General features: G+C 37.4%; 2 protein-coding genes across 6 annotated transcripts in view; both read left to right on the top strand.

The window, feature by feature from the left end:
- Positions 1 to 32,418: 32,418 nt before the first annotated feature.
- On the top strand, positions 32,419 to 37,107 carry LOC140864067 (uncharacterized). Of its 2 annotated transcripts, XM_073267972.1 has the most exons (5): positions 32,423 to 32,859; positions 33,944 to 34,140; positions 34,653 to 34,751; positions 35,797 to 35,848; positions 36,704 to 37,107. In XM_073267972.1, exons 1-5 carry the CDS (start codon positions 32,562 to 32,564, stop codon positions 36,841 to 36,843), a joined length of 786 nt encoding a protein of 261 aa, XP_073124073.1. In that variant the 5' UTR covers positions 32,423 to 32,561; the 3' UTR covers positions 36,844 to 37,107. The 2 variants fall into 2 exon arrangements, with proteins under 2 accessions (XP_073124074.1, XP_073124073.1); XM_073267973.1 differs by lacking the exon at positions 34,653 to 34,751 and having other exon boundaries at positions 32,419 to 32,859.
- A 32,644-nt stretch (positions 37,108 to 69,751) lies between these two features.
- Positions 69,752 to 72,089, top strand: part of LOC140863249 (pentatricopeptide repeat-containing protein At1g10910, chloroplastic) — an 8,257-nt gene continuing 5,919 nt past the window's right edge. For 2 of the 4 annotated variants that reach the window (XM_073266539.1, XM_073266540.1), the window contains exons 1-2: positions 69,752 to 70,077; positions 71,254 to 71,338. In XM_073266539.1, the coding sequence (XP_073122640.1) occupies positions 69,785 to 70,077; positions 71,254 to 71,338 (378 nt within the window). In that variant the 5' untranslated portion in view covers positions 69,752 to 69,784. Of the gene's footprint in view, positions 70,078 to 71,253; positions 71,339 to 72,089 lie in introns of those variants that run through there. The other 2 variants (XM_073266542.1, XM_073266541.1) reach the window with 2 other exon arrangements.

Consider the following 72,089-nt stretch of genomic DNA (forward strand, 5'->3'; position numbering starts at 1 on the left):
CTTAGTTTCTCCATCTTGATTATACTCTGCACAAGAAAACATATTTATATATATAATGGTTAGTAAAATAACTCTTTTCGTGAGTAATTCGGATAGTTTTATTATGCGTATCATTGCATTTATAAATTCTTTTGCAAGAATTGAATCAATCTTAAATTGATTATTTTACTCAAAGAGTAATTTATGTTTCTGAATATAAATCTCATTTCATTAATTTATATTCCCCATGCTTTCTGAGGCATGTTCGGATGACTCAAAGTCATAAAATAATTCATGTTTTTGAATATAAATATCATTTCATCAATTTATATTCCCCATGCTTTCTGAGGCATGTTCGGATGACTCACAGTCATTTTCTGGATCACTTAGGATCTTCTTTGTTATTCCGTTACTACGGATAGTATAGTTTGGATGAAGTTCTCTGGTTAATGCATCGGATAATGAATTATCCGTTCCTTGACATGTTGGATTTCGAACTGATAATGGTTCAATTTCAATTGCCATCTAATTAGCCTTGCTGCATTTCTCCATGCATTTCTTGATATTTTCCTTGTCTTGAAATATGTTAAATTCATATTATCTGTTCTTACTAAAAACGGTTTAGAAATAAGATAAATTTCATAAGTTCTAATTGTGAATATTAAAGCTAATAATTCTTTTTCATTCGAATGATAATTTAATTGTGCACCTTGAAAAGTTCCTAATGTATAGTTGCATAATTCTTCATTATTTCTAGTAGCTGTTTTAGTAAGTTCTTCTAAATTTCTTTCTCCAGTATAAGCTTTTAAACATGCTCCCCAGTATTCATCTGAAGCGTCTGTTTCAATTATTATTATATCTTTATTTGAAGGAAAATATAATTCAGAAAGATTACTAATTATTTTCTTTTTAATAATGTCTATGTAATTAGTATCTTCTTTCGACCATTTCCACTTATAGTCCTGTTTAAGTTTTACCTGAAGAGGTTTTCTGATTTCTGCAAGTTTCTTAATGTAATTTCCAGAATAAGTTAATAATCCTAAAAATCTTCTTAATTGATCTTTATCCTTGATTTCACTAGGAAAATCATGAATTTTCTTAAGTATATGCGGTTGTAAACAATGTTTTCCATCTTCTATTCATAATCCTAAATAATTTATTTTTGTTTTGAATAATTGTGCTTTCTTTTCAGAAAGTATAATTCCATCTTTATGACAAATATCTAAAACTGTCATGAGATCTTTATAATGTTGATCTAGTGTTTTTGAATAAATTAATATGTCATCTATATAAACACAACAAAAATATATATATGATTTAAAAGATTCATCCATATATCTTTGAAAGATACCTGGTGCTTGTTTAAGTCCGAAAGGTAATACAGTCCATTGATACTGTCCTTTTGGACAACTGAATGCTGTAAGTAATTATGTTTGTGGTTCTAGTTGAATTTTCCAAAATCCTGATTTACAATCTAAACTGAAAAAATATTTTATTTCTCCTATATAAGATAGTAAATCATTCTTATTTGGGATATAATATTCATCCATAATTGTTGCTTTATTCATCTTTCGATAATCAATTACCATTCTTTTCTTATCAGTATCTTTCTTACTGACATAAAAAGCTGGTGAAGAGTGTGGACTTTTACTAGGGATGATTATCTTAAGTTTTAATAATTCTTGAACTTCTTTTTCAAATATTTTTACATCATCCATGTTACATTTTCTTGGTGCTTCACGGATTGTGATATTAGGGTCTTTGAGTTTTATTGAAGCAATGAATTGTTTTTTTTTCTTAATTTTGTCCTGAGGATTTTCAGAACATATATCATGAAATTTTCTCATGATTTCTTTTTCAGGATTAATCGTTAAAATATTTTCTATTTTTAGTTCTATTGGATTTGTATTTCGTTTATGAAAATTTTTTGTAAATCCTTCATTTCCTACGCGAAATGCTGTTCGTATTTTAGGAATGTAAATCATTGATGATCCTTTATTTAAAGTTATGTGATCTTTAAATTGTGTAAAGGGAAGAAATTCTCTTAAAAAGTTATTTTCTATTATAATGTCCATTCCTGATTCTATTTGATATATAATGGGTATTACAAATTTTGTTTCTTCTATTTTTATTTTTAATTTTTCTGCTACTGTATTAAGCATGATTATTGATTCATCTCCTATTCGAACTTTTAATCATTTATCATATTTCTTCCAATAATGATTTGGAAGTATATGCTTGCTTCCTAAACACATACTTGCTCCTGTATCAACATAAGCATGTATATGATATGGTTTTATGTTCTTTGATTTTAATTTAAATTTATATATATATATATTATTTGGATTAGTTTTGTTTTTATTGTCTATTCTCTCATTTTTTTAAGAGATAAGGGTAAAATTGGTATTTAGAAACAAAAGTTTCTCTCTCCAGGGAGTTGAAAGTAAGTTTTATTTATGTAGGGATTTATAAATAAGTTATAAAGTGGTTTAGGAAGTGATTGGCAATTAACTCATTAATTAAATACCATTATATTACATAATGTTGAAAAATAAATAATAAGTAAAATAAAGCAACAAAAATATAATTAATCAAATACCAATACATAATGTTGCAAAATAAATAATAAAAAAAACACATTTCATTAAAGAAATAATAAATAATTAAATAAGTATGATGCCCCTAAAAAATATAAGGGTCTAACCCGACCCGAGCCCAATAATCCATATTTTTGGAAGTATATAGTGAGGTACATCTAGTCTTATTTTGTGAAAAGCCCAGTCTGAGATGGCTCTGTTAGGGAATGGGCTCGTGATCATAAATTCATGGGCTTGAGCCCTAATCGGTACGGGCGGAGCCCGACCCGGGCCCAAGACGGGCTCGGTATCTAGAACCTTCTAGTCTTCTCGGATACATGAAGATCTGAAACAGATAAAGACAAATATCTTAGGAATCCAAGATTTGATATGATTTGAGACTCATCAATTAGAGTCCTACTATAAAACACATGTTCTACCTTGACAAGGTAACCTACCCCTCCAAGCCCCTATAAATACAAGTATGGTTTATGATTTATTCATTCATCTCTTCTATTCACTTCTTGTTCACACACTCACTCACACATATTCTCTTGTTCTTACTTTTTGTCAAGCTCTTTCACTTTCGAGCACTGACTTAGGCATCGGAGGGGTCATGCCGAAACACCTTCGGCGCCCTCTAACTCAGCTTTTGTCTGTGCAGTGCACGCGAAACCCGACCCGACCCGCTTTGTGGAGGATTTGGAGATCCGCTCTACTAGACCGAACCCGGAGGAAAAAATAGACATCATCAATTGGTGCCGTCCGTGGGAATTTGAAGAAACAGAGTTAAGATGGTGGGCACGAATGGATTAGATACACAGATGGAGCAACTGGTTGTGGCCGCTGTTGAAAAGGCTATGGCTGCAAGGGCGGCCAATCTCCCTCCCCCACCACCAGATCAGAACGCGCAATTAGAGGAGATCAAGAAATTGAAAGAAGAGATGGATCTTTTAAAGAAAAAACAATCCGGATATCTAGCCACGCCAGTCCGGAATATTCCATTCTCTGCCGAAATACTTGAGTCCGAACTCCCCAAAAATTTTAATTTCCCACATGTGGGAGAATATGATGGAAAAGGAGACCCAGAAGAGCACTTGTCCCGTTTCGAGAATGCCGCACTGCTGCACAAATATTCTGACCCGATCAAGTGCCGAGTTTTCCTCAATACCCTGATTGGGCCAGCGCAGCAATGGTTTAACCTACTACGATCGGGGGATATAAAGGAATTCAAAGATTTCAGCAAGGTCTTTCTACACCACTTTGCTAGTAGCAAAAAACACCCTACAACTACTCTTAGTCTTTTTGCTATCAAACAGCAAGGCCAAGAAGATTTGCGCACATATATTCGATGGTTCAGCGCTTTGGCCCTGGAAGTGCCTACTGCTACTACTGATCTGCTCATCAGCGCTTTCACCCAAGGACTTGCTACGGGGGATTTTCTTAAATCTTTGATAAAAAAAACACCATCTACTTACGACGAGCTGCTGGCTTGGGCGGAAAAATATGTGAATTTAGAAGAGATACAAGTTTCCCGGTCGAATGGGTGGACGGACAAGCCCTTGAGTCCAAAGAATGTTAGAACTCCTAACACGCCTCGGAGAGCGGGATCAGTTCCTCGACCCGAGCTGCTTGGACAATTCACCTCTTTCACCCCCTAAGGATGAGCAAGACTCAAGCCCTCCATATATGCGAAGAAAAACAACTTTTACAAAGGCCCCCATGGAGTGAGCAGGGGCCTCGCAGGCCAAAGTCAGACAAGTACTGTGACTTTCATAATGAGAACGGGCATAACACCAATGATTGTCGACAATTGGAACAAGAAATTGAGAGAATAATTCAACAAAATCCGAGGATAAAAGACATCATAGGAAAGCAGAACGGAGGATATCAATCGAATAAGAGGGGTCGGGATGGTTCCGAACACCTGGGACCCCGACAAAGACCCGAGCCACCACGGGGAAACTTTCAGTGCCCAAATCCAAATCAACCGGGTAACAATCAGGGGCCGCCCACACCCGTCAGAGGAGTCATTAACATGATCTCCGGAGGACCAACAGATGGAGATTCCAATAGAGCAAGGAAAACAAGCAGTAGGAAATTGAGCAACATGGAGATAGCCGACCATATGGTTAGAACAGGCCCGACCCTTTCTTTTGGTCCGGATGATCTTAAGGGCTTGTCAGATACTACTCATAATGACGCATTGGTTATTCAAGCTCTGGTCGCTAATTACGATGTGGCTCGGATTTTTGTAGATTTCGGAAGCTCAGTCAATGTATTATTTCAAGAGACCATAAATCAGATGGATTTAGGAGAATATAAGGTGGAACCAGTGGTGACGTCGTTGTTCGGGTTTACAGGTCATGCCATCCAACCTACTGGACTGATCAATTTACCTCTCACTTTGGGAAAGGACCGTACAAGCAAAACACGGATTGTAAGCTTTATTATCGTGGATGCACCTTCTACGTACAATGATATCTTGGGAAGACCGGCCATGACTATCTTCATGGCCGTAGCATCATCATTATATCAAAAGCTCAAATTTCCTGTGGGTAACGAAATTGGTGAGGTTCAGGGAGATCAGAAGATTTCTCGCAAGTGCTATGTAGAAAAAGTACGAATAGAACAAAAAGCAGTCAAAGTTGGCCATGATGACCGACCCGGGCCTAGAGGCCGGGAACAAGTAAACTTGTTAGAAGAAAATACCCCTATGACTGCAGAAGAAGAATGCGAAGAAATTTTGATTTGCCCTCCGACTGGGTCAGTCAGGGTGGCAAGGACGATAGAAGCCTCCCTCAAAGAAAAACTGATAAATTTCTTGAACGAGAACAAGGATGTCTTTGCATGGACTGTATCCAATCTCTTAGGGGTGCAAAGAGAGGTAATGGAGCATAAATTGAACGTTATCCAGGAATATCGTCCAATTATTCAGAAAAAACGACACTTTGGGCCCGAAAAAGACGCTGTGATTCAAGGACAAGTCGAAGAACTCTTGAAAGCCGGACACATTCAAGAGGTATACTTCCCGACCTGGTTATAAAATATAGTACTGGTACCCAAGTCTTCGGACAAGTGGCTCATGTGCGTGGACTTTCGTGATCTGAACAAAGCATGTCCAAAGGATTGCTACCCCTTGCCTCGAATAGATCAGCTGGTGGATTCTACATCGGGGCATGAATTGTTATGCTTCCTGGACGCCTATCAGGGATATCATCAAATTCCCTTAGCCAAGGAAGATCAGAATAAAGTGAGTTTTATCACCTCCACAGAAACTTATTGCTATGTGGTTATGCCCTTCGGACTCAAAATGCTGGGGCCACTTATCAAAGATTAATGGACAAGGTGTTCAAACAATAGATAGGCAAGAATATTGAGGTGTACGTGGATGATATCCTGGTCAAGACCCGAACAGCCACGCAATTCATTGCCAAACTGACCCAGACATTCCAGACACTTCGCGAGTATCGACTAATGTTAAACCCGAGAAAATGTACATTCGGGGTTCAGACCGGGAAATTCCTTGGCTACATGGTCACAAGGAGAGGAATTGAAGCTAATCCGGAGAAAGTCCAGGCCATTATCTCTATGACATCGCCTAAAAATATTCACGAAGTGCAAAGGCTATCAGGAAGGATTGCCGCACTGGCTAGATTCATCTGGAGATCGGCGGACAAAAGTTTTCTTTTCTTCAAAGCACTCAGAAAAACCAAAAACTTTGAATGGGATGAACAGAGCGAAAAATCTTTTCAGGAATTGAAATCATATTTAAGAGAACTACCGGTATTGAATAAACTAGTTCAGGGCGAAGGGCTCTTTGTGTACCTAGCTGTCACGCCCCAGGCTGCCAGCTCAGTCTTAGTAAGGAAAGAGGGAATGAATCATTTACCCGTCTACTTTGTCAGCCATGCCTTAAAGGGAGCAGAGCTTAATTACATGACACAGGAAAAGTTAGCTTTGGCCTTCGTCATTACAGCCCGAAAACTAAGGCCCTACTTCCTATCTCATCCGATCACTGTTCCTACGAACAGCGGCTTGGGAAAAATTGCGGCCAACCCAGATGCATCGGGAAGATTGATCAAGTGAATTACAGAGGTAAGTGAGTATGACATAAAATTTGAACCCCGAACTGCTATCAAAGCTCAAGCCCTAGCAGATTTCTTAGCAGAGACTGTTCAGTTAGAACAAGAAGACCATTGGAAGATATTTGTAGATGGATCATCTTGTCAAACAGGAAGTGGGGTTGGGATTGTGATAGTATCACCCTGGGGCGAGGAAACCAACATCTCAATAAGGTTGGATTTCCGAGCATCTAATAATGAAGCAGAATATGAAGCACTCTTGCTCGGGCAAAAGGCTGCTCGGAATCTTGGTATATCCCAAGCTACCCTTTATTCCGATTCGCAACTGGCCATACAACAGAGTAAAGGGAAGTTTGAAACTAAGAATGAAAAAATGATAAAATATGGTCAAGCATTAGACAAAGCCAAAGAAGATTTTACTGAACTTATTATGGAGTTGATCCCGAGGACTGAAAATACAAAGGCTGACCACTTGGCCCGTCTTGCAAGTTCCGTGGGAGAACCATCTGAGCCCGGACTGAAGGGTAAAGAGATGATATCCCAACTTGAAAGTCTAGATGACATAATAGCGGACGTACTGGAAGGCGATTGGAGGTATGACGTACACAAATACCTAACCAAGAACGAGCTCCCGAGTGATAATAAGAAGGCTCGGGAAATTAAAAGAAGAGCCTTACGTTTTGCGATGGTTGACAAGATACTCTTCAAAAGGTCATTCTCTCAACCTCTTCTCAAGTGTCTTGGCCCGGACGAGGCTAATTATGTCCTACGAGAGATACATGAAGGTTGTTGTGGAAATCACTTGGGTAGTATAGCCTTGGCTCGGAAAGCCCACCTGGCCGGCTTTTTTTGGCCCACAATGAAGAAGGATGCATCCGCCCTGGTCAACTCATGCTACAATTGCCAAAGGCATGCTAATTTACAGTGGAGGCCCGCGGAATTTATGAAGGCGGTGGTAGCCTCCTATCCTTTTGATCAGTGGGGGATGAATATTGTTGGGCCATTCCCAATGAGTACGGGTCAAAGGAAATTTTTGTTGGTGGCAGTTGATTATTTTTCAAAATGGGTCGAGGCCGAGCCCCTGGCCAAAATCACAGAAAAAGAAGTCTTGAATTTTTTATGGAAAAATATTGTTTTCCGGTTCGGGATACCGCGCAGGCTCATATCGGACATTGAAAGGCAATTTTGCGGCTCTAAGGTCCAAGCCTGGTGTAAACAGATGAAATTGAACAAATTTTTACATCTGTTGCCTACCCCCAAGGGAATGGACAAGTGGAGGTTACTAACAGAACTATCGTTCAAACACTCAAGACCCGGTTAGATTCAGCTAAGGAAAAATGGGTGGATGAACTTCCATCTGTCTTATGGTCTTACCGAACTACAACAAGGTCTGGGACGGATGAGACACCGTACAATATGGTGTACGGGACTGAGGCAGTCCTTCCTGCCGAGATTGGACAGGAAAGTTCTCGAATAATAGCCTACGGTCCTGACAACAATAAATTAAGGGTCATGGATTTGGACCTGGTTGAAGAAAATCGAGCTAGAGCGACAGTTCGATTAGCAGCCTATCGCAAGAGAATGACCCGAGCCTATAATAAAAAGGTTTACCCCCGAGCCTTTCAAGTGGGAGACTTGGTTATGAGGAAAATCCAACACCATGTAGAGAGAGGAAAACTGGACGCAAAATATGAAGGACCTTTCAAGGTGATGGGGAAGGAAGGAGTAGCTGTCTACTATCTGGAAGATGCACAAGGAAAACAAGGAAAACGGCCGTGGAACGCTCAACACTTGAAGAAATATTACTCTTAGAGGCCCGGTCCGACCTGCTGCCTTACCCGACCCCATGAGAGTAAAGGGTTGTGAGTTATTTCATTATTTTTGATTTTTTGTTAATAGTAGTAGTTCATTTCCTTTGTTATTTCTTTTACATGTTTTGTGAGATTATTAATGAAAAAATGACATATTTTTGTCAAACATCACGCCATACGTGATAAAAAAACAAAGCCCGACCAGTTCGGCATACATCACGCCATACGTGATCAAAAGCAAAGCCCGACCAGTTCGGCACACATCATGCCATACATGATCAAAAGCAAAGTCCGACCAGTTCGGCACACATCACGCCATACGTGATCAAAAACAAAGCCCGATCCGTTCGGCACACATCACGCCATACGTGATCAAAAAACAAAGCCCGACCAGTTCGGCACACATCACGACATACGTGATCAAAAGCAAAGCCCGACCAGTTCGGCACACAACACGCCATACGTGATCAAAAACAAAGCCCGATCAGTTCGGCACATATCACGTCATACGTGATCAAAAGCAAAGCCCGACCAGTTCGGCACACATCACGCCATACGTGATCAAAAACAAAGCCCGACCAGTTCGGCACACATCACGCCATACGTGATCAAAAGCAAAGCCCGATTCGTTGGGCACACATCAGGCCATACGTGATCAAAAAACAAAACTCGATCAATTCGGCACACATTACGCCATACGTGATCAAAGACAAAGCCCTACCAGTTCGGCACTTACCACGCCACTCGTGGTTATTTAAAAACTTGACCAATCCTGATACCTACCACGCACTTCGTGGTCAAATTCAAAGCCCCACCAGCTCGGCACCTACCACGCCACTCGTGGCTTCCATCAAAAGCCCATTCGGTTGGGAAATGTTACTTGTACTTGGTTAATACAAGAGTTCTTACATGGGCTCGGGATCCGACCAGACCACATGGTCTAAACTTCATACTTCTTTTAGACCAGTAGGGGGAGGTACTATTGATGCCCCTAAAAAAAATATGAGTCTAATCCGACCCGAACAGCTCGGCACTTACCATGCTATTCGTGGTCAAAATCAAAATTATAGCCCGATTAGTTCGGCGCTCACCACTTATTTTGTGATCAGATTAAAACTCACATTAATTGGGTAAGTATCATAAAAGTTCCAGCTCGGACATTATTCTTTTACTTAGCAAAATTTTGTTAAGATTCTAGCTCGGGAATCAATCTTATACTTGTCAAAATTTTTATAAGATTCCAGCTCGGACATTATTTTTTTACTTAGAAAAATTTTGTTAAGATTCCAGCTCGGGAATAAATCTTATACTTGTCAAAATTTTGTTAAGATTCCAGCTCGGACATTATTCTTTTACTTAGAAAAATTTTGTTAAGATTCCAGCTCGGGAATCAATCTTATACTTGTCAAAATTTTGTTAAGATTCCAGCTCGGACATTATTCTTTTACTTAGCAAAATTTTGTTAAGATTCCAGCTCGGGAATCAATCTTATACTTGTGAAAATTTTGTTAAGATTCCAGCTCGGACATTATTCTTTTACTTAGCAAAATTTTGTTAAGATTCCAGTTCGGAAATCAATCTTATACTTGTCAAAATTTTGTTAAGATTCCAGCTCGGGAATCAATCTTATACTTGTTAAAATTTTGTTAAGATTCCAGTTCGGGAATCAATCCAGTACTTGACAAAACTTTGTTAAACTCAGAAATCAATCTTTGCCAAAATATTAACACAAGTCATATGCGGGACATCCATTCATTATACGGAACAAGTTAAATACCAAAAAGAAGACCACGCAGGGTCCGAATAAAAGGTTGGATGCACTATTCTTCAAAATATGGAAAATAAAAAACACTAAGGGGCGGCTTCTTCCTTTTTCTCAGGCTCTTTCTCCTCCTGCTCAGCTTCCTCCCGCTCAGATCTCTCCTCCTTGTCAGGCAAGTCATCCAAGGCCTTGGCAGAGTCAAGGGAGGAGAAAGGATGTTCAGCCTCAGAATATCCCTCAGCTCTGACCTGAGCTAGACACCCGTTAAAGCCGTCCTCAAAGAAAGCCACATTCTTCTCAGCACATAGGTCGGCAAACTCAGAGGAGTTGATAAAATCCTTTTTTTTTACAGACCATCCGATCTCAAACTCTTGATCCTTGGCAGCCAGAACATCCTCGAGCTCGGTGATATGCTTCTTAGCCTCATCCCACCCATCCTGAGCAGTCTCGATGTCCGACCTCATGTCATGTATTTCCTGACCATGAGCGTCTTTAAGGTCACGGATCTGCTTGTTCAGTACGGTTATCCGCTTTATTAGAGCATCTTGGTTCAGAGAGTGGTCAGATCGGGCCTTGTAAGATCGAGCAGTGACCTCTCCCGCCTAGACCATGGTCTACAAATGAAAATTCAAAGTATTATTCAAGGGTAGGAGAATAAGAAAAAAAAATGGTCAATGAAAATTACAAGAAATTACCTGCATGAAAGACAAGGCCAAGGATTCTTCAGCCTCCTTGTCCTGGACCGCCCGGACTATATCTAGGTCTTCAGTAGAGACCATATGTTGAAGAATATTCAAACTCCCGGTTTGGTCTGGACGGGAAAAGAAAGAAAATCCCGGGCTGTACGGATGGTCAGGATCACCCCACTCCATATGCTCGGGAAGGGACCCGAGATCGATGAAAACTTTCTCCTTCCCCTTTCCATGAACGACGGTGCTGGTTTGGAAAGTGGGCTCTTGCTTGCTCGGGGCTTCATCTCCCCAAAATTTCTTGGCAGACTTCTTAGATTGCTGCTCGGAAATATGCGGTTCGGATTCAGTGGCGGATTCCGCAGACGCCTCGGGCTTCTTCCGTTTCAATCTCTTGGCTGCAGCTCGGAAGTCAGCCGTCATATCAGCTTCGATTATTCTTTCATCTGTAGAAGAAGAAAAGGTTAACACGAGTGCACGGGAGAATAGAAAAGAAAATGATTAAAAAGGTTAAGTAGCCCTACCTAAATCACCCTGAACCTCTATCCCTTTCCTACAAAAGCCATATTTGCAAAGCAGGTTTTCCTTGATTAGGCTCTCGATATTGAAGGTTTTTTTAGAGAGGGTAGCAAGAAAATTAGTGAAATTATGGCTGGGTGGAATAGGAAAGTCAGGAGAAGTAAAATTCATGGCCCAGTTAGATCGACACTTTCAAGGCTGCTCGGGCTCAGGACGAACAAAGAAAAATCTATTGTTCCAACCTTTATGAGAACTTGGTTTTCCCTTCAAATGTACTCGGGCCGGATAGAAATATAAAATCGACCCGGGGCTGTTTTCTTGATCTGAAGGAATTTGGTAAAATTCCCCACATCTAAGGGAACCCGGAAAAAACAAAACAAGACTCCTAAGGATAAAATAGAGCTAATAGAGTTAGGGGTCAACTGGCTCGGACATATACAAAAAAATTGGCATAGGGCCAAAATGATGTAAGGGATTGGAAATCTAAGACCCATCTTCACTTGGTCTAGGCTAAAACTTAGGAAACCCTTGGGGGGTTTATGAGCCCGGTCATGGCATCCCGGGATTATCAATGTGTAGGCTTCGGGCATGCCCGACCTATCTCTAATTGTTGGACCCATGTCCGGACTAAGATGGGAAGCAAGTACTTCGAACCAATGCTTCCCCTCTTCTTTTAATTGGGCTTCGTCATTCCTAAGCCGATGAAGTCTCCTCATCTTAGCCTCCCGAGTCTCAGAAGGGCTCGAGTCGGCATCCGATTCTGCCTGATCAGAGGGTTCAGGGGATTCGGGATGAGGAGAGGAAGGAGCATCTATAAAAAGGGCTAATTCCCTAACATTGGAGTCATCAGGGGAGGACATCTTAACTTAATATTTAATAGAAAAACTTACAGAAAAAGATGGTTGGTCGGGAATTATAAACGAGAAGGTTGATAACTGAGCGATCGGAAAAGACACGGGAATATCAGCTCGGGTTGGGAGAGCTCTCGAAATTTTGAAAGAGTAACGCCCAGGCTGCATGTAAAAGTAAAAAATGAAGTTTTTTACCGTCCTATTTATAGGAGGATTGAATGGACCTGAACCGACCGATGATAGCTTGGATTAGCGGTTCAGGGCGGGCCACGTCACTTAGGGAATCTCTCGGGAATCGTACAGTCACGAGATCCTCACCGTTCAGAGAAAGCACATGACGAAGATCGAGATTCGGACCATTCAGAGAGAACACATGACAAGGATCGAGATCCGGACTGCTCACAGAAAACACTTTGTGGTATATTACATTACAAGCATAATATATGGGGCTCGGGGTCCGGTCAGAGGACTATGTGGTCTAAACTTCATACTTCTTTAGACCAGTAGGGGGAGGTACTATTGATGTCCCTAAAAAATATATGGGTCTAACCCGACCCGAGCCCAATAATCCATATTTTTGAAAGTATATAGTGAGGCTCATCTAGTCTTATTTTGTGAAAAGCCCAGTCTGAGATGACTCTGTTAGGAAATGGGCTCGTGATCATAAATTCATGGGCTTGAGCCCTAACCGGTACGGGCGGAGCCCGACCCGGGCCCAAGACGGGCTCGGTATCTAGAACCTTCTAGTCTTCTCGGATACATGAAGATCTGCAACAGATAAAGACAAATATCTTAAGAATCCAAGATTTGATATGATTTGAGACTCATCAATTAGAGTCCTACTCTAACACATGTTCTACCTTAACAAGGTAACCTACCCCTCCAAGCCCCTATAAATACAGGTATGGTTCATGGTTTATTCATTCATCTCTTCTATTAACTTCTTGTTCACACACTCACTCACACATATTCTCTTGTTCTTATTTTTTGTCAAGCTCTTTCACTTTCGAGCACTGACTTATGCATTGGAGGGGTCATGCCGAAACACCTTCGGCGCCCCCTAACTTAGCTTTTGTCTGTGCAGTGCACGCGAAACCCGACCCGACCCGACCCGCTTTGTGGAGGATTTGGAGATCCGCTCTACCAGACCGAACCCGGAGAAAAAAATCGACATCATCAAAGTACATATTCATTGGTGTCGGAGGCGAGGGAGGTGAAGGAGAAATTCAAGTCAAAAGGCATGTCAACGGAAGTTGGAACGAGAAATCGAGAATGACAAGCTGCTGCAAAAATGCATACAATTCATCCGTAGCCTCAAACAACGGAATCAAAGAAAGAACAATATGTAGATCCCACAAATCTTAATAATTTCATAGGAAAAATATATATATTCAAAATAATGGTCTTAATAATACAATATTAAATAATTATAATAATTAAAAATGCGTAGAATGTACGAATTATAAAAACTTGGATAAAATACAGAGATACTAACAAGTAAAAATTGAGGACATCATCTAGTAGTAGCAGCCAAAGTTAATAATTGTTGCACAGCAATAGAGATACATTATAATCACCTTAATAGAGACCCAACCAAGTTAGATATTCCAAAAAACTGCATGATCAAATAATAAATGTAGTAAATTAACGATTAAGAAAGAGATGCTAAAAAAACTGCATGGTTGTTTCTTAATCGTTATTATTAGATCATGCAGTTTTTTTAGCATCTCTTTCTTAATCGTTAATTTACTACATTTATTATTTGATCATGCAGTTTTATATATATATATATATATATATATATAGGGGCGGATATAAGACGTTAAATTGGGGGTTTGGGGGCGCATATTAAGTAACGGCAATGTGCGAAGATATTAGGGCTGTCAATTTCCAACAATGATTATTAATTTCGCTATTTTGACTTGTAGTGTATTTCTTATTTTCATAAAAATTTCTCTTTGAGTGCGAAATATGAAAATAAAAAAATTGAGAAATTTTATGTTCGATGGCCATATAAGTTTGTCATTATTAACGAAATCAATTTTTAACTTAATAAAACTCCTAATTTTTTGTCATTTTATATTTAATTCTTAATTATTTTAAAGTTTAGAGATATTTTTTAAGTAATTTTTTAGATCTTTTTCAATAAGAGAAAAGTGAGATAACATAATTTTTTAAAAATAAAATTTTAATTTTATAAGAAATGCTTATACTTAACGTCTATACATGGAAAAAAAATTAATTCGATTTAATAAAAACTCAATAATAGACATTAAAATTGTCTCAACTAAAAAGGATTGAAAATGTATCAATTAATCCATGAGTCCAATATAAATAAATAAATAAACATTAATCAATAAGAAGAACAAGACATAAATAATAAAAAAAAAACATTAAATCATGATTCCAAGACAAATAAATTAAAAAACCTATACATAGAAAAAATTAATTCAATTTAATAAAGGCTTAATAATAGACATTAAATTTGTCTCAACTAAAAAAAAATTGAAAATGTATTAATTAATCCATAAGTCCAAGATAAATGAATAAAAAAAAACAATGGATTGAGAAGAACAAGACAAATAAATGAAAAAATTAAAAAGAAAATGAAACCCGTGACCCATTGCAAATGCATTAATTAATTCATGTGTCGAAGATTTAAAAAAAAAAGACAATGGATTGAGAAGAACAATACAAATAAATGAAAAAAATTAAAAAATGATATGAGGGGAAGAGGGCTCGAACCCGTGACCCATTGAATGAGCAAAATTCTGATAGCCATCTAGTTTGAAGGTTTGATTATTCTGTTAGATGGTTATTAATAAAAAAAATTAGCATTTTAGTCATGTATGTTGACTTCATTTTGGTTTTGATCTTGTATATTGACTTGTTTTAAAAAAGATCCTGTAACTTTGTTTTTATTTTGGATTTAGTCCTACATGCTGATTGTTTTGGTTTTGGTCCTATAAGTTGACTTAATTTTTTATTTTGGTCATATACAAAGTTATGTTTTAAAAAAAATTACAGGAATTTGGATTTTTTTTTTATTTGTTCATATTAGTTGACTTGTTTTTTTATTTTGGTCAAGGAAAAGATACAATTTTGATCAAATTAAGCACGGTTAAGTTAGAATAAGCGCATATGTTTTTTATTTTAAAATAATAAATTAAATTTAGAATTTAGAAGTTGACTTTCCAACTTCACCGCTTAAGCTTTTATAATAAATATTTTTTTATGATTTTATAATTAAATAAATTAGGTTTAAAATTTAAATGTTGACCTTTTAATTATTTTTTAAAATAATAATTATGTTCTAAAGGTACAATAACTTGTTTTTTTTTGTATTTTTCCTCCGTCGCCGAAACTGAAGGGAGCAGCAAAATTTTGCTTATTTGCAGTGTTTTAAAAAGCACGCTTAAGCGTGATAAAAGTGAAACATACCTAAAAAGCTTTGCTTTCGAGAAAAGAAAAACAAAAAAAGTCAACCATAGTTGAGAACGATAAAAAAATATATTAGAGTATTACTTTTTAAAAGAACGAAAGTATGTTTTAAATATATTTTTAGTTTTTTTAGCTAATTTTGTTAATTTAGGTTGGAACTTATTTATATGATCATTAATAGGTGCTAAGTGGACGAACACTTAGTGCCAAATAAATAAAAAAATCGAAGTTACAGTTGAGAATGATATAAATGAATGTTTGTTTGTTACTTTTTAAAAGAACAAAAGTATGATACATTTAATACATTAAATTAACATATTTTAGATTTTATTAAATTATTTATATTAAAAAAAGTTTAAGCATAAAAAATATTTTTTTATTAGTTAGTTGTAATTATCTCAAACCAATAAGCAGATAAAACATGAAAGAATAAAAAAAATATTTATTACAAAAATAATTAGAGATCAACTTCTAAATTCCAAAACATGATAACATACAGAACGAAACCAAAAAACAAACCAACTTACAGGACCAAAATCAAAATAAGCCAACATATAGGACTAAGTCCAAAAAAAAAAAATCAAGTTACAGGATCTTTTCCAAAACAAGCCAACATACAGGACCAAAACCAAAAATGAGCCAACATACATGACCAAAATGCTAATTTTCCCGTTATTAATATATATATATATATATATATATACATACTTTATAAAATATTAATATATAATACTAAAAAATTTTAAAATTTCCCCCCCGGGTCCTCACGTAGATCCGCCCCTGCATATATATATATATATATATCTATATATATATATATATATAGATATAGAGTTTCTTTCAAGTGCCTACCTACCATGCCCACCAATGATGTGGCACTATTCTATTGGATGTGATAAAGATGTGATAAATTGTAGGTCCAATAGAATAGTGTCACATCATTAGTGGGCATGGTAGGTGGGCACTTGAAAGAAACTCTATATATATACAATTTTATTATGCTGCACATCTACCCTGCTCACCCATTGTGCACACCATGAGATGTCACTCATCTATTGGATGTGATGAATTATACATCCAATGATTGAGTGCTATATAAAGGTGGGCACGATTGATGTACAATATAAGAAAACTATATATATATATATATATATATAGATTTGATCCCCCGCACCGTGCACACCCGTGCTCAAAACAATTCCGATTGACTTGAAATTTTCACGGTAGGATCGTTTCAAAAATATGAATCCAACGATATATCATATGCTACAAATTTCAATCTCGATGGCTGAAATCGTGAATATGACCAAAAACTGCCTCAATCTTACTTGGATCCAAAGATATTCCTTCACTAGAAATCACATGACCGAGAAACACTACGCGATCAAGCCAAAACTCACACTTGCTTAGCTTCGCATACAACTGCTTTTCCCGCAACGTCTGTAAATAATTCTCAGATGTTGTGCATGCTCTTTCCTGTTGTGAGAATAGACAAGAATATCATCAATGAAGATGATGACAAATCTATCCAAATATTCTCGAAATAATTAATTCATCAGATTCATAAAGACTGCCGGTGCATTTGTCAGATCGAATGGCATCACCAGAAACTCATAATGCCCGTATCTAGTCCTGAAAGCAGTCTTAGAAATATCTAAGTCTCTTACCCTCATCTGGTGGTAACCCGATCTCAGATCTATCTTCGATTAGATAGAAGTACCCTGTAATTGATCAAACAGATCATCAATGCATGGCAACAGGTACTTATTCTTGATGGTGACACAATTCAGCTTGTAATCAATGCATAACCGCATCAATCCATTCTTTTTCTTGACAAACAAAACAGGTGCTCCCCACGGAGAAACACTTGGATGAAAATATCCCTTATCAAGAAGATCCTGCAACTGCTGTTTCAATTCCTTCATCTCTGACGGAGCCAGACGATAAGGTGCTCAGGATATAGGCGTTGTTCCTGGTATCAAATCAATACCAAATTTAACCTCTCGAACAGGAGTAAAACCAGGAATCTCATCAGGCAATACATCAGGAAAATCGCTGACTACTGGTAACTGATCAATACCCTGACTACTCATGGACATATCAACTTTATAAATGAGATAGCCCTCTCCACCTGACTCTAAGACATGACATGCCTTCAGAGCCGATACAAGTGGCATCGGAGGTCGTGCTCTCTCACCGTAAAAGTACCAGCTATCATCCTCATCCGGATGAAACTGTACCAGACGCTGATAAAAATCCACAGTATCATGATACACAGTAAACATATCTATTCCCAATATACAATCAAAATCTGTCATCGCTAGAATCATCAGATTAGCATACAACACATGACCCTCAAACTCCAGAAGGCAACCCATCACTAGACGATTAGTTACTACCTCCTGCTCCAGCGGAGTAGATACAACTAAATCCAGGTCTAATGATACATAAGGTAATCTATGTCTCTTAATAACACAGCTAGAAATAAGTAATGCGATGCTCTAGTATCAATTAAAACAAGTGCAGGAATACCACATAATAAAAGGTATCTGCCAACATGCGATCGCTTCCCTCTGTAGACTGCTCCTGAGAAAGAGCAAATACTTGCCCCTGAGTACGTGGGCGAAAACTGGAAGAACTAGGTGGTGCTGGCATCTGACGTAGATGAGTAGAAGCCTGAGATCCAACCTGTGATCCCAATCCACTAGCAGCTCCCATACGAGTAGGACAATCTCTCCGCAGATGCCCTTGCTCGTCATAGATAAAACAAGCACCAGATGCCTTTCAACATGCTGTTGTAGGATGCTTCCCACCACAGTGATTACAATGATTGTAGTGACCCTGCATTGAATCACCTACTAACTGACAACTATGACATGCATTAATCTTAATTAAAAGATAAACACTTAACAGAGTAAAACGTGTGGAAACATAACTCATAATTTATATATCAACTTAGTACAAAGGTTCAAAGCTTAATTCAGTAGTGATACTGTAATGGTCCGGGTGCGTCCCTTCACAGCTCAAGGGCCCGCAACCATTTTCTAACTCATGACCTTCTCCCCACCTGGCTAGGGGAGTTTTTGCCCTCCCCAGGGATCAAATCTTGTACCTTCAAGTTTAAGTATAAAGTCTTCTGATCTCTGGTACCCCCTGAGCTGTGAAGGGATGCACCCGGACCATTATAAAAAAGGCGCCCTTTTTGTAATGGTTCGGGTGCGCCCCTTCACAACTTAGGGGGCCCGCTGTAGTGACCCTTACCCGGATCACCTACTAAACAGAACTTATGCATGCAATTAACTTAATTAAATAGATATCAGAATAAAACTGCGGAAACCAATAACATTATACAATCCCAAGTAAAGGAATCTGTAATTATCCAATAATATACAACCAAATCGAATAGCTGTATAAACCCAAAACAACAGTAATAAAGCCTAGACGAAGCTCCAGCTGGCCAACCACTGACTAGCCCCTCCTGGATCCACCCTCCTCGTCCAATCGCAAACCTGCCCCATGGAATAGGGTGTCCAGAAAATACAGAGTACGAGACGTGAGCATAAAACGCTCAGTACGAGAGTATGAGTATACATGCATGCAAAGTGAACTCCCTATAGACTCGAGGTCAAGGATCAGATAACAGAGACAGACCGGGCCCTGGTATGTAGCACGCTGTGCCGTCGCTTCAGGAGGTGGCTCCCATACCGAGATAATCGTGGATACGCCGGACCCAAATCGATGGAAGTCCATCCACTAACAGGATAGGGTACAACCCTACTAACAGACATCTCGAAGGAGATACAGCAAGATGCAAATGAATGCAGCATAATATCATGGCATATAAATCATGCAGTCATATAATACATGCATACTCAGTCAGGATATCTCGAACAGTACTTTCGTACCTCAAAACAGTGAAAGCTCTACCAACTCTAGGTCCACGCCTATAGTCTGCTCTACACTGCCAAAAGATACTACTATCATTAAAGTGCTCTAAAAGCCTTAACTAAGCTATTGCATACTCCTAAATATTTATAGGGAGCAAAAGCTATACCTTCGTCCGTCGTTAGCCCTTTGATGTCGATGCCTCCAGAACTTGGGCACGATTCCGCTACGACTACCGAACGCCTCTCCGACCTCCGGACCAAGCCTAAGAAGACTAGAACAGCTCCAAAAGGACTAGAAAGGAAAGGAGAACTCGGAATTGGCAAATGAAAGTGAAGTCTCGGCCTTCTATTTATAGACAACGATCGGAACTTCCGATCCTTGATCGGAACGTCCGAACCTCGATCGGAACGTCCGATCCTGTCATCGGAGCTTCCGAAGATCCTGATCTGCCACGTGTCAAAATATCACTTGATGACTCCGGATAGGGGTGATCGGAGCCTCCGGTCCTGATCGGAGCTTCCGATCCAACCACACGTCATGCTTGACGTAATAACATCGGTGCCTCCGATCGCTCATCGGAGCTTCCGATCCTGTTCGAAGCTTCCGATCGTGCCTTCGGAGCTTCCGATCAGTCCGATACCTAATTCAATTAATTAGCATTAATCTTTTAATTACTCAATTAGGGCACGGGCTACTACACCCGCAACCATATTCTAACTCATGGACTTCTTCCCACCTGGCTAGGGGAGTTTTTGACCTCCCCAGGGATCAAACCTTGTACCTCCAGGCTTAAGTACAAAGTCTTCTGATCCCTGGTACCATTGAGCTAGACCTTTGTAATGGTCCGGGTGCGTCCCTTCACAGCTCAAGGACGCACCCGAACCATTACAGATACAACCATATCGAAATAAACTAAAATAAAACATTTATACAACTATAACGAATCTTGTTGTATAAAATATCCACCCAAGACTCCTGCTCCCTACTCCTGCCTCGAACTCCCAGCTTCGTCCATCATGCGACCAGCCCCATGGAATGGTGTGTTCAAGATAACAACTTGGACGTGAGAGACTAACACCAAATACATAGACATGAGTAAACATATGTATATAATACATGCAATCGTGATGACTGGTAACCGGTCATCTGATAAGTCATGCTCAGTACAGGCGCCACATGAGTGCTGCAACCTCGCGGATCAACCTCTGGGTACAACCACACTCGTCTAGTACACCGGAGTAATCAGACATCCCTGTCCGCGCCATCGCGGTACTCCCAGTGATAGACTATATATACAGTATAGAGCTGAGCGGCTCTATAATCAGGGTATAACATGGTATAGGCTCAACGTGTGTGTGCACATGACATATGAATATAGAAAGGAATAAAACATACATCATGCCACATAATAATGCCAATTAAATGCAACATGTATACTCGCTGGCAATCTCAGTCAATGTGTACGTACCTCTAGGCTAGTTCAAGTCTTAGTAGGACCTAGGTTCCAAGCCTATATTAAAAAGTTCATCGTATCACTACACAAATTCTATAAGCCTTAACTAAGTTAATAAATACTCCCAAAAATTAATAAGATTCCCGGACCATACATTTGTCCGTCGTAAGCCCTTTGAAGTCGCTAGTTCTGGAGGACTGTAACAACACCCTTGTTATTCCAAAACCTCTCTATTAACTGATAGGGTCATCAAGTGTATACCTCACACTATATATAACTGAAGAAAAAAACACGGAATTCGTATTCAAAAATGAATCTAAAGACCCCTATTTATAGGGAAAAATTCGGCAACAATCGGAGCTTCCGATCTCGGGATCGAAGCTTCCGATCCAACTCGATGCATGCATGCGTGACACGTCAGGATCGGAACTTCCGATCTGCTCTACCTCTGACACTTGTCAAAATTCGTGGCTTGGTCATCGAGTATTGCTGCCAGCTGGAGATCAGAACTTCCGATCCTGGATCGGAGCTCCGATCCGGCCTTAGTTCCAAAGTAAGCTGGCTTCAATTGGTGCTTCCGATCTGGGTTCGGAGATTCCGATCCTGTCCATGCTTGGAAGTCCAATTATTTGCTTATGAAGCCCAATTAAGCCCTTGAATTGGTTAAATACTAATCCTTAATCATCATTATCATATTATTATCTTAAATGGATCCTGGGTTATTACAGTCTGGGTGCACGGTGAATCTACTACGATGGGCTTGAAACAAAATCTCATCTCTAAAGGTCGAATCGTCAGGTACCAAACTCTACTAGACAAACAAAACAATTCATTTGTCTGAAAATGGATACCGGATGTGTTGTCTCCCTGAGCAAGTTTCGCTAACTTTTGCGTCTTCAGATCAAAAAACTGCATTTGTCGGATACGGGCTAACAAATATGGCTCAGCTATCATTGAAAACACTCGGATCACATGTTGTCCTTTATTAAGTTGAAACATAAAATCCAAGGAACAACACTTCTGAACTTTACTAGCCCTGGCACTAGTGCGGAGAGCACTAACACTTACCTTACGGCTAAGTGCGTCTGCCACTGGATTTGCAGTACTCGGATGATACTTAATCTCGCAATCATAGTCCTTAAGAAGATCCATCCAACGACTCTGCCGCATGTTCAACACTGCCTGTATGTACAAATACTTCAAACTCTTGTAGTCCGAAAAGATCTCGAACCACTCGCCATACAGATAATGATGTCAGATCTTCAGTGCAAACATGATAGCTGCAAGCTCTAGATGTGTAATGGGTAATTCATTTCATGAGTTTTCAACTGTCTAGAAGCATAGACAATCACATGCCCATTATGTGTCAACACTCGGCCTAACCCTTGAAGAGATGCATCGATGCAAACCACATAGCCTCCGGGTCCAGATGGTAATGCAAGAACAAGTGGAGTAGTTAATCAACTCCTCAACTCGTCGAAACTCTGCTCACACTCACTTGACCGTACAAAATGAATATCTTTCCTTGTCAGCTGTGTCAATGGTATAGAAATCCGTGAGAAATTCTTAATAAATCGACGGTAATACCCCGCTAAACCCAAAAAGTTACGAATCTTTGAATTTATAGTAGGACGCGACCAATTCAATTTAGCTTCAGTCTTAATCGGGTCCATTGATACGCCCTCCCGAGAAATGACATGACCAAGGAATACCACTCGGTCAATCCAAAACTCGTACTTACTGAACTTGGCATGCTTCTCTCGAAGAATTTGCAGTACAAGCCTCAAGTGCTGTATATGCTCGTAAATACTACACGAGTAGACCAAAATGTCTTCAATGAAAAACCACAAAAAACTTGTCCAGGTAATCGCGAAAAATCTTGTTCATCAAATCCATGAATACCAAAGGTGTGTCGTCAATCCAAAAGGCATCACTAAAAAACTTGTAGTGACCATACCTAGTACAAAACGCTGTCTTCGATACATCCACATATCGAACATGCAACTGATGATACCCTGACCTCATGTAGTAACCCGATCTCATTTTACAAGATTAAATGGTTGAACATGATTAATGGATGCTTATTATATCAAACGGACCAAGAAATCATATCCAAACTGTCCAAAAATGGTTAATGGGATTAATTGGACCCGGGTAGTTCAGAAGGTCCGAACTACATAGCCTAGTGGGTTCAGAGGTTCCGAAGGGATCGGAACCTGCGAAGAAATTCGGAAGCAACGTGACGATCGGAACGACCAAAGGGAGATCGGAGATTCCGATCGTAATGTCCTGCACGTGGCAATTATACTTGAACACGTAGCTGCATGCAGGAGATCGGAACGTCCGAAGTGTAGATCAGAGCTTCCGATCGTTGCTGTTCCGAACGTGGCATGCATGCAGGGATTGAAGTAGGGATGACAATTTTCCCCGCGGGGAAAACCCGAAACGGGGGCGGGTTCGGGGATTTTTTTAAAATCCCTGCAGGGGAGTGGGGAATCCCCGAACCTGCCCCAATAGCCCCGAAAATATATTAAATAAATAAATAATAATAATAAGCTGAGATTATAATGTTATATGTATGTCACTGGATTTATATAAAGAAAATGAGTTGGAAAAACAAAAATTTCAAGTCGGAATCTGTAATTGGGGACGGGGACGGAGATGGGGATTTGATCCCCGCGGGTTCGGGGACGGGGATTCCCCGGTTAAGCAGGACCGGGGATAGGGACGGGGATGGGGATGGGGATGGGGACGGGGGTATAATTCGGGGGTGGAGATGGGGACGGCAAACCCGTCCCCCCCCCCCCCCCCCCCCCCCCTCATTGCCATCCCTAGATTGAAGCTTCCGATCGTGCTCTATAAATAAGGACGAGATTTCTCATTTCCAAATCGTTCAAAATCCTCTCATCTCCCATAATGCCTTGATTTTAAGGGTTTTGGGACTCTTTTTGAAACAATCCAAAAACTACTACTGAAATATATATATATATATATATATATATATATATATATATATATACACTTTATACTTTATACTTTATATATATATACTATACTTAAAATACTTTTTCATAAAATATTATACATAATAATTATTATACATCACATGCACTTAAATAAAATCAAATTAAATTATATACTTAAACTTAAATACATGCATGCAAAATCCATAACATAAATACGTAAAATCATATATCGTCAAAACTCCCTTGCATACGTAAATCTCATTCAAAATTAAACATAAATTCGTAAGATCCAAAATCCAAGCATACTTAAAATATCTCATGCTCATGCAAACCATAAAATTAAAACATGAATAATTTCTAATATGTGTGGAAAATAAAACTGTTTAAAAATTCCATAGTAACAAAAACTCAATTTAATCTATGGTCACGAGTACTAGTTGCTGCCATGGACTCTCATACGTCCTCGCCACCAATCGGGACCATATTTTCTTCAATAAACTCAGACTCACATGTACCATTTAAATCTAGTGAGCCTAGAGGCTCAACACGTTCTATCCTTACATAACGACATGAAACCACATGCAAGAACTCATCATATAAAATATAATGAATATATTTATACGTGCAGGATCTTAAAAAATATATGCATATAAACATGTATCGCTTAATCATAAATATTATCATCATACTTTATCATAAACATTATACTTAATACATTTCATAAAATGACATCTTAAATTATTAAATCTCAACAGGTTGTATACATGTCGGTGACCTCATACTTAACGATTGATCAATCATAAAAACCAACACTCGATGTTGGATCCATAAGCTCATCTTATTCTTAAATAGAAAGGTCACCGGGCTCAGGTATCTCGGCCTCCAACCACATCACTTTCCACTTTAACTTCAACTTCCTTAAAAACTTTATTTTTCTTAACATGTCTTTAAACTTCACATAAAAATTATTGCATGATGCATGAACTTAAAAATTCTCATTATTTCTTTATTTTATGAAAATTTGCCCGTTAACATATATTTAATTTATTTTCTTAAAGTTCATACTTATACATATCATAAAAATACATGCATGAATAAAATATATATTTACAGACCATTTATTTTTCCAAGGACTTGTTCAAGCTACTGACCCTTTAGACTTAAATCCATACACTCATAAACTGACCCAATAACTAAACTTATGCCCAATAACTTAAATTTTAGCCCAAATAAATTACTCAATCCCATTAGCACTCAACTTGACCCATTAAACAACCCAAGCCCTTTAGCAACTTAATCTAGCCCATTAAACTTAATCTGACATGATCCAGCCCAATAATTCTCATGAACCACCGGGCCCATGAAAACTAATTGGCTCACTTAAATAATTATTTAAACCCATTATTAAAATTAAATAGCCCAAATAATTAATCAAATTTAACTTAAGCCCATTATAACTTAAACTCTTAATTAAATTAAAAATACCCAAGCCCAACTAATATAACCCAGACCCGGAACTAACTAACTTGACCCACCACATTTTAGAACCGACCCGGACCCAATACCACAAGCCCGGCCGGTCCAAAGCACCCAAACCCTTACCCCAAACTGCACCACCCCGATCGCGACTACCAGCCAGTAAATGGCTTCGGCCGCCTGACTCTAGCCACCACTGGACAAAGAACCACCAGCAAGTTTTCTTATCACAGGTCTCTCACTCGACCACTGATAGATATTAATCGTCTTTTGCTCAAGCATCTCATAAGCCTCCGCATGAAATTTAAAAAATATTGATCCTCCAGCAGCAGCATCCACATAAATCCGAGTTGGTCCATTCAAACCATTATAAAATAATTCAATCTTTTCTTAATCTGCAAAATTATGGTTTGGACACTTTCGTAATAATTCTCTGTAGCGCTCTCAAGCTTCAAAAAGCTGCTCAAAATCATGTTGTCTGAATGTAGTGATCTCAATTTTCAATTGGGCCAACTTGGCAGACAGAAAATACTTGGATAGAAATTTAGAAGCCATGCCATCCCATATTGTAATGCTTCCCAATGGCATTGACAGTAACCAACTACGAGCACTGTCCCTAAGAGAAAATGGGAACAGTCGTAGTCTGATGGTGTCCTTAGTAACACCATGAATTTTCAAAATGTCAACGATCTCCAGAAAAGTGCGCAGATGCACATTTGGATCTTCAGTAGCTGCACCCCTAAACTGATTTTGCTACACCATATTGATCAAAGCTGACTTCAACTCAAAATTATTCGTCGTGATATTCTGCCTAATAATTCAAAAAATAATGATTGTTGATCACCGATCTAAAATGATCTCTGATTGGCACCTGATCGTTATTTTCACCTCCAACTCTATTTTCTCCATTTTAATCCATTTGTTGTGACTCTTCTAGCTTTTCTCAATTTCAGGATCAAAGATCAATGAGTCGTAACTTTGGTTTTTTCGCATAAACTGCATAAACAGAGGAGAAAATTTTAAATTAAAACCAATAAAATAAAATAAATCTCTAAATCAAAATTAATACTAATTAGCACAATTTAATATAAATCAAATAAATTTTATTCCTCGACAATGACGTCAAAATTTTGTTGCGTATTTTCTTGCTCGCAAGTGCACGATGTCAAGTTTTAATATTTAGCGAGTAAAATATCGTTCACACGAGGAGTATGTGTTGAAATTTATATTAATGTTTGTTATTAATTAAAATAGGCTAAAATTTATTTAGAAAACTAAATATGTGATTTCTTCAAATTCAAATAAAATAACTAAGAAAACTAATAAGAAATTAACACACTTGAGAAAATATCAATGAAAGAAAATATTTAGAGGTTTTGATTTCACTTACTTTCGACAAAAAACAACTTCTAATTAATTTATGTTCATGAATTCCACTCGTTTTATAGCCAAGAACACTTATTTATTATGTTAAAAAAACACTTATTTATTTCTATTTCTCTTTCCCAAACAACAAATAGAATGTATCATTAATTCTTTGTTAATTAATCTTAAAATAACTTATATGAATCATATGGATGATTCTTATAGGATAATAACCAAATGGAAGACGATAACTCTCCTCACTGAAGTGTTGGTTTTGAATTTTCAAATGGGGTAAGCTGACAGAATTAATTGGCAAGTGGACAAGTGGACGTGTGCAAATGTTTCATGCATTACACTTGTGCGTACAAAAAGGAAGAAAAATTCAATGTATAATTTTTCTTCTCATTTATAACCGAGGGATTGCACCTATAAATATGTGCCTTCTCTTGGAATGAAGAGCATCCCATTCTCAAGCAATTCCTTCTGAGCTTGAGTTCTTCATCTCCCTTATTTATTTATATATATATTTGTGAGATAGATTTTCTCCTGTATTAAGAGAGTGAGTGTCTCTTTGGAAACACAGAGAGATGTTGTAATTCTCCAAATATTATAGTGTGCCCGTGGTTTTTATCATAATAATTTTTGGGGGTTTTCTACGTAAATCTTGGTGTCTATTTTATTCTTCAATATCCATAGTTTCTATCTCGTGATGCCGCACCTGGGATCCTACATTGAACAAGAAAGATAGAAGTTGGATTCCAAATCCAGAAAGTGCATCTTCTTGGGCTATGCTGACGGAGTAAAAGGGTTTCGCTTGTGGGATCCTACTGTCCACAAGCTTATCATCAGCAGAGATGTTATCTTTGAGGAAGATAAAGTGAATGGAGACAAAAACACACTGAATTCGGAAACTACTATCATTCAGGTGCAAAATAATACAGACGAAGATCAAGTTTATTGTGAAGCAGTACCAGAGCACGAGGAACAAGAAACAGTTGAGTCAGAAGTTTCCAAAGTGAGGCAGTCAACTCGAGAGAGAAGACCACCAGGTTGGCTTTCAGATTATGTCACTGAAAGAAACATTGCATATTGTCTATTAACAGAGGATGGTGAGCCATCGAGTTTTCATGAGGCTACTCAAAGCTCGGATGTATCCCTGTGGATGACAGCGATGCAGGAAGAATTGGAAGCATTGGACATGAACAAAACTTGAGATCTTGTTACACTACTACGAGGAAGGAAAGCTATCGGTAACCAATGTTTTAAAAAGCGCGAAGCGCGTCGAAGCGTGGAGGTCAAGTTTCAAGCTTTTTAAGCTTAACCGAGCTTAGAACGAGCTTAAGCGTGAAAAAGCGTTTTCAATATTTACTATAATTTTAATTATTTTAAGACAAACATTAAATAAAATATTAGATTTATCATAAATATAAGATTTAATAGATAATTCAAGTTCTAAACTATAAATACACATATTTATAAAACTGTTTTTATTTTAAAAAAACAAATGAAATCTTTCGTTCTAAAAAGCGCTCGCTTAATCGAGCTTAAGCATATTAAAGCTTAAGCGAGATTAAGCATCGCTTAAGTGAGCTTTTTAGAACACTGTTTTTTTGTTAGCAGTTGGGAAAAGATCATAGAAGGATAATATAGAAAATTTTCGAATGGTAAATATTTAGATTTTAAAAAGAGAAATTATGGTAAAAAATGAGGTGTAATCGTGAAAAAATAGTCCGGTATGTCTTCAAGTATCCAAACAGTTTTTATGATACTCTGAGTTATTCTAAAATAGAATAGATAAAATAGATAAGTAAATTTGAAAAACTAATTTATCAAATTGAGACCCGAGTAGTGGAGAAATAGAATTAATGTTGTTTTTTTTGTTAGTGGTTGGGGATGAGAAGAGTAATATAGGACACATTTAAATATTTAAATTTGAGAAAGAGAAATCAATGTAATACATAAAGGGTAATTGAAAAAAAATATTTTGGTATGTCTTAACATACCAAAGCAGTTTATATGATACATTCATACATTATTATTTTTTTTAAAGCATAAATATATACATTAATAATATCTCCCTATATATAAAGAATCTTTCCCTTAGACACCATCTTTTAAATTGCCGAAATTGTCCTTATATAATATAAACATTATAATTTTATTTTTATTTGTTTTTTTTATATTTTAAATTTTCATATTTTTCTCAACTAAACATTGTAGATAAGATAAATTGATAAAAAAAATTAAATTTATTTTTATATTATTATATAAATGTTAAAAAATAAATTTAAATATTATTTAAAAAATAATATTTATATATAACATAAAATATTAAATATATTGCATAATTTTATACACATGCAACGCGCGTGTGCGATTATGCTAGTATTATATAATAGATAAATAATATTACATGCACGATCTCATCTTAAGTATTTTCAAACATTTAATCAATCATTACTTGCTTGAAATTTGTACATATATACTATAAATTTTTTAAAAAAATTAACAATTTACAATCAATATTAAATAAAAAATAAATAAGTAATAATTTAATGCATAACACACAATAATTTTTCTTTTTTAAAGAGTGAAATGAACAACAAATAATAAATACTATAATCAAATATATGTGGAGTAATTTTGGAATTAAAAAAAAAATAAAGAAAGAAAAGCTTCATCATCAAAAGTTAGTTAAAAAATATTACGGTATCTTTTGAATTATTTAATAATCTTATTATAATATATTATAATAGAGTCTTTTAAATTAATGAAATTTGATATGAATTTACAATTATATCTTATTTGATGTGCTAGCCGACATGAGTGGTGATTCTAATAACTCGTGGGGCGCATTTTCACTATCTATCCATGTTTTTTTAACTTTTTGTAAAATTAAATACTTTGTTGATTTTCTTAAATAGTGTTTCTAAATCATTATACTTTTCTTCATGTTGGTCCCAAGTGCGGCATCACGAGATAGAAAATATGGATATTGAAGAATAAAATAGACATCAAGGTTTACGTAAAAACCCCCAAAAATTATTAGGGTAAAAACCACGGGCAAGATCAAAAGATTCCACTATAATATTTGGAAAATTACAACATCTTTCTGTATTTTCAAAGAGACACTCACTCTCTTAATACAGGAGAAAACATATCTCACAAATATATATAGAAATAAATAAGGGAGATGAAGAACTCAAGCTCAGAATGAATTGCTTGAGAATGGGATGCTCTTCATTCCAAGAGAATTCACATATTTATAGGTGCAATCCCTCGATTATAAATGAAAAGAAAAATTCTACATTGCATTTTCCTTCCTTTTTGTACGCACAAGTGTAATGCATGAAACATTTGCACACGTACACTTGTCCACTTGCCAATTAATTCTTCCAGCTTACCCCATTTGACAATTCAAAACCAACATTTCTCCCACTTGGAGATTTGATTGAGAATCAAACACATCTCCACACATCCTTTCAATCATGTCATTCCCGCTGCTTACATTTTTGCTAGGCCACATGAGGATCTACACCACTCAAACTTATCAGTATTCACTGGCTTGGTCAGAACATCAGCTATGTTATCCTTCGTATGGATCTTCAGCATATCCACACTTTCTTCCTCTACTACTTCTCGTACAAAGTGAAATTGAACTCCAATGTGTTTAGTCCTGGAATGAAAAGCTGGATGTGCAAGACACTCTGACTGTCACAAAATAGAGGAATCTTTTCTTGTTTTTCCCAAGCTCCTCCAATAACCTTTTAATTCATATTGCCTCTTTACAAGCTTGAGTAGCTGCCATGTATTCTGTCTCAGTTGTAGATAATGCCACAACTTTTTGCAGTTTTAAAACCCAGCTTACTGCACCTCCTGCAACTGTAAACACATAACCAATAGTAGATTTTCTTTTATTTGGATCACCTGCGTAATCTGAATCCACATAGCCCCTGAGTGTAAAATCTGATCCTCCAAAATATAATGCAGCATCCGAGGTACCCTTAATATATCTAAGGATCCTCTTAACCGTGCTCCAATGCTCTTGTCCAGGATTCGCCATATACCGACTGACTGCTCTCACTGCTTGTGCAATGTCTGGTCTTGTAAAAATCATGGCGAACATCAAATTTCCCACTGCTGATGCATACGGTACTCGAGACATCTCTATTTTCTCTGCTTCATTGCTTGGACACATCGTAGAAGATAACTTGAAGTTAATAGGAAGAGGGGTTGAAAATGGCTTACTATCTTGCATGTTGAAGCGGTGCAAGACTTTCTTCAAATAATTTTTCTGGGAAAGCCAAATCTTCTCATTACTTCTGTCTCGATGAGCTTGCATCCCTAGAATCTTGTTTGCTGGTCCCAAGTCCTTTATATCAAATTCTCTAGCCAACTGTGCCTTCAATTCTTGGACCCGATCTTTGTTGGGGCCTGCTACCAACATGTCGTCCACGTACAACAGAAAAATGATATAATCATCATCACCAGACCTCTTGAAATACGCACAAGGGCCTGCACTGAGTCTGTTGTACTCAAGACTCATGATATAGGAATCAAATCTCTTGTACCAATACCTCGGCGCCTGTTTGAGACCGTACAGAGATTTGTTCAACCTGCAAACCAAGTTCTCTTTGCCTTTTTCCGCAAAACCTTCTGGCTGGAGCATATAGATTTCTTCTTGAAGATCGCCATGAAGAAATGTTGTTTTCACATCTAACTGTTCTAGATATAGATCAAACACCACACACATTGCCAATACTACTCTGACTGTTGAAAGTCGAACCACAGGAAAAAATATCTCATTGAAGTCAATACCTTCTTTTTGAGCATATCCTTTGACAACCAATCTTGCACGATACCGCTCCACTTGGTTATTGTCATCACGCTTGATATTATAGACTCATCTGTTACCAACAGTGTTCTAAAAAGCTCGCTTAAGCGATGTTTAATCTCGCTTAAACTTTAATATGCTTAAGCTCGATTAAGCGAGCGCTTTTTAGAACGAAAGATTTCATTTGTTTTTTTAAAATAAAAACAGTTTTATAAATATGTATATTTATAGTTTAGAACTTGAATTATCTATTAAATCTTATATTTATGATAAATCTAATATTTTATTTAATGTTTGTCTTAAAATAATTAAAATTATAGTAAATATTGAAAATGCTTTTTCACGCTTAAGCTCGTTCTAAGCTCGCTTAAGCTTAAAAAGCTTAAAACTTGACCTCCACGCTTCGACGCGCTTCGCGCTTTTTAGAACATTGCAAAAAAGACATCTTCCATTGTGACGGAAAAAGATCTTCTTCTGTGGAGAGAAAAACAGCACGAGATACTGTGCATTGAAATGTGCATGATATCAATATTCCATGTGTGTAATTAATTAATTAATTATTTATTTAATCATGTGATATGAATTATAAAATACTTGTATTTCTCTGTTTTTCTTTCCAAAGTAGAGGATTCGAATCCCGGTTGTGACATCTCCACTGCTTCAAGTCTCAATTTCATAAATTAGTTCTTGGAATTTACTTATTGATTATAAAATTCAAATTTTACTTCCCGATAATTAATTCTTTTTGGTACTCACGCAAAGCATATGTTCCGATTGCGAAGCTGTGTCCGGTGATTTTATCACGCCAGCTGCACTTCTTTGTCTAAATACCCTTTCATGTTTTTCCAGGACCGGTGCGCTATCATATGGAATCGCTGACCCGTTTACTTCGTAGAACACGAAACCCGAACCCGAATGGATTCGGATCCCCGAGGGGTGGAGGAGAAGAAAGACCAACCAATGTCGAGACAGCGGCTTCAAGCGACGGAGAAACGGTTTCTGCGAAAGCAGACGGTGACTGCAGTGGTGGGACGGCGTCATCTGGTGACGGAGGGGGAAACAAGAGGGTATTGATGGAAACTCCACCTTCTGACGACGTGTGCCCCATTTGCTTTGGGAGCTTTGATGTTCCTTGCCGCGCTCCCTGTGGCCACTGGTTCTGTGGTGAGGTTCTTTTAGGGAAATGTTTTTGCCGAATGCCCTAATTTTTGTGTTATTGACCTGATGATGCAGAAGTTTTAGTGTTGGGGTTTATAATTCTAAATATGTGTTAACAATTTTGCATTATTACTTGTGATTTCATCTGAATCTTGTATTTTTCACGAGATTGGAAATGGGACTTTTGCAATCTCTCACTTTTGTGTACGCTTTGGGCAGCTTCTTTATTTTGCTTATTGTTGGTCCAGTTTTTTATTTTGGAAAATAAATGATATTATTTTGAAAATCTTTTATGCAATGGGAAAATACTACTTGTACCGAGAGTTGGGAGAAATGTAAATGACAAACACAGAAAACCTGCTCCTTTCAATCAGTAGAGTTGAGCCTTGCAGAAATTTACTAAAGTAGTAAAATCGCTCTGTATTTTTAAGTTGAAGGTCCCTTTTCTGCCGTACTCTAATCTTAAAAATGTAGCAGGAAGAGGATTATACTGGGTTTATGCCTGATGTGTAGGACAAAGCCAAATGACCGAAGGTGGCAAGTTTTTGACGAGCCAGCTTGTAAGTTTTGGGGATCTTCTATCACCGCGTAATGTGATGATGAATTAGAAAACACTTGGAAATTTGGATTGCTCCAGTTGTTATTAAGATGTGTGTAGTGGAATGATATTTGGGGTTCAAACTTTTCTCCATTTTTCCATTGTGGTTTTCTTCGAGCAACATAGACACCAAGCTGAAAACTACATAAATTATGCTGGATTATTAATTTTTTTTTCGTTTTTGGGGATAAGATGCTTGGAGTTTCTGATTTATGCCTGATTTGCAAAGCTCATGTTCTTTAAATTTGAGGTACTATTATTAGCCCTCAAATGGCTTCAATTAATATATGTATCAGAAGTATTTTTATTATTTTTATGTACTCGCATACTATCTCCTATCCTTTATATCTGATTGAGAAATAACACTTTGTAAAGTGCATCTAAGATGATGGTTTTGTTCCTTATCAAATATCAATATTTTTCTTCTACAATCAATATTTTGCTTCTCTGTCTGAAATTTTTTTTTTAAATATTTGTGTGTACACTTTACAGGAGGTTGTATTTTGCAGTATTGGAATTTTAGTTCTGCATTGCTGCAATGCAAGTGTCCCATGTGCTCTCAGCATATACCTAAGTTGATGCCTGAGGCATCATTGTATTGTAGAACTGAAGCTGAAGTCAGAAAGGTTTTGACGGATGTTGGTCACTATAATCGGTTGTTTGTGGGAGGCATTTCAGGAATTGTGCTGGTGCGTTGTTTCCATTTTAAATTTCAGTTATGAGTGTGGATAATTATTTTATTAGCACGGTTTCATGGAATCATAAGCAAGGATGTTAGTATGCTACAAGAGGTGGAGAATTACAGTATCAATCAATGTTTGATTGCTGTAAATTTTAGAGTGTTAACCTCTCTAAAAACAAAATTATACCATTTGAAAATTTTCATGCTAGCGACCAAGTGTTGGTCTGGGAAGATTTATTTGCCAATAAACAAATTGCTGATGCTGAATGACAGATTTTTAGAAAGTGATTAGGATGTTTTCTATCAAGGAAAAATTGGATGTTCTTTTTCTTATTATTATTGACATAGTCAGAGCTTTTTTGGGGGATATTTGACCTTCTCTAAGTTCACGAAGTTACTGGTTAAAGCAGACTACTGAACTCTGTTTACTTACTTGAAGGAACTTGATTCTCTGTATCTGTGATAAGCTCTCATTCCATGTTGGTGGTCTTTAAGATCTATCATTTTCTCTTGTGACAGAAACCGATTGCTATTCCATTGTACATCAAGAGAATGTGTCGTGATCTGTTAAATCCTGACAGACCTGGTCTTCATCTCCATGAATTCCGACTGATTGCAGTTAAGTCACCAAATTACTCAAAATCAAAGGGCATAAAACTCTGATCTCCTTCTATATAACCACTTAATATTTCTTTAGGTTCTCTACCATTTTATTGTATTTAACAGCAATTTTTCTTCTGAAAGAATTTATTAGTCCTTTCGGTTTGTCTGTTAGAATTTTTCTCAATCTGTAGAATCAAATATCTCGATTCTCAAATGCATCTCTAGGCTTTTTTTTTCTTCATGTATTTATCTTCCAACATTCTGTTAGCCAAAACATCTAGTCGGAATTGTCTAGAAAGTGAAGCTGCTCTATCCTTGGTATTTGTGAGTTTGATTGTGCCTCACCCAGTAAATCGATTCAAGTATTTGCTGAAGGAGATTTATTTGTGGGGAACTTCTCTCAAATTTTGTTATGTTTTTTGGCTACTGTGCAACATCCAACTGATATGACTTGAAAGTACAGAAGCAACTGCGAGGTGAATTTTTCTGCTCTTTGTACATAGGGGCCGGGAATATGTGAGAGGAAGTCACGTCTTTAATTTTTAGAATGCATTTGGATTTAGTCATTTGAAATCTATGAATTTTTATGGGGTGGATAAATTGAATAAAAGAAATATAAATCCATCTCATCCTAGACTCCTACTTGTATATACTAGTACAAATCACAATGGATTTCAAATCCACATAATATTGGAGTCATCTGAAACTCAATCTGATTAATACAATTATACCATAAATAAGTATGAGATGATTTGAATTTTCTTTGTTTAACTTATCTAGACCACGAAAAATGCATTTGAACGTATGTATTTCAAATTAATCAATCCAAATGCACCCTCAAGAATTTGGGGGATTTCCTGCCTCTGTCTCACAGTTTTCAAGTTGAGGTCACTTAACTTGGGGAATTTTCTGTTTTTCTGCTGCTTATGGTTTTGTCAAACCTTGTTTGCTTCTATTGACTCAATTGTATATAATATGTATCTGACTGTTGTTTTCTTTGCTCTTGATATTAGTGGATATGCCATTTTCTTATGGATACTCTAATTTTTCATGGTCGCAGATGTTCCTCGGAATTATATACACATTCGGCCCCTTTGATTTCCTACATTTAGGTACTTCTATCTGATTCGATGCCATTTTGTTTTTCAAGCAAAAGATTTATCATACTTTGTTTTACATTGACTCATAGCCTGGGAATCTTTTCAGCATAAAGGTGCTCAGCATTCATATCAAATCATAATGGCACATATAGGCTAAGTTTATGCTCCATGTGGAGTAATTCTCCCCATATCTCAAACAACATTAAATTACGTGGGTCCCTCACATTTTTGGGATCTCTAACTTGGATGGCCTTGATCTCCAGGAAGTCTAATTCTTTAACCAATGGCAGCTCGGGCAGGCGTTACCGCGTTAGACCTTAGCTAAATAATATGAAATACTGTTTGGGTACAAAATAGAGCACATACTGAAATTGAGGGGAGTACCCTGAACCTCAAGAATAATCTAAACGACTCAGCCCTTAGACTTCTTGGTGACTGAACCTACCATATCAATATCTTAAACACAAAATCCTTACAAGTACTTGGGAAAGTTTTGTTTTAAATATTCCGGTGTTGTGAATATATCGAATCCAGATTTAAGTTAGTGCTAGGGTGAGACAGTTGGGTGTCCCTCCTGGAAGTTCTGGTGTTACACCCTCATAAATCTTGCCCGTAGTGTGATTTTTTCTGCGTTGTCTGTCTCATATAAGGAACAAAGAGGATGAAATCGATAGAGAACTGCCTCTATAAAACTATGTTCTACCTTTTGATCATGGATTTGTCATATGGCTGCGATTAAAATAAAAAAGTTTTGAGCAACCGGCTCCCATCCTCCTTTTAGTAGTTATTCTTCATGTTTAAAGAGAGATTATTTTCATTTAGTTATTGGTCTGTGGCTTTTGAAGTTAAATTGTTGGTCGCCTGCAGGCCATCGACGTATCATAGATTTGCTCGACTATTCTGCCTTCGCGCTCTCATTCATCTTTTATCTGGTGGGCCTTTATCTTCGTCGTCGGCGCATGCGAAATGTAAGAGAGCTGGCTGGGGTCCTAGCAAGGGAAGACTAAAAGTTTGTGCAGTACCCGTGCGGGCATCTTAATCAACGAACAGATGAGATATCAAGAGTTGAATGTGTAGTAGGTGGTCTTTGAATGCACAATTTGTGTTTGGGGGTTCCTTGCTTTGGCTTTTCACTTTTGAAAAACCAGTAAAAAAGAACATATAAAACCTAGAGTGCTTGTAACATAATGTATCCAAGTTCAAAATTGTTTAATCTGTAAATAACCCAAGACGATATGAATACCAAATAACAACCACTTGATTCCAAATTAGTTTATGGTTGTTTTCACAATAAGGTAAATGCTGATCATTCCCCCTCTATATTAGAGATCTTTAGGGGTGGTCGGCTCTGTGAAGCAATTAATTTTTACAAAAATACTTTGCTAACCAATGTTCTAAAAAACGTGAAGCGTGTTGAAGCTTGGGAGCCAAGCTTTAAATTTTTTAAGCTTAAGCGCGATTACTATGAGTTTAAGCGTACGCTTAAGCGTAAAAAAAATGATTTTAATTTAAACTATAATTTTAGGTACCTAAAACAAATTAACTGAGTAAATAATAAATAAATATAATAAGTTCAAGTGTAATGCATTAATTCTTTGTGAGATTTTAATTCAATTTATTACATCATTCATTTCATATCCCGTGTCATCGAACATAAACTAAATTAATTGGTTTAATTTAAAACATTAGCTGTAAAATCCCACAATATATACTGCATTCACATCATCGCTACACTTAACCATACAATATTGTACATTTCTAACATTGCTAACAATCATTCACTAATAAAATCGTTAATTTATGATCTATTTCCGTCTTATTAATCAATTTTGATTTTTAGAAAAGTCACATTTAAGCGTATTTAACGATATTTGACATGGTCAACTTATGTCTGACCGCTTCACATCATCGCTACACTTAACCATACAATATTGTACATTTCTAACATTGCTAACAATCATTCACTAATAAAATCGTTAATTTATGATCTATTTCCGTCTTATTAATCAATTTTGATTTTTAGAAAAGTCACATTTAAGCGTATTTAACGATATTTGACATGGTCAACTTATGTCTGACCGCTTTTTTACCGCTTTTGGTCGAAGCGAAACGTTTTGGTGAAACTTCAAGCTTAAGCGAGATTAAGCCAAGTTTTTTAGAACACTGCTGCTAATTGAGGAAATTAATATTTTTATTTAATATTTTTTTAATACGTTATAACTATCATAATCGTCCACTTTAAAAAATTTATACTAACATTATTTCAAAAAATTATATATTTAATATAATTTTATCCAAATGATAATAAGGAATTTTGAAAATGCTTACTCCAACAAATTACATATTTAATAAAAAATTTATCCAAATGATAACAAAAAACTATGAACCAGCCTATCCAAATGTATATACCTGTCAAAAACAAAAAATTATTAAATGTATATATGTAGAATAAATTATTAAAATTTATGTACTATATTACATCAAGAACATGTGTACCCTCTCAAAAAAAAAAGAAAAAAAAGAACATGTGTGCAGTGCTCTTTAGTATATATATTAAATTACGACTCTCTATTACTTGAAATCTAAATAAAATTAGAACTATATATCTATATATAATATATTAATAAGATTAAGGAGTTTAGCTTTTCAAAAAAAAAAAAACAAGATTAAGGAGTTTAGAGTATATATTATACTATCTTTTTTTATTTTTTCAATTACTAAACATTTTAAATAGAGATAGGTGAACACCACTAGCATTATGTATTTATTCGGCCTAAAGTCATCGTGCGTGTATGCAAATTCATTATAAAATGTATTTTTATATGTCGTGAGTTTTTTGTGTAAATATTTTAACCATTAGTTTTAGTGAATCGAGTGTTCGAGTCAATAGGGTAGCTGAGATGAGCTATTGAACAGGTTGGGCTATGTGGGTCAAATGACAGGTAATATGTTGGGCTTAACACTTCCTTTCTGTGACGAATTTTGCACACAATGGAAATAAGAAAAGCTAGTTAGTGGGGCGCCAGAAGGTTTTTCGACGGGACCATTCCAATATTTAAGTCAGACTCAGACATGGAGTGGGCTTTTGAGGAAAAATAGAAAGCAATATAGTGTTTTTTAAGCAAGTGAACGTACCTCTTCTGATACCCGCTGAGGGGTATTTATAGGTTTTGGAGTGAGAGTGTTACTCCAAAATTTTTGGGTAGTGACCACGATCTGCATCGTGGGTGACTGGGTTGGCCATGTTTAGCACAACCCTTTTTTTTTTTGGTTATATGAGAGTTGATATTTACACTCCATTTTGTGTTATTTACACTCCACTCATGTGTAAAATGGAGTGAAAACTTATTCACAAATGAAGTGCAAATAACAAAAAATGTAGTGTAATATTCACAAATGAAGTGCAAATAACAAAAAATGTAGTGTAAATATCAACTCCATATATATATATATATATATAATTTCAAAAATAATTAATAGTACAGTAAATTTTAAATTTTGTATACGCTTATTGTTTAAAATTTTTCTATAAAATTCATCTTATGACTTTGGCTTCTCAAGTCTTAAATACAAATACAAATGATTTTTTTTTTGTTTCAGATTAATTTTTAAAATTATAATAGTTGTATGATATGAATGTATTAAAAAGCGATATTTTTTGTAATTTGAGAGAAAAATTTATTACTTGAATAATGAAATTGTTTGTTGTTGCATTAAAATAAATTGTAGTGGTTGAAAAAAATGAAAATCTTGGGTCTTATTTATTGTTATATTACTCTAAATTCATGAAATTTTCAAATTAGTTTCAAAATATATTATAAATAAAATATATTATGTTTTCTTATAATAATATATAATTTATAAAATTTAGTTCAAGCCCACCCTAATTCTAATTCCTGGATCCGTCCCTGCCAGGCCGGGATGGCCGGAGTCATGACAACGTGGTAAGGTGGAGAGAACATGCTCTTGAAAAATAGGTATTGACTGAGTCGATTTGACTTAGTCTTCCCACTATCATAGGTATTTACCCGGGCTGTTTCTCCTTCCCTCCTGACACCAGGGCTCTTGACTCCCTTTCCCGGGTCATACTCTATGACCCTAATCCGTCGATACCCCGGGCTTTCCCAGGATATCACCACTCTTTCCTAAAATAGTCGGACTAGAGCCTGTTCGCTGTCTTGAGTAAGCCACCCAATAAACGAATATTACCCTTGCTCGATGAGGGAGATAACCCCAAATCTTCCCTGGGTATCACCACTCCTTAAAATAGTCGGGCTAAAGCCTTACTCGCTGTCCCGAGACTCTAACTGTGTACACTAGGCGGGAAACTCTTTTTTTTTCAAAATTTAGGCGGGCTAGGGCTGACATAATCCTGACGTCAGCCCTAGCAGTTGAAGAGACGGGCAAGTGTCAGAGTCCGTTACCTGTCCTTTCAGTTGCCCGAATCATCATTACCCCTACCCGATCTGCCCAGTTCAAGTCCCAAAGTCCATTCTTATCGCACGATTAATTCGGGATTAACGACCCAAATCATTCCTAAACCCTTATAAATATGCACTCGCCGACTCCATTTCCCACTTTTGGCTTTCTGGAATTCTCTCTTCGTCTCCCCTCCACATCCATATTTCTCCGGCAATCTAGCTCTTCCAATCGCGTTCTTTCATCTCCCCGTTGATTCCCTCCACCTTCTTGTAATTTTTACTTCCTTTTCCTTCTTTATAATGTCTGAATCTGCTTCTTCTACTTCTTGTGCCAATGCACGCGGTTCTAGTAATGCCGCTGTTTCTTTTTCCGCCCCTATCATCGTTCCGACCTCTTTCCCTAAACCAAAACAGCAAAAATTTCCGGCCGAAGTCTCTTCTGCCTTCAGCAAGGGCAAGGAGAAAATTCTCTCTACTTTCGCCAACATCCCTCCCAAAAAAACCCTAGCCCTGGATGGCCCCTGGTTTTCTGTTCTATGGGGCACCCTTCGCCCGTAGTCTATAAAGGAACTTCATGCTATGGGTAATATTCCCCCTTGCTACTCTATTATCATTCCCAAACCTCTAGGCCGGGCTGACCAACCCCCCGAGGGTTTTTATACCTTCTTTAGAGACCAACTCAGGAGTGGACTTCATTTCCCGGTCCCTTCCTTTTATGTTGAGATGGCAAAATTCTTCCGAGTTCTCCTCAATTAATTCCATCCGAACTCTTTTCGGATTATTGCTGCCACTTTCATCTTATTCAAGATGAACAACTTGGACGTTATTCCTCTCATTATTCACTATTACTACTCTTGACGTTTCAATGAGACGGTGTTCTCCTTGACTGCCCGACATAATTCTATATTCAACTTCCTTTTGCTACTATGAAACCCATCCCATTCTTCCTTGAAGGGATGGAAGGAACGCTTTTTCTATATTCAACTTACTTCTGCTACAATGAAACCCACTAAGTTCTTACCCTAACTTCCACCTGAACACGACCTTCCCAAGAAGTACAAAACTGAGGAACCCTTCCTCCGCAGCCAAGAATTGGTTGAAACCCAGACTTTTCCCTCCTCTACCTTGATTCAGGAGAAAAACCTATTCGCTTTTGGGCTGGGTGCTTGAGTAGTAGACCCTTTGGAAAGGGTAATCGATGAGTTCGTAGACCAACCTCCTTCCCTCGGTACGTTTTATCCTTGTACCTGTTAATACTGACTTCACTTATTTTTTATTAACTTGTTTACCCATATTTTCTTTTCACAGCAAAGTCTAAAACAAAACCAAAGCCCAGACTATAAAGCAGGCTTTCGCTCAGAACCATGCTGCTGAGAAGGCTGCGACAGAAGAGAAAGAGCAAGTCCAGCTTGCTGAGGCTGAGAGAAAAGCTCGAGTCTTGAAGCTGGCTGAGGAAAGACGGGCTCAGGAGGCCCGGGACCCAAGTCCCCCATTGTGCAACCTCGGTTCTAAACAACTAATCTCGGATTAATCAATGATAATCATACAATAAGCCCAAGTTAAAAGCATATTTTTTTTTTGAAATAGTGCTTCGCTCGATCGGTAAGATTCAACCGATTGAGCGAGCCAAAAAGTGCCAGCTTTCTGCCCAGGTAAAACCAGCACTGCTCGATCGGTCAAATTCAACCGATCGAGCGGGCACTCTTTTATACAAACAGAGAACAACCACAAAGGCCACCGCTCGATCGGTCAATTCTTACCGATCGAGTGATGACAGCACAGGGCAAGGAAACAACAGAAAAACATGCTAAGCTCAATCCAATACATTCAAAATACAATCATGCATTACAATCACAATCTCTCCAAATAATACATGAAGTTCTAGAGTTGATCATCCGCTCATAAAGGTAGAACATGCATCGGTTCTAGCTATTACAATCCAAATACAAAACATAACAAGTTCGAGTTCTAACATGCTTCAATTCTCAAACTAGATAAACATGCTGACACAACTTCTAAACCGAGTCCCACTACTAGATCTCCCTCTTGATGCTAACCAGGTCTCCGCTGACATGATCCTGCCCCTCCTGTTGCCAAGTACACATACAAAACAAAGCAACAGCCGGATAACTCCGGAGAGAATGATATTCCCAATAAAAGCAGCATAACAAGCAATACATGTAACATAACAACAACATGCTTTCAAGACAACATAATCAAATCACAACGAATGATATGCATGTCTTTAAAGTAGGGATATCAACTCTGATAAACAAGGGGTTGCTGCTCTGCTTTTGGGATCCCGAGGATGAGATCACGTAACAACTCACCGACTCTCCCAATCGAGGTGGTGTCACGCATCCCAATCCCCTAGACTTTGGTGTGACTATAAGGAGTATGCTGACACTAGGTGAACCTCTACACCCAGGCCACTCACAGTATATCCCTCAAAACGTCTAGACAAAAAAGGGTTGTTCTGCCCGCTAAAATCAAAGGTTTGACTCAAGATGAATGCATAAGAAACATAAAGCATTAAGCCACATAATAAAAACTCAATCAACCACAAAATACAAGTTCCACATGCTAGAACAAGTATTGATGCAAGTATGTGATTTTAAGGGAAACTCGAGAACCAACTATCCGAGTATGTTATCCCGCTAATGATGACTGCTTTTACCTTTCAATGCAAGTAGCTCCAACACTGGATATGCTACAAAAGAGATTGTATCAAAAACTATACAACCTAAAAAACAACAAGTCTCAAGGTAAACTCTTTACCGCTCTTCGTCCAACTCTTCGACGATCGAATACTGCTAACATCGGGCTTGACAACTCCAAACGAATCTGTACGGAGACAATAGATGATCAACAACAACGATCAAACTCACAAGCCAAAGTTCAACAACTCAAAAATGGTTCGAAATCCCAAAACTCAAACCGGCGGCATAACAGCCATAAACTGAACAAACCGAAAATGCAGACAACAGTACAATATCAATATCAACTCATATCAATTCTAAGACAACAATAAAGGCTCAAACCCAACCAATCTCAAAACTAGATTTTCAAAAATAGGCTTCCAAAAATCATAACAAATCCGAACATCGCTCTATTTCAAAACCAACAGAGAATAAACGATCAGAACTCTGCCAAAAACAACATACCCGAAACTCAATCGATTTTAACAACATCCAAAAAATAGAATGTATCTGATCGAAGAAAAACTAACGATATAATGAAGCTCTCGCTGCAGTGATCGCTAAACTGCCTTCAGAATTAAATTCCAACGGACGGATCGAGCTCAGACAAAATTTGAAAGCTTGAAAAAGCTTTTACCCAAGCTTTAATGGAGGAAGGCAATGGAAGGGAGGAAGGGATACTATTCCCAAGTCAAACAAGTGGTAGATAATATATAAAATCCAATATTTGCGTTTTAGTCCCTAAAATTTCCAAAATTTGAAAAATAGACCCTGATAAAAATCAAGTCGGCTCTTGAACTCTGGAAAATCTGATTATCTCAAATAAGCTCAATTAAGATAAAATTGGGGCGTTACACCCATTGAGCCAAGCAACTACGACTCCTCTCCCTGGAAAACAAACCCTGGTAACCCTAGTGGTCAAAGAGGTCGTGGCCCCTGAATGCTCTCGCCATAAGCTTCCGGTGACAAGGAGCACGTTATCTTGAGCAACACCGAGGAAGAGAGACCACTCTCCCCATCCTTTCGACCTCTGGGGCCCTTTTACCAAGCTCCTCTGGCATCCAGCCCCCTGTGGCCCGGGAAAAATTATTCCAGGCTAAAGCTTCTGAGCGTGGGGGTTCGACTGCTGAAGGGGCTCCTGACCCTAGTTGAAAAGCTTCACCTCTACTGCCGAGACCCAGCGAGCAAATACTTCGAGGGTACCAATCGGGTCTTATCGGTAAGATTTTCTCCTTTAATTATTATACTCCATGCATATTTGATCACCTTTTGATATTTTTCACTTCCCAGGGGTTGCAAATGCTAGACGATTCCTATGAAGAAGCAGCCCGATTGGGAACTAATTGAATTCATGTGGAAGCGGAGCGGGCCAGACTATGATTGAGCTACATAAGAAACTCGCCCAGGACGTGGAGACAACCAAGAAAACTCATGAACAAGCAATGGCTGGACTGCGATCCACAATCGAGGCTGCTGATCAGCAGCAACATTATGCCCGGGAAGAGTTATCCAAGGCCCAAGCAGGGGAAAAGGAGGCCCGAGACGCTCTTTATTCTGCCACCAATGCGCTTCAGCTAGCTCAAGCTGAAATTACACATGCCAAAGCTGAGCTGCAATCTTCCTCCCAGCTTATTTAGGAGAGCCAAAAGAGACAGGGACACTAGAAGCCAAGGAGACAGTCTCAGGAATACAAGAGACTTCGGCCCAACCAGGCAAGTCAAAGGCCGAGTCCGAGTAGCTCTTAGGACCTATTTGTTTTTGTGCCTTTTTCTTTTTATTTTACTCGTGACACCGAATCCCTTCTGCTTGTATGTTTTCTTGTGTGAAATATCCACTAATTTCTTCCAAATTTTGTATATTCAATCACCACATCTTTCCGATAACATTTTAACTTGAAAATTTAACAAAGTATTCTTGCCAAAATCAAGTCAAGTCCAGTGGTGCCAAGGTCCCACACCCTTTAGTCTCTTTAAGAGGTGTTAGAGCTCGCGCCTGCGATTTTTACGCTCCAACACGTTCGAGATAAGGAAAGTCATCTTTTTAACTAATTTTAAAAGGAAAATATGAAGGAAGGATTTTGAAGAGAATGAATAGGGAAAGTTACGCATAAATGGGGCTGGTTCAGAATTGCTTGGCGGATAGGGCGTGGAAGAAACAACACCTTTGAAGAACACTAAGATTTATTTCATCTTTCACTCTTTAATTATTCTTTGGATGTTAAAAACAATTGTGATAGTTATTTTCATGTTTATGCAGTAGATTTTCTTCGAATAAGGCCACGAGATTGGGCCGAGACTGACTTATTGAAACAACCCTAACCTCTAATTTAATTAATTAAATGAGAAAAATAAAATTTCAAGATATTATTAATATTATAATATAATTATTATAGAAAATTTTACAAAAATTTTGCCATGACCTATCTGTAAATTTCTATTTCAACCTGTCTCAACACAGCACTTCAAACTATAAAGAAAGACTCCCCAGAGATAGAAACGTAACACGATAACATAAACACTTGAAAGAGCATAATCCCAGCTACAAGGGGAGAAAAGCGGATAATGTGTTTACATGTCAAGTAATAAAGCAGGAAATCTCATCCTGCTAAAACAGCTGGAAATAAACAAGTGTAAATAATTTTTTATTATAGACAACTCAATGCTGAAAATAAAAAGGGAAGCGAAGGTCATGGGTGTGCTCCGCCGAATGCCGTCAACCCTGGTGATCCTGCCCCTCAATCACTGGGTAATCATACTCGCCTGCACCAAGCAGATGTAGTGAGCCTAAAGACTCAACAAGAATATGGAGGTGAAATAATGAATAATAAATATACATGCACACACAATAAAAAATATCATATACTGAAACTACATTGTCTTTTCCTAACTGAATCTCTAGCAAAAAGGAGTGCTTGAAAACATTGCATACATGACTGAATCTAACTGACTGAAACAAAACTCCTACTGAAAGTGCATAGAAAGATTGAACATATGGACTGAAGAGACTGAACTAGGAAATAATGAACTGAACTGAGAAACTGAATTGTAAACTGATAAATTGAATTGTAAAATGATAAACTGGTAACTGAACTGTAAAATGATGACTGAACTGTAAACTGATAAACTGATAACTGAACTGTAAACTGATAAACTGAATTGTAAACTGATAAACTGATAAATGAACTGTAAACTTAGATCATTGATTGTAACCCTATGTTTTGATCGATCAATGGCTGTAGTATACTATGCCGGCAAGATGCCGAGATTTCTCCCGACGCGACATTGCCCCTTAAAACTGATTTGGTAGGGGTTCCGAGATTTCTCCCGGCCGCACACTACCCATCGATTTGGTAGGGGTTCCGAGATGTCTCCCGGCCGCACACTACCCGTCGTTTGGCAAGTGAGTTGAGGCATCCCCCAACCGACATTTCCCGTCTTGGCACAATCAACTTTCCTTGTTCAAAATATTTTCTTCCTTGACTTGACTCGAAGGCTTAGACTGAATTCAAGAAAATGGTATTTACTCGATTCGCAAATAACTGAAGTAGAAAGGTTGACATGGATGGTGATTTAGGTGGCAAACCATCGCTAAAAATCTAAACATTATACTTTAGGCACTTAGGCTATACCCTGAGCAATCCCCTTGCAAAAACTTATAACATAATTATTTCTTAATCAAAACGACTTAACCTTTAAAACACAGTTCTCATACTCTCTATGCTTGGCTAGAAGGTCATCTTCGAAGTACAATCCCTATCCAGGCGATAAAGTTTTCGAGCAACAATTCTTATCTTCTAAAATCAGCACATTAGAACATCAATAACCTAGAACTCCACCCAAAACTTAGCCAAATAGGTTCCCTCTTGAAACGACAATTCCCTAACATCCTAAGGTGTTTCTAGACCAGATCCCTTAGCCAAAACATGAATATAACACTAACATAAACCCACATTTCCCGGACAGCCCTGTTCTTGGCATAAAAACAGTGCTTGTCCTCCTATTTGGACCCTCTTAGCCCTTCAACTCATGCTCCCCTACACGACCAGCATATAACCTCACATCATGACCACTTATAGCAGCCTTTTCAAACCACTAGGATAGTTCCCAAGCCTAGCATGACCCGAAGAAAACACCCCCTTACTTCCAAACTAGATTTCTAGTCCGAAACAGTCCTAGCCCAAGTCCATTTACCCGCCCGAAGCAGCCCCATTTCCAAGAAAATTCCCACCTCAAGACAGCCTTTTACCTAGCCAAAACCCAGCTCATGAAAACTCTACCCCAGCCCCCAAAACTCATTCTTACAGCCTCTAACGAATAGCCTATCTGCCTCGGTTAAAACCAGCTCACTCGCACAACTCGGGTGCTACCATGTGAGCTACGTCTCAACCATGGTATCTCCTCAATCACCATCCAACCCACCAGCAAGACTCAATCAAAACATTCTCAAGCACTAAGCACAAGAGTCTCAAAACAGGGGGGAACAAACGCATCAAAGAAAAAAAAAGTTCCGAGGCTCACAATACGATTCCATTCAACGCAAGGAGAATTATATAACAATCAAAAGCACGAATAAATATCTCCACAGAAATCTGTACAAGACCCGAGTAGCTAACCGAAGAAAAAGAACAGGAACATCGAATGGCATCAGGAAAATCAAAAAAAGAAAAACGAGAAACTTCTTAAATCCCAGAAAAATTTGAAAAGCAAACAAAAGGAGAAAAAAAGCACACACATAATAATCTACTTGGTGGCCAAAAACCCATAAATCTTGCCTCACGCTAAAAGAAAAAGTCAGAAATGGTGGAGCTCGGCCGATTGAAAATCGAGCTGGAAAAAGGGGAGATGGAACTCGTGCAGCTCACTTGAAGGAAAGCCTCGCCGGGAAAATGGCCTGCTGCGGTGGCCCAAGGTTGGAATGGAAACTGAGAGAGAGAGCCGATCGCCTCTAGAGTAGAAGGGAAGGGAAACAGGGCGTTCTATCGGCTTAATCTTGAGGAAGGGGATAAGAGAGTGGGCCGAGTAATGGGCTTGGTTTGGAAGCCCCTTTGGGCCTAAAATTAAATTTTTGTGTAGATAAATTAATACATAATATGTAATGTTTTAAATGGTGCGAGTAAAAGTGTTAGGCCCAAATTTTGCAAATACTCAAATTTGAAAATTCAAGAATTAAATACTTAAATTCTATTTATCGGGTTTGAAAATGCTAACTTTTCAATACTTAAACATTTTGATGTCACATCGATAAGTAAAATATTTAAATAATAAACAGAGCGATTAAAATAATTTAAACCAACTTGACGAATGATTAAAAGTCATTCAAATAAATACACAAGCGGAATAAAACCTTTAAAACGACCCGAACAGTTAAAATCTTTTAATTAGATAAACTAGACATTTAAAATAATTTAAGGCGACTAACCGCTAAACTTAAGTTATTTAAAATAAATAAGTTGGACAATAAAAGTCATTTAAAAAAACAAGTCTTAAACCTTTAAAATCTTTAAATCAAATAAGTAGTATAATAAAATAATTTAAATGAGTAAACCTAAACAATTAAAATAATTAATTTAATAGTTAGTAAAATAAAGTCCTTTAAATAAATAATTAATATTTTACTAACACGAAATTCAAATAAAGAGTTTAAGTCAATTAAACTTAAAAATAATAAATCCTAATATTTATTAAATTTAATGCATGCGATTCAGCAGATTAGATTTTTAGGTACTACACTTATGTTTGAATGTGATTTGGGGAGATTTGGGGAGATTCTTTGAGCTTCAATAGTTCGGTTCTTAAAATATTGAATACCAATGAATTAAATCGATTTTGGTTTTCAAACCAAGCGGAAGACAATCAAAATAATCCTTCGTAGAAATCGAATAAAAATTTTGTAAATCATTTGAAAACAATGAAATCCAAAACAACATCAACAAGTAAATTCAATAAAGTAAAGAGACACAAATTTTTTATGGATATCGAAGACAAAACTCCTACGTCACCTGTGACGCTCGGGGCTAATAAGAGGGACGGAAGTGATCGCCGAATCCAAGAGATTGCACGGACAAGAAGCGGCTCTGTTGTGAAAAATGCTCGCAAGCGTACGAGTGTCAAGTTTTAATATAGTGATAAATCAAGTATCGTTCTCACAGGGAGTAAATTGAAAATATTAAGTACTTGTAATTAAAATAGTCTTAATTTTATTTAGAAAATCAATGATCAAGAATTTTGCAGAAAAATAAAATAACCAAATGACTTTTTGATAGCACACACACAACTTTCAGATAAATACCAATCAGAGAAAAAATGGTCTAGAGCTTTAGATTTCACCTGGTTTCAACAAAAATCAATCCTAATTAATTAATCTTCATGAGTTCCTGTCAATTAATAGCCAAGAACACTTAAGTGTATTATTTTCCTCTCCCGAGCAACAAATAATGTTTATCAACTACAATTCAATTCCAATATCTTTATTAAGAATATATTTGTAGTGATCTATGTAAAAAAATGTTCTTTTTAAAAGCTCTGTTAAAATTATACACTCTCCCGAGTTATATAAATAATTAACAGTGTAAATTATATTGATCCTATTCAAAATCTCCTTTCCCGAGTGGTAGCGCTTAATCGTGTCACGCCCAAATTACTCGACTCAATCAGATAAACAAATAATGCAGTAGTGTGAGTAAGGATCGTTCCCATGAAAAAAGGTAAATTTAATGTGTTCTAAATAAACTAAAGGGGGTTTTTGAGTTTTGGAATTAACTACTAAAAATTTAAGCAATTAAAAAGTAATATTATCACTATCATGTAATAATGAAAATTTAACTGGAGAAATCAATAAGAGACAAGCCTTGGTATCGGTCGACTACACCCTTGATATTCATTCATTCAATCATCGATTCCCTAAAGATAATTAATCCTATCAAATATTCATCATTGAAAATCAAATTCATGTTTCACCTTAATCTTAGTTAATTAGACACCAGCGTTCTAGATTAACCCTTACCAATAAATTAACCCGGATTCCAACGATCTAGATTTAAATCTAAGGTAGCATTCAAATGAGTGAAACTGATGAACCTAGACAACACAAACACCAGCGGTTGTATTTAGCCTAGTCAAGAGTTGTTCCTACGATTTAATAAATTCAACAGTAGAAAATATCAAGCGTAGTTGCTTCGCAAATTAGTTGATTCAAACAATTACGGATTTGAATTCTAATTTAGCTATCGATTGTATAGCAAAATCCTAAGATGACCAATTCTAAAATCTCACATACAAGCATGAAATAAAACAGAACAACTTTTGATACTCAATAAGGATTAAAGCATGAAAATCGAATCTCATGAATAAACAAAATCAAGGGCTTGTCTTCCTCAACCAATTTTTAAGACCTAGAAGAATAAAATCTAAGAAAAGAGAGATAAAACCTAGCCGCCAGGAGAGTTCTTCCACGTTCTAAGCCTCCCAATCTGATGATTGATGTGTAAAAATCGGAATCCAGACCTAATAAAAGTCTAGAGTCTAAAATAAAAGAGTTCCCAAAAATAAAAATTCTTCCCGAACAGACCCGCTCGCTCGATCGGTAAAGATTGACCGATCGAGCGAGCTAAAATTATCCAGCTACTGTCTTCATACTTTTTGGGCCGCTCGATCGGTAAAATGTTGCAGATCGAGCGAGCAGTTTTTTTTCCAGCGAGCAACGATTTTGAAAATTTTAAATTCGGAGATCTAGCCGTCGGATTGAGCTGAAATTTGGACAGCTGCTTCAAAACATCTTGAACTTTGTTCTGAACAGTCGAGATCGAATTTGGATTTTTCTAAAATTAAAATTATTTTCTGACCATTGCTGCTTCGTAATTCTTCTCTTATCTCGGCTCTTTCTTCCATCTGTAGCTCATTTTCTTCACTTTTCCTATATCAAATCACATACCATGATTAGGAACTATAACATGAATTTAATCAATCAAAATACACCTAATCCTCACAATTTAACTCAATCAAATATAGAAAAATACCATCACATCAAACTTCCCCTACTTAATCCTTGCTCGCCCTCGAGCAACACAAAACATAAACACAAATGAATAATGAAATCACAGCCTCAAAGAAGTTTTCACATACAAAACAAAATTATGAATACTATCGATTTTTCATAATACACCATCAGTCAAGCGTGAACGTGTGTGTGTGTGTCATGTTATTCCAGCTACATGCAACTTCAAAAGAGTCAGTTTTAAGACTGTTCGCCGACCTATGACAAATCAGTGTGAGTATCCCCAACAAGAGCCATTTCCTCCCAACAATCTTCAAACAAAAACACAACTTTCTTGAAATAAAATTACGCACCTCCGGATTTTGCACCCGGTATTACTTTAGCCCCAATAATTACCCGCTAACTTAGCTATAACTAAGACATGATTAGAATTTCAATCCCCTTGTCTATAGCCCGGATGGAGCATCAACCCCATTTAATCCGCATACTTAGCCTTGAATTTAATCTTTTAGGATTTCAATCCTTTCTAGGCTCGGATGGAGTTGTATATAAATTTGTTTTTTTCTAGGTGCGCCCAAGATCGTTTATGTCAACTTAAAAAGATCATCAGGGTTCAACAAAACACTATCAGGCTCCACAAACACCTATTTTCGTGCAATGGTCCAACCGACACAAACATCATCTAATACATTGCTACAGTTCACTGGTTTAACATGTGTGCTTAAAATATTCACTACTCAACCTACGATTTCTCATATCCAATCAAGATCAAATTTTCATGTAAAATAATTTTACAAAACTTCATCATCATAGGCTAGTGAATTTCATCAGTGATATTCATTGCTAACTATGAGCTCTAAATTTTTTAAAAAATACGGCTAAATGCTCTAACTGACTGGCTAAGTCCTCTCCCCCATACTTAGAATCTTACATTGTCCCCAATGTAAGTCAAAATGCAAAATAAAAATAAAAATAAAAACTAAAAATGAAAGTAAATACTCCCCTTGGGTTGCCTCCCAAGCAGCGCTTGATTTCCAGTCTTCAGCTTGACCCTCAGAAGCACTCCTCAAAGAGCGGCTGGCGCCCAAAATAAGTGTCATATGACACCACAAACGGGTCTTTATTCCATGTTCCCTCAAGCTTGGCTAGATGTATACAGTTCAAGCTCGTCACCTCAACAACACTCCAAAGTAGCTGGTAAACATGGGAAGAAAACACCTCCGTTGGCTCTCGGACGCCAACATATTTTGAAACTGGTACTGATGGAAGAGAAGGATCTTGGGGATGTGTGTATGATAATACTATCGATGAGCTCATATCTATAGACTCTTGAACTCCGTCATCCTAAAACTCGAGTGGTAACATATTTCCATCATACGAAATTTCTTCCAGAACATCTTCCGACTGAGATCCAATAAGAAGATAAGACTCAAACACATCTAAATCTTCAGTAGGAATTGATTCGCACTCCCAATCCTGGTTCTCTGAGTCATCATCATTAAACCAAATTGGGTTGGTAACTGCTTGAGTATCTTGCTTCACTTCTTGTTCTTGGTGTTCCTGGGGAATTGATCTCTTGATTCTCCATGTGCTCCACAAGGTGACATCTAGAATTTTTTAGATCTTCTACAGTTTTCATAGTCGATGCCACAAGCTTGCTCATTATATCCTCCAGCGGATGTAAGATCAATTGCGAACAACTTCCCTCCTCCTTTTGAAGCTCAAATGTTTGGTCTATAAAATCCGGGTATTGAGATTGCGAATATTGGTAATAGTCAAACTCTGCCATATCATCCAACAGGTGTCTCATGGTATCAGCATCTCGGCAAAATATTGATATACCGGTTGTGAAAACTCCATCAATTACCCATCTTCTTGTCACTGCATCCAAACCATCAAGAAAAAATGTAAGGGGAGAACAGTTAGAAAAATCATGATAACGGAAGATGGTTTCCAAATCTTTGAATCTCTTCCATGCTGCGTAGAATGGCTCTCCGTGTTACTGGATAAAACTTGCTAATACTTGTCGATTTGACATCTCGAAGTATCACACCGCAAGAATCCCCCTTCGCCTATGCAAAATTCTTTCTATCTCTGGGTCGTATGGAAATTCTTCTTCTTCCGAAGATTCACCTACACGCACGAACAAACCAGAGTAGCACTAGGAGGAATAATAAAATAAAAAAAAAACACAAACACAAATAAATTAAACGCCTTTCCCCGGCAACGGCGCCAAAATTTAGTAGCTCTTAATCGTGTCACGCCCAAATTACCCGACTCAATCAGATACACAAATAATGCAGTAGTGTGAGTAGGGATCGTTCTTACGAGGAAATGTAAATTTAATGTGTTCTAAATAAACTAAAGGGGGTTTTTGAGTTTTGGAATTAACTAGAAAAAATTTAAGCAATTAAAAAGTAATATTATCACTATCATGCAAGAATGAAAATTTAACTGAAGAAATCAATAAGAGACAAGCCTTGGTATCGGTCGACTACACCCTTGATATTCATTCATTCAATCATCGATTCCCTAAAGATAATTATTCCTATCAAATATTCATCATTGAAAATCAAATTCCTGTTTCACTTTAATCTTAGTTAATTAGACACCAGCGTTCTAGATTAACCCTTACCAATAAATTAACCCGGATTCCAGCGATCTAGATTTAAATCTAAGGTAGCATTCAAATGAGTGAAACTGATGAACCTAGACAACACAAACACCAGCGGTTGTATTTAGCCTAGTCAAGAGTTGTTCCTACGATTTAATAAATTCAACAGTAGAAAATATCAAGCGTAGTTGCTTCGCAAATTAGTTGATTCAAACAATTACGGATTTGAATTCTAATTTAGCTATCGATTGTATAGCAAAATCCTAAGATGACCAATTCTAAAATCTCACATACAAGCATGAAATAAAACAGAACAATTTTTGATACTCAATAAGGATTAAAGCATGAAAATCGAATCTCATGAATAAACAAAATCAAGGGCTTGTCTTCCTCAACCAATTTTTAAGACCTAGAAGAATAAAATCTAAGAAAAGAGAGATAAAACTTAGCCGCCAAGAGAGTTCTTCCACGTTCTAAGCCTCCCAATCTGATGATTGATGTGTAAAAATCGGAATCCAGACCTAATAAAAGTCTAGAGTCTAAAATAAAAGAGTTCCCAAAAAAAAAAATTCTTCCCGAACAGACCCGCTCGCTCGATCGGTAAAGATTGACCGATCGAGCGAGCTAAAATTATCCAGCTACTGTCTTCATACTTTTTGGGCCGCTCGATCAGTAAAATGTTGCAGATCGAGCGAGCAGTTTTTTTTCCAGCGAGCAGCGATTTTGAAAAATTTAAATTCGGAGATCTAGCCGTCGGATTGAGCTGAAATTTGGACAGCTGCTTCAAAACATCTTGAACTTTGTTCTGAACAGTCGAGATTGAATTTGGATTTTTCTAAAATTAAAATTATTTTCTGACCATTGCTGCTTCGTAATTCTTCTCTTATCTCGGCTCTTTCTTCCATCTGTAGCTCATTTTCTTCACTTTTTCTATATCAAATCACATACCATGATTAGGAACTATAACATGAATTTAATCAATCAAAATACACCTAATTCTCAAATTTTGACTCAATCAAATATAGAAAAATACCATCACATCACCGAGTGCCATATTTCAAATAAATATAACAAATCAATTATTGATCAGGTAATTGAAAAGACAATCAATTCTAGAAAAAAACAATTAATCTAGAAGAAACTCAATTCAATAAAATCAAAAATTCATGAAAGCGTCTATACTAGGTTCCATCTAACCTCTAGACTCTAAAAAATTAGTTTATAATAAAATTCTGAATAAAACAAATCATGTTCAAAAATTCAGACATTAAATCAGAATTAAATATATAAGAGATAAAGAAAACAAATCCGTCGATGCGATGTCGTGTCCGAACTCTCGATCTCCGTCTTCGTTCTTCAATTAAAAAACAGAATTCCTTCAGAAAATTCCACAATCACGATCTACAATTCCTTTCTCTGATGTACGCTCCTGTGTTGTGGCGGCTCTCTCAATTGTCTGACTTCAAATCCTTTTATATACCGTCATCCAAAAGCCCAACAAAAAGCCCAACAAAATATTTGCCGAAATAATTAAAATTTGAGATCGCGCGATGGAGCGGGCGCGCACATGTCTCGGTCTTGATTTCTCACTTCACAAAAGTATATGCGTGTTTGCTCCTCATGATGCGCTAAAGAAAAGCGCTAACAATTTTCTTTCTTAAGCCCAATATGAAAGCCTAAATATCCTTTTCTCATTTTCCCGTTACTCTGTTCTTTTATTTTCTTTTTCTCTTCTTTACTGCTTCAATTTTCTTTTCTTTTCCACAATACTTACTAATTTCCTTCAATCACAAAAACAACAAAACTCACACATAAATTTTCTCGAAACCAATAGTTAAAAATTAAAATCATATATAAATTAAGTGTATAAAATACACTTATCAAATACCCCCAAACTTAAACTTTTGCTAGTCCCAAGCAAAAATATCAAAACAATATATTCCAAAAACTCAAATCACCAACAACCAACAAGAATAGTCAAGAAATATTATGGAGCAATGACCTCAACAATAATTTTAAAATTTCAAATCTAATCCCATCCAACATACTAACACTTAAATTTTCAATCATAACTAAAATAACCTCATAAACTTACAATCTCCGCAATTCACGTTTCAAAACACCCTTATCCAAATTCAATTCAAACATTCATAGATCATTAGGATTTTTCAAGGTAGCAAGAGATCAAACATAAGGATATTAAATCAAAAACAATCACAGTCAGGTAAAAGCCAAGAATAATAGTGTGTGCGTGTTTCGATAAAAAATTCATAATCATTAAATGTATCAATCAACAGTCCATAAGATAAATTCTCGCAACTCTTCTCCACTAGTATATTGAGCAACTGAGACTCGGTCAATAGGACTTAATCAGCTTATAATGTAAGGCCTGGCTCATGGCTACAAATTAAGGAATAAGAATTCAAAATAAGGAGTAATTTATGCTCTATATCTAATTTTCACTCCTTTTCATTCACAATTTCACATTTCTTCTCTTCATCCCATAGATTTTTCATCTTTTCACAAACATTTTTTTTCACAACTTTTCATTCATAATTTTTTTTTCTTTTTCAATCCTCTTTTCAGCTCTTTTTTCTCTACTACCCCTTTCTTTTTCAATTCTTCCACCACCTATCCCATATTCACAAATATAAACTAGGAGCATATAAAATTTTAGCATTCAAATTACTCCCTTAAAGGTAGGAAATAACATTTAGACTATTCATAGGTAGTTAATGTAGGACCTTGAAAAGATAACGAATGGGGGTTTATCACACGTTTAGACTCATGCCATTATATTTTCAATAAGGCTCAAATAAGGTACTAGGGATAACATTTATCAATGGATAGCTTGAAAGGCTCAAACGAATTCAGAAAAATTGCCTAAATCATCCCTAATCACAGTTATGCCCGTATTTCGCCTCGAAGAGTGTTTGAACTAGTTCTAGACAAGTCTCAATCCATAATTAATTCATACAAATATCAATCAGTGCAAAAAAGAATAATCATCAGCAGTAAACGATGATTTTCACAACAAATTCAGATTTTTGTACCTCATTGTAGTAATATATGTGTAAGCTCAAATGGGCAACTAAGGATAAAATTTATTCAATAAAATTCAGGCTCAAAAATTCAAACAATGCCTCAATCATCTCTATGTTTGTATGTTTCAAAAATCAGATTCAAGTATTAATCACAGTGTATATAGGAAATTGTTCATCTAATTGGTTCCATTTTAAAAAATCAGAATTTCTTTAAATAGGTGGACAGTCATGGATTTCAGTTTTAGCACAAAACAAAGAAAATTTCATCATTGGCCATGCATTTCAATTTTTTTTTTCTCGACTCAATTCAACTCAACATCACAAAAACTAATAAACGCTAACAAAAATTTTAACTATGAAGCACACAATAAAACTCAACTAATCAACTATCAACCATTCAAATCATCAACCAAACAAGCAACTAAATTATTGACAAAATGATTCATCCCCCAAAACTTAGTACGATCATTGTCCCTAATGATTGAAAATAAGAAAAATAACAAGGGACGCGTACCTTTCGACACCGAGCATCAGGACTCGGCGTCATCATCGTCATCTCCATGGAAAAAGGCGTTGCATCAGCAGTATCATCATCAGGCGGCCACTGTGGAGGAGATGGATAAGGAACATCTATGGGAGGATAATTCCTAGCGAGCGCTGCAGTGAAATTATGCATGTATTCCATATGAGCTTGCATCATCTTCCACTGCTTCTTCATCTGAGCAATTACGGCCTTAGAATCATCCAGAGCATAATACTCAATGGCGGGATGCGACGGTAGTGACATAGAGGCTTCCAAATGGGAGGTGCAGGCTCAAAGTGTGGTAGTGGCTCAGAGAGCTGCGGTGGTTCAGCTGACTGTGTGGAAGTACTGGCCGCCTTCTTCTTATTGAGTTTCAATCCATCGGTAATTTTTATCGGACCTCGTATCTCAAGAAGCTGCTCTGTAGCATCCCACAGAACACCTGCACTCTGGCAAAGTTCTGTAATCAAAGATGAATGGGGCATAGTGATGGTCGAGGATCCCCTAACAATAGCAATGATAGAATTCTAAATCACCCTCCCAGCATCAACAGATTTTCCCGTCACAATGCAGTACACAAGAATAGCCTTAGCCTTCGTCATATTTGATGTATGCCCAGATGGCAACATCCTGACAGCTACAAACTAATGTCAGTTATTGGCTTCTCGCCGAAGAAAGATAGATGGAAATGTAACAGGTTCTTGCTTTGCATTTTTCTTCCATTCCGCCCCATCATGACACAAAGTCAGAAGTACAAGATCATCAAGAAATGGACAATTTTTGAATACTTGATACTCATCATCTTCAATGTTTGGCATGCCATAGAGAGTATTAATTGTGCTCCTGTCAAAAGACACCAATTTTCCTCGAACTTTAACCTTGAAATTCACATCTTTGATCATTAGATTGGCGTAAAACTCACAAACCAAAGATATAACGGTCTCTAGCGGCGTCTTAACAAATGTTTCCCAAACTCTTCTCCTCGCTTCAATTAATGCTGAGCATTATACTCTTTCTGGCTCATTCCTCTTTCTTTCTGCATTTCCTTCTCCGTCAACTCAACACAATATGACTCGGCCGTGGAATTCAAAAAATGGTGTCGATCATATGGGGGCAGCAGAGGATGAATAAAGTGCTCCCTTTCCTTTAGTTTTTGGCGGCATTGTAACTCAAAAATAATTCAACTGAAAGCAATTGCCGATGGAATTATCAAAATCTCAAATACACGGCACAACACGTTGAAGACAAGATTTTAGCCCAGACAATTCATCAAATACTTTGCATGCACTAGTTCAATGCTAATTCAATTTGACCATCATCAACCGTTCACAACCCAAAAATTGAAGAAATCACTGATCAACTGGCTCAATTCACACCCCGGTTGCTGAATTATTGAAGAAAAAATTGATCTTCTTACCTCAAGGAGAAGAACGTACAAACCCTGAGACTTCCCTATTTGAGCGTACGAAGCAGATGTACTACTTCTGAAGGTTGGCCTTGATTTAAAATCCCAAATCCCAAAGATAATTTGGTTAATCCGAGTATTTCGAGATGAGATCGTGCGTAGGAGTGTGAGAGTGATACAGACTGGGGCGAGGCGAGACGAAGCCTTGAATTTTTAATTTTAATCTGTGAAGGCTTTATTGTGCGGTAGAAGAGATGCGCGATTGAGCATAATGAAGCGCTGATGAAAGTTTGTTCGCGCAAGGTGTGCGCAGATTAGGAGCGCGTTTGCGCTTGGACATACGCGGTTGGGGAGTGCTGGTTTGCACAATATCTTGCGCTTAAGAGTTGCGCGTTTGCGCGAGGATTTGCGCATGGATTGTGCATACTTGAGTAGTAACAGATCACACAGGGTGCGCGGGCGCTCAAGAAGAGTGGCGCGGGCGCGCCTCTGGTTTGCATTTCAAAAGGAGTTTATCCCAGACGTAGTAGTGCGGGCGCAAAATTTTGAGGAGCGGGCGCGCCTTAGTCTCGAATTTGAGATTGTAAAGCTTGAAAAATTTCAAAAATTGACAAGAATTAGGCTTCAAAAATTTATAACAAAATACTTAAAAATAAATAAATAAATCAAAATAAAATAAAAGAAAAATATTGGGTTGCCTCCCAAGTAGCGCTTGGTTTAGAGTCGTCAGCCCGACTTTCTCTGGTATTATGTCTTCCCCTTCTCTTTCACTCGCCAAATAAATTCCACGAATCGCCTTTTAAATTGTGCTTTCTTGTTCTTCGTGGTTTTCTTCGTCGGTGAACTTGGTGCTTTCTTCTTTGATTCAACCGCAAGATCAGCTCTTTGACATCCCTCTAGCTTCACAACCGGCTCAATTAAGCACAATTCTTCTATGGTTGTATTAGGTGTTTTCGTAAATAGATTAAAAATCACTCGTTCGTACTCCACACCCATTGACAATTCACCCTTTTTCACTTCAATTTTGGCATCCGCCGTGGCAAAAAATGGTCTCTCAAAAATTAGCTGAGCACCATGATCTGCTTCTATGTCCAAGATCACAAAATCCGATGGGAAGATGAATTTATCCACCTTGACTAAAACATCTTCAACAATACCAAGTGGATATGTGATGCTTCTATCCGCCAACTGTAATGAGATCATGGTCGATTTCATCTCTCCCAACTCCAAGGCCCTGTAAATAGATAACAACATTAAATTAATACTGACCCATAAATCACATACTGCAGTAGTAAAATGAGATCCACCAATAGAACAAGGAATAGTAAAACTCCCTGGATCTTTAAGCTTCTGTGGCATCTTCTTTTGTAGCACGACACTGCATTCTTCAGTTAGATTTACCACCTCGTTCTCTAGAAACCTCTTTTTCTTGGACATCACCTCCTTGATGAACTTCGCATAATTTGGCATTTGCTCCAAAGTATCAGCAAAGGGGATGTTGATATGAATCTTCTTGAAAATTTCCAAGAACTTGGAGAACTGCTCATCCAATGTTTTCTTCTTGAATCTCTGCGGGTAGTGGAGTGGAGGATTATACATCGGTTTCTCTTCAAGTTCAGGATTCTTCTCTTCGACCGCAGCTTTTTCAATATTTTGATCTCAAGTTGGCCTTCTTCATTATCTACTTGCTTCCCGCTCCTCAACGTGATAGCATTACACTGCTCCTTGGGATTTACCTATGTGTTACTAGGGAACTGAACTTTGTTATTATCCTTCAGTGCGTTCGCCAACTGCCCAATGCTAGTCTCCATGGATTGCAATACAGCACCCATGTTGGCCACATGTGTCTCTAAACTATCAAGGCGAGTCTCAGTCATCGCCATCCTCTTACTAGATTCCTGCACAAAATTACTAACAACATCCTCCAAAGAAGGCTTACCCTCACCCTTATTTGTAATGAACCCCGGAGGATTCAACACATTTTTATTGTTAGCATAAGAAAAATTCTCATGATTACGCATACTAGGGTGATAAGTATTGGGTACAGGATTACCTCTGTAAGCTCCATAACCTCTCTGATTTATGTACTGCACTTGTTCAAGATAGTGAGATTCGTCCATAGCACCCGAAACACCTGCTGGTTCTGTAACACTCACTTTATTCAACTCATCTACCTGTGTAGTCAGTGCAGATAATTGGGCAGTAATAGATGTGAGAGGATCCACTACATACACTTCAACTGGTTTCTTGACTCCCATACGCTCAGATGGCCATTGAAAACTATTGATCGTCATTTGTTCCAGCATATCATAGGCCTAAGCGGAATCCTTCGCAAATATAGTACCTCCATCCGCGGAATCCACAGACATCCTCGTAGGCGCATTCAGTCCGTTGTAAAACCACTCGATCTGTCCCCAATCTGCAAAATTGTGGTTAGGACAACGTCTAAGTAAATCTTTGTACCTTTCCCACGCCTCGTAGAGATGTTCAGAGTCCATCTGCCAAAAAATGCTGATTTTAATTTTCAATTGGGTGGACTTGGCAGGTGGAAAATATTTTGCAAGAAATTTGACCGCCATATCCTCCCATGTAGTAATGCTCCCTAGCGGCAGTGACTGCAACCAACTCCTTGCTTGATCCTTGAGAGACAAAGGAAATAAGCGTAAACGTATAATATCCTCAGATACACCATTAATTTTTACCGTATCAGATATTTCCAAGAAAGCGCGTAGGTGTAGGTGAGGATCAGCAGTGGCGCTCCCATTAAATTGGTTCTGTTGAACCATGTTGATCAACGACGGCTTCAGTTCAAAATTGTTGGCGTTAATGGTCCCTCGAGCGATTCCAGAATAGTGAGCCTGGATCGTCGGCATGAAGTGATCTCTGATAGGCACCAGGGGAGATTGATTCACATTCTCTTCAGTCATGTTATTGACTTCTTCTCTTCTAATTCTTCTCAAAACACGTGCAGTGCGCTCGATATCCGGATCAAAAAGTAAAGAATTCGCACTTTGAGATCGTCGCATAAACTGCAATTTAAAAATAAGAAGAAATCAATTAGTAACTTAAAATAAAATAAAACTCTAAATTAAAACTTAGACTAATTGGTAACAAGACTAAACAAAATCAAAATTTACTCCCCGGCAACGGCGCCAAAAACTTCTTGTGAAAAATGCTCGCAAGCGTACGAGTGTCAAGTTTTAATATAGTGATAAATCAAGTATCGTTCCCATAGGGAGTAAATTGAAAATATTCAGTACTTGTAATTAAAATAGTTTTAATTATATTTAAAAAATCAATGATCAAGAATTTTGCAGAAAAATAAAATTACCAAATGACTTTTTGATAGCACACACACATCTTTCATATAAATACCAATCAGAGAAAAAATGGTCTAGAGGTTTATATTTCACCTGGTTTCAACAACAATCAATTCTAATTAATTAATATTCATGAGTTCCTGTCAATTAATAGCCAAGAACACTTAAGTGTATTATTTCCCTCTCCCGAGCAACAAATAATTTTTATCAACTACAATTCAATTCAAATATCCATATTAAGAATATATTTGCAGTGATCTATGTAAAACAATTTTCTTTTTAAAAGCTATGTTAAAATTATACACTCTCTCGAGTTATATAAATAATTAACAGTGTAAATTCTATTGATCCTATTCAAAATATCCTCTCCCGAGTACCAGATTTTAAATAAATATAACAAATCAATTATTGATCACGTAATTGAAAAGAAAATCAATTCTAGAAAAAAATTATTAATGTAGAAGAAACTCAATTCAATAAAATCAAAAATTCATGAAAGCGTCTAAATCAGGTTTCATCTAACCTCTAGACTCTAAAAAATTAGTTCATAATAAAATTTTGAATAAAAAAATCATGTTAAAAAATCCAGACATTAAATCAAAATTAAATAAATAAAATATAAAGTAAACAAATCCATCAATGCGATGTCGTGTCCGGACTCTCGATATCCGTCTTCGTTCTTCAATTAAAAGCACAAAATTCCTTCAGAAAATTCCACAATCACGATGTACAATTCCTTTCTCTGATGTACGCTCTTGTGTTGTGGCGGCTCTCTCAATTGTCTGACTTCAAATCCTTTTATATACCGTCATCCAAAAGCCCAGCAAAAAGCCCAACAAAATATTTGCCGAAATAATTAAAATATGAGATCGCACGATGGAGAGGGCGCTCCAGAAATCCCAGGCGGGTGCGCACATGTCTTGGTCTTGATTTCTCACTTCACAAAAGTATATGCGTGTTTGCTCCTCATGATGCGCTAAAGAGAAGCGCTAAATTTTTTTTTTCTTAAGCCCAATATGAAAGCCCAAATATCCTCTTCTCATTTTCCCGTTACTCTGTTCTTTTCTTTTCTTTTTATCTTCTTTACTTCTTCAATTTTCTTCTCTTTTCCACAATACTTACTAATTTTCTTCAATCACAAAAATAACAAAACCCACACATAAATCTGCTCGAAACCAATAGTTAACAATTAAAATCATATATAAATTAAGTGTATAAAATACACTTATTAGGCTCCTAGCAAGCTTCTAGGTGAAGGAAGACATGAATGAAACGATCTCGTACCAGAATGAGAGGCATTCTGAGACTGTGTAGGTATGGGACTGCACAATTTAGGAGGGCTTAAAAGATTTGATAAGTACTAATACGAAGGTGCATCTTCTTTTCGGGATCTTATCACGTAAGAACTACAAAGTTAAGTGTGCTTGACTTGTGGCAATTATAGGATGGGTGACCACTTGAGAAATTTTTCAGGGTGCGTGTGAGTGAGAACATAAGCATGCTGGAAAGACCCGTCTTGATACGGTGGGTACAGTCGTCGAATCTGGAGCGTTACAGTTGGTATCAGAGCCGACCTCTCTTAGTACGGTATGGTTTGGAGACGAACCAGGCGGAAGCTGGTGGGCATGTGATGCCCGGGGATAATAAGAGGGCGGGGAGTGATATCCTGTGCCAAGAGGTTGCACGGACAAGGACCGGCTCCTGACAGGCTTCTAGAAGAAGAGAGACATGAATTAACCGATCTTGTACCGGAAGTGAGAGCACGTAAAGATGAACTTTGTCACCCATATACCGTTGTATTCCAGGAACAGTGATGCGATTTGGATTGTTGTAGATCGATTATCTAAATCTACACACTTTATTTTGTATAACCGGGACTTCACTTTTGATCGGATGGCACGACTGTAAGTTCATGAGATTGTACGCCTACATGGGATTCCGTTGAGTATCATCAGTGACAGAGATCCGAGGTTTACCTCCAGGTTTTGGGGTAGTTTTCAGAGTGCCTTGAGTACTTCTTTGAGTTTGAGTACATTTGGTTTTCACCTTCAGGTAGATGGTTTGTTGTGTCTTTCGGGCCGTGTGGTAGTTCCTGATGATTCAGTGTTGAGAGACGAGATATTGTCTCAGGCACATCATAGTAGATTCTCTGTACACCCAGGAAGTATGAAGATATACAAGGATCTACGAACGAGGTTCTGGTGGAAAGGTATGAAGCATAGTGTTTACCAGTTTGTATCGCGATGCCTTGTTTTTCAGCATTTCAAGGCAAAGCTCAGACGACCCGGAGAGTTTCTTGAGAGCTTGGAGATTCCTCAATGGAAGTGAGAGCACGTGACGATAGAGTTTGTCACCCACTTTTCGTTGTCTTCTAGGAACAATGATGCAATTTGTGTTGTTGTATACCGATTTTTTAAGTCTGCACACTTTATTCCGTATAATCGGGACTTCAATTTTGATCGGATGGCGCGACTGTACATTCAGGAGATTTTACGCTTACATGGGATTCTGTTGCATATCTTCAGTGACAGAGATCCGAGGTTTACCTCCAGGTTTTGGGGTAGTTTCCAGCATGCCTTGAGTACTTCTCTGAGTTTGAGTACAACTTATCATTCGAAGACCGATGGTCAGTCAGAGTGGACAATTCACACCCTCAAGGACTTGTTCAGAGCTTCTGTGATGGATTTTGGGCCATCCTGGTAGGATCATTTGCTCTTAGTTGAGTTTGCGTATAATAACAGCTACCATAACAGTATTGGCATGAAACCCTTCGAGGCTTTGTATGGATATCATTGTTGCAAACCGTTTTTTTGGGACGATGTTGGAGAGCGTCAGGTTGAGGGACCAGAGTTAGTCCACCAGATTGTCGACAAATTAAAGTTGATCAAAAAGAGAGTTAGAGATTCTCAGGATCTTTAGACTATTTATGCCAACACGCAGCGTAGACCTCTTTAGTTTCAGCTTGGTGAGCACATTTTTTGAGATTTGTACCTTTCCGAAAGGTGATGAGATTCGGATTAAAGGGTAAGTTATCGCCGAGGTTCATATGGCTGTTTGAGATTCTCGAGAAGGTTGGGGATATAGCTTATCGTTTAGCTTTGCCACTCTATCTTTCCAGCGTTCATGATGTATTCCACGTATCCTTGCTGAGACAGTACGTCGCGGATGAATCTCATGCGTTGCATCCAACGGAGGTTTAGTTGGAACATGATCTGTCGTACGTGGAAATAAACCTCAGGATCATTGGCAGGAAAGAGGAAGTACTTCAAAACAAGAGCATACCTCTAATCATGCCGCAGTGTCAGCGTTGAGACATCGAGGAAGAAAATTGAGAGTTATAGAGTCATATGCGTTTGGAGCATCCCGAGTTTTTTTGAGGGATTCATATACTTTTGATTTCAGCACTTGTACTTTGTAAAATGTTCAGTTGTAATTAAGACATTTTACTGTTTTGTTTTAGTATTATCAGGCTTGATTTCGGTGATGAAATCCCTTATGGTGGGAGAGTGTAGGAACTCGTACCCTATTTTATGAGCTTAGAGGTAAAACATGATTAAGAGATCCCGATATAAATTAACCAGGTGATTAATCGGATAAAAAATGTGGAATCAAGGCTTTGGAACAACCAAACAGATCGAAACTTTTGAAGTGGATTCGGAAGCACCGACCTTTAGGAGCTGAAGTTCGGAGGCAAAGGGTATGTTCGGACCTTTCAAAGGTTAGGCCATGCGTACTTAGTGAGGTGTCACCAGCGTTTAGACACACAAAGGCATGCATGAAATCGGAACGTGTGAAGATGGGAACGGAGCTTCAGATAGGGACAGTCTAGCAATGTAGCTAGCATGCAAAGATCGAAGCTTCCAATGTGAGGATCGGAGTTTCCGATCGTCGCATATAAACAGGGCATGCGAAACTCACAATTTTCTTGCCAATTCACTACCTTTCTCTCCAATTTTGGTGTTTTTTGGGCGTTTTCAGCCATCTAAGCGAGGCCCGGGCGGTAGCAAGGCGCTTCCGAAGTCGTAGAGGAGCCATGCCCAGGAGTTAGGGCCTTCGACAACATAGGACTAATGACGAACGCATGTATAATTCTGGATCCCTAATAGTATTAAGGGTATCTATTAGCTTTGTAGTAGTCCGTATCCAAAATAGAGTGATTAAGTCATTAATCACTATTGGATATGTAAAACATAATTAAAGGATCCTCAAATGAGTTCAAAGAGTTGGAATATGAATTTAGGACACTCAAAATGGTCCGGGAGGGATCGGACGATCCGATCTCCATCGGATAAGATAAGATAAGATAAAAAAATGAAATCTGATTGACTAGCTGAAGGATTTCGGACGCTCCGAAGTGAGGGTTCGGACGATCCGAACAGTAGCCAAGCCAGGTGTCTGAGTGGGTTACGTCACGGATGACGTAATATTGAGATCGAACGATCCGAAGTCCAGTTCGAACGCTCCAAAGTATTGTCAGGGACACATGGAGAACATGCAGAGTTCGGACGCTCCGAAAGGGGAGTTCGGACCATCCAAACTTCGGCTCTAAATATAGGGTCCTAGGGCCTCATTTGTGCACCTCTTTCAACTTTTTTCCATCTTCTTTAGTATTATATTTTAGGTGTCCTAGTCACCTAGGTTGGTTTGGTATTTGATGGGTCGGTCTACGAGGTATAGCAAAGTTGTGTCCAAGTGGAGGGGCTATCGCCATCAGCGGGCTGACGACGGACGCATGTATAACTTTGGCTTCCTAAAAATATCAAGGAGTATATAATAGCTTAGTTAAGGCTTTTAGAGCTTAACAGATGATGCATGGGTATTTTGCGTTGTAGTACTGGATGGTAGGCTTGGAACCTAGATTGATGCTTCTAGGACTGCCTTAGTAAGGTACGTAAGTACTGATTGAGATTGTCAGCGGGTATGCATGCTTATATATTTCATTTATGTGTCATGATTGCATGTTTCTGTTATGCTACATGTGCATACATCTTGATTTAGCCGGTATTGTTGGCTTACCCAGTATAGGGGATTTACCCACTGTGGATGAGAACCATAGTTTTGGGACCTGGATATGTCCACGATATATGGTATGGGAGCCACCTCCTGATGCGTCGGCCTAGCATGCTACATACCATGGCACCTAGTCTGAGCAGGATATGATTCTCAGTATGATACCCCAACATTCATTTGCATGCATCATATTTGTATGTTTCCCGTACTAGCGTATTGAGCTTTAGCGCTCACGTCCAGTATTTTTTTGTTGTCTGGACACCCCATCCGACGAGGCAGATGCAGGTGAAGGTAGTACACCCAAAGGCTATGTGGAGTCAGTAAACAAGGAAGAGGCAACAGGGTTAGTTGTTAGTCTTATATTTGTTTATCAAGGTTTATTTGATTGGGTTGTATTATCAAATTGTTTAGTCGGTTGTATTCTGCCGGTCCGCTTTTATTCAAGCTTCCGCAATTATTTCTGATTTACTGTTATTGCATGCTTTATTAAGCATTAATCTCTGATTAATAGTGATCCGGGTTGGATTACTACAGCTTAGTTAAGGCTTTTAGATCAGTAATAGTGATATGGTAAATATTGGTTTGTAGTTTTGAACCTTAGACTTGTGCTACTAGGACTATCTTAGTAAGGTACATAAGTACTGACTAGGATAGCCAGCGAGTATGCATGCTTATATGTTGCATTTTATGTTCCACGATTCATGTTTTACTGCTTTGAAATATTATGTTGCATGTGCATATTCATGTTGAACCGAGACTCCTTTGAGGTAGCCTTTGTAGTAGGGTCGCTCAACACTATATTTCTTGTTATATTGTCTGACACCGGAAGACGCCGTGATGACGAAAATTTACGCTACGGTGATCTTGACGAGTGTGTGGATGTACCCAGCGTACTTGACCCCAAATGGTACTACATGCTCATTGGCGCCTAGAATGAGTAGGACTTGTGATAACCAGTACCCAGTCATTTGCATGCATCATACTAGGTTTGTATATTCGTGCTTATCATATTGAACGTAGTCGCTCACGTCTAGTGTTTTGTTTCTTAGATATTTGACAGGGCATGTCTCATATTTGACGACGTTGGTGGGTCGAGGCAAGGTTGAGAGCTGGAGCTGTGGTTGCAGTGAGTTTTTGTTATTTAAGTGGTATTGATACTGATTTTTGATTTGGATGTATAAACAATTTATCGCTTTCGATTTTAGTCACCGGTTGTATTCCGTCTGTTTTTTTGTAAACCCGACTTTAGTTTTCGCTATTTAATTTGTTTTATCGTTTTGCTTAAGTTATATTAATTGCATGCTTATTAAGTCAAGTAGTAGGTGATCTGAACACGATCACTACAAGTTGTGCCTATTGCACATTGGAACTATGTTGGTGGCTGAAGGAACAACTTTCTAAGGAGGAATTTGAGATACTCGCAGTTCAAACGTGGGAATATGGAAAGAAAAACATAAGTTTCTACATGGATATGAGACGAAACCTCTGGCCGAAAATATTTCTTGGAGCTCAACATTCCTAGTTGAGACTCAAAGAGCCCGATCCAAGGAGATTCATATTGAAGAGTCAGAGAGGGAACGGCCGGAAAAAATCCAGAAACCACCAAGTGTGTGCACCCTAAAGCTTAATGTGGATGCGACCGTGAATGAGGATGAGCGCCTGTATAGTATCGGTGGTATAGTTCGAGACTCTCAAGGCCGGTTGTTGCTAGCTTTTGACAAACAAATAAATCAATCCATCTCAGTAGTGCATGGCGAACTGTAAGCAATCCAGGAAGGAATACAACTCTTGTATGAGAAGAATCTACGAGATATACAAGTTGCAACTGACCTTCTTTTGTCAGAGCATACAGTCACAACCAAACATAAGGATCTTTGGCTATATTGGATTTTGTGTAGAAGAGATCAGAGAGCGTCTAAAGAAACTCGTGATTGTTGGTATAATTCACGTTCGTAATACGACCAACAAAGTGGTCCATGGTTTAACTCGTTTTGCTTCTTCTTCTTCCCTTTCATCATTTGTATGGGTGAATGAAAAATTTTCATCTTGGTTAGTTAGATTTGTAATGAATAATTAAAAAATTATGAGTTTTTACCGCCAAATTTTTTTTAGATATTGCCATAATAAATAATATTCCAAAATCAATGATAAATATTCTAATTATTTAAGCATGCATCGCGTGCATCCCAATACTAATATAAATAAAGATAACACCAACTAGTACCATGTTTAAAACTATAATCATTTGAGTTGTTTTAAGTAGTGTTTGAGAATTGAGATTGCTTTATAAAAATATTTAATTTTATTAAATAAAAGTTCACGAGTATTTTTTGAAAGTTATCTCAAACATTAACTTAATATCTTTGGTGAAATTAGTAGAGTAGATTTTGTAAAAGTTTGATCTCTTGGTAATCACTGTGAGAATTTATGTGAGTACCGACTGATACGACATCTTGTAATGCCACATGAACCGATGCTTAGTAGGTACTAAGGATGACTACTTGGAGATCAAATCTCGTTTTGTGAGAAAAATAATTTATTTTACAATAATTTTTGGGTTGTAATATACTCTCTCAATCCCGATTATATTATTTTACTTTTTTTTTTCTACACAAAATAAGAAAAAAAACATTGGGAAAACAAATTATGTATACATTTTTTATTTAATATATTCAAAAAACAATTGCACAATTTTCAAGACGTAATTGATAATGATATATTAGTAAAGATTGTTGAAAAACTATTAATAAATATAGTTCATGTTTATATATATAATTGTGACATAATATTACAATGTGATTTTGGCAGCTTGGCAAAACATAAAAAATATATATATATATATAAAACCAACAAGCCATCAAGTTCGTTCCTTTATCCCACTGCCGAGACCGGGGAGTTTCGTGTTCGCAATCTGAATCCAATGGAGGTGTCATCGGTGCTTGGAAATGGCTATCAATCAGTGCTATGTCCCCCGAAAACCCGACCCATCAAGTATTCTCCTCCCGTTATCGCCTTGGCACTGGTGCCTCCGCCGCTGCGGACAGCCTCGACTTCAACTAGCACTTCAAGTGCTGGGAAACTAGCCGAAGGTCGAAGCCAACCCACGAATGCTTCCACACGTTTTTCTGGGAATCATTCGGTTTCTTATAAACTCAGACAATCCGCTATTCTTGAGGTTCTACAGTCTTCTGATTTGGCACCTGCTCTCTTGAGGTTTGTTTAACTCAGTTTTCTGATGATTATGATGCTATCTCACATTGAGTTTTGAACTTAATTGTGTGGTATTACGTTGTTATATTTGTCTTTTCGATTGAACTAAGAGATAACGGTAGCTCTTCAAAGCTGAATTGTAGTTAAAATTTTAGTAGTATTGTTGTCCTCCGCGAGCTCGAGCATTAGGAACTAATTCCATGGTATCGAATCAATAGATTACTATCTCGAATCCCGCAATCCCATTTCGTTTTGGGTATAAATTTCGTGGCTTAAATGTGGAAAGGCTTGCTATTGTTGGACTACTTTTTGAGAGTTTGTGCATGTTTCTAACAAATGCCAACCGGCATTTGGTTATGAATTTTCTCGGGTTTTTTTCTCCTTTTCTTGGGGGAATAAAGTTCAAATTTCATTTACGGGCTTGTTAACATATCTGCTTTAGTGCTCGTTAACAAGCATGAAGACATATCATTTAGTATGCTGATGAGCTAAATACTGTGTTAATTGAGATTTTATACTCTCTTCATTACTTTATGGAAGGTTTGAAGTATCTGTAACCTGTGGCTATTATGTCTGAAGTCATTTGCTTGGTTGGGGCATCAAATAAGTTTAAATTTCGGTTTCCGGTTGACTTGGAGGGTGACTAAAGTTTCTTTGCAAATAAATGATTGTACTCAATATATTAATGTTGTTTCGTGGAAAATTGTCTGTACTGTGTTCGTTTACGTTTGATTTGAGGGTAGAATTTGGACAAATTCACTTGGCAATGAATTTCAAATATTCCTCTCTAATACTTCATCAAATCCAAATCCTTCGATCCAAACGCAACCTCAATTCTTTTGAGGACATTCTGAATATTCCTTTATAAATGGTGAATATTATTTCCAGAATTTGTTGTGGATATACACTTTTCTCTATCTCATTGAAAACAAGATTTTGCGCAAACTAGTTTGGAATTGGTAGTCACAGTGAAGGAGCTTGTGCATCCTATACCATCTTGACCAAGGATTATTTTCTCGGAGATAACATGTTCTTCGCCCACTTCTTAAATGGTGTGCCTCGTGTATAAATTGATGAAGAAGCCTTTTGATTTTTGAATTCAGAGGGTTTGCACATCCATGTACTTATTGAATGAAAATTTGATCTTTACATGGAGAGATAACATCAGTTTCTGTACAGATTAGGAGAAGTGTTGAAAGCACAAGACATGAATGTTGTTTTGCGTCATTTTGGGGAGCTAAAGAGATGGAAGGATCTTTCTCAGGTCGCATGGAGTAATATAAGATATTCTAGTTGTTTAGTTTCACTTCTTTTAGATGTTGGCTGAGCTGAATCACATAGTTTTCCCCACTCTTTTAAATGTAGAGGTGCTCATAATTTTCTCAAGATCATTTAGACTGTTAAATGATTTCTCTCCCCATTTCTTTTCGTGCTTTGATCTGAATCACATAGGTTTCACCTATGCTTTTCATGTAAGGTGCATGGTAATGTTCTCTCAAGATCACTTATGACACTCAAATATTTACACTCCCCATTTACTCTCTGAACATAGTATCAATATTATTAAAAGTACATGATAAAAAAATTCTCCGCTGTATCTTTTAGATAAAAGAAATTTTAAAATTTCAGTTCAAGCAAATATTTAAATTGGGAACGATGTTGGTGTTAAAAATAGGAATTTGATATGAACATAAATGATCAATTTGTGCTTAAAATTAACCCATATAAAAGTAAATTTTGTGCTAGTTTTGTATGGAAACTATTTTGACAATGCCCATTTTAGAAGTACTTTAAGATAATTATTTGTAAGTATTGCTTATCATGGGTCGATGTCACATAACTATCTATATTCATAAATGATTGCACTTAGTAATATTTGATGAAGACCAGCAAATTAAGTTATAAAAACAGAGGTTTCAAGCAACAATTTTTAAGAACCATGCGGATATTTAGTATTGTCCTCCAAGATAGTGTGGAGTTTGCATATATAATTCAAAGCTTGAAGAACAAGTGCT

Source organism: Henckelia pumila, chromosome 4, assembly GCF_033568475.1.
Source record: "Henckelia pumila isolate YLH828 chromosome 4, ASM3356847v2, whole genome shotgun sequence".
In the NCBI taxonomy this organism is placed as follows: domain Eukaryota; kingdom Viridiplantae; phylum Streptophyta; class Magnoliopsida; order Lamiales; family Gesneriaceae; genus Henckelia; species Henckelia pumila.

What these genes read in the sequence shown, in the direction of transcription:
- LOC140864067 (XM_073267972.1), top strand. Translation starts at nt 32,562, where the DNA reads ATGGAATCGCTGACCCGTTTACTTCGTAGAACACGAAACCCGAACCCG. An exon ending in GCATTTCAGGAATTGTGCTG is followed by an intron (nt 34,141 to 34,652) that starts GTGCGTTGTTTC and finishes CTCTTGTGACAG; the next exon opens with AAACCGATTGCTATTCCATT. An exon ending in ATGAATTCCGACTGATTGCA is followed by an intron (nt 34,752 to 35,796) that starts GTTAAGTCACCA and finishes TCATGGTCGCAG; the next exon opens with ATGTTCCTCGGAATTATATA.